We start from the raw sequence: 72,089 nt of genomic DNA, 5'->3' as shown, positions 1-72,089 counted from the left end.
CACGATGTTTCTAGTTGTTTTGTGTGACCGGTTGTATCGCCTCTGACTTGGTGTTGTTGGGTTGAGGTAGGGTGTGAGGATGAAGGTCCGGAGGGCATATGCACTGTCCCCTATTAATAATGAGAAAATGACATTATTCACATGCTCAAACACATCCACCTGTTATATGATTCTAGTGATTACCACACAGTGTCTCACCTAGCAAGTATCCTTCGCCAAACTCCCCCGCAGTCAGCCGTGCATAGATCCCACTGTTTTGGAATATGTAGGAGTCGTGGGTACTCCCTGGAAATTTGGCTACTATATCAGTGATGACGTATTTGGCATCACAGATCACCTGAACGTTGATGGTGTGGGTGGACTTGCGGTTCCGATAGATGTACTCTGTGGCAGCTGGTGGGCATATTGGTATGTGTGTACCATCAATACAGCCTATGATGTGTGGGAAATGCGCCACCTGGTAAAAGTCTGTCTTTGTCCTTAGCAGTTCTGCATGCGTTGCTGGAAAGCAGATGTTTAAATGCATTATCTGCATCATTGCATCAAGGAATTTTTGAAAGAAACGTGACAGACTGCTCTGGGACACCCCACCTACTGCAGCAGCCACACTCTGGTAACTTCCAGATGCGAGCAGGTGTAGGCTGCACAGCACCTGGACATGGGGGGGGATGGCGTGGGCCCTTGTGGTTGGATGTTCCAATAGTGGGTGGAGGTCCCTGATTAGGTCCAGGATGGTTTGGGGATCCAGCCTGTACCTCTGCAGGATCTCTGGGTCAGTTAGCTGAAATAGAGTGATCCTCTGTCTGTACACCTGCTCCTCTCTCCTCCAGACCCTCTCACCTTCTGCCTGTAGGCGTAGCCGCCTCGCCTCGCATTTTGGGCCTTTTTTATACCTTGCACCTGTTTACCACCTGATTAGAATCCATGGTAATTAGAGACTCTGAAATGCCGATTTTCAGTCGAAATCGGTATTTCTGAGGTTCCCTACATCTCAAATACTCATTTTTACCATTTGTTATTTACCGATTCGGTAATTTTGCCGATTCGGTAACTTTACCGATTCGGTAACTTTACCGATTCGGTAACTTTACAGAATCGGTAAATGTTCCGATTCGGTATATTTTCCGATTCGGTATATTTTCCGATTCGGTATTTTTTACGATTCGGTGACTTTACCAATTCGGTAATGTTACTGATTCGGTATATTTACCGATTCGGATGATTTTCTGTCCCCTACATCCCAAAAGGCCTATACCAGTCGGTAACGGCCGAAATTCGGTAAAATCGGCCTTCACCGACCGGTATTGGCCTACCTACATCTGTGCCCTAATTAAGCAAGCACATTTTTTCTATGTGTGATGTACTATGTATTCTTCAAGCAGAACTAAAATGCATTCAAATGGATTCCTAGACCTTGTAAAGCAAGCACCTTTTCCCAAAGTGTTATTTTTCTATGTGAAAACATTTCTGCATGCTTTAAACGCATTCTAAAGAGCAATTCCATTATGGTCTGCAAGTCAAAATGTTGCTTTTAAAATTCATTTCTTACAAGAGCAAACGGTTTACATTTTTCTATGTAAAATGAAAACCTAGGAATAGGTAAACAATGCGCTATAACTTTGATTTGTCACTATGATATGTCAATAAGTCAAGTGCCTGTCTTCTGAAGAGATATATGTTGAAGGCCCTGCTTATCTTTTTGTCCTTAGAATGATGATAAAATGACTGACATCTGCTTGGGTAGTTTGAATACTTAAACATATTAGGCACATCAATTTATGAGGTGTAGATGTACATCAATTGCCATCATAAGATAATGTTTCTGAATGTTGCTTAGCTTTTCTTGAGTCTTTCTCGGTTTCTCTCTCGCCATGGGTGAGACACGAAACAGCACATCTCACACTATGCAACATATACAAGAAACCAATGAGCTTACAAAAAAATAATCACCAAATGAATGCACAAGAAATAAAAATTTCCACATGATTATCTGACTCATATCCTTTCTAAAATACCATATTCTTCTATGATCAGTTAGTCATCAGTTTTTATAACTGCAAATAAATAGATATGCATATATGCATTAGTTTTGAAAGCATATCCTACAAGTCTTTAGCAGTGGCGGCTACTCGAAATATGAAGTGGTTGAGCAGTGCAGGGGGAAATGAAAAAAAAAATACAGATAACAACATATATTAGAAATATAAAATACAACTTGCTCCTCTCCAGATCCTCGACTTCCCTGTTCTAATGCAACCCCCAGGCTCCCAGTTGCCAATCCCGACACTGCTTTCATGCTGGGAATTCTATTACCAAGCATGAGATAAGTGCTGGGATTGGACTGAGCGCTCTGGTTTGCAGCTTAGAAAGGGCCTGGAAGCCTTTGTGTTTTCCACCTGGCTGTGTAACAAATCTTGGGTTGGAGAAAGGCTAAGTCCACATTTCGGTTTGGCCATCCTAACATGGCAGGCCAAACCGACACGCGCACTTAGCAGTGCATGCCACTCCTTACTGCCGCAGCTTCTGTCAAAGGGTGCGTCTGCCCTAGGTCTCAGCTCGTTAGCAGCCAGCTGGTCAGATGTAAAACAAAATGATTATAAAATTGTTTTAGTATCATTTAATTTTTCATGTGCTTGAATCTGCTGCACGCAGCAGTGGGGTGACGCTCCTCTGCTATAATGGAGGAGCCGCCCCTGGGGGCATATTACCAAGCAATAGCGATAATTATCGCTATTGCTTGGTTGGCGAGAAAAAATTATCGCCGAGCTGCGGCGATTTTTATCGCAGATAAACCTTGGTATAAAAATCGTCCGCAATGCATGAATATCGCTGAAAAGTCAGCGATATTCATGTATTACCGAGCTAATGCTCTTAGCCATGCTATCCACCTACCATTGGATAACATGGCTAAGAACTGCTATGGCGCAGGTGTTAGCTTTTGGAGATATTCGCGCTTAGCGCGAATATCTCCAAAAGTTGGTAATAGGAGATAGCGATGTTAGCGACTGTTTCCCATCGCTAATATCTTGGCACGCCCACTTTGCATGTCATTAGTGATAAATATCACTGACATGCAAAGCGGGGCCCAAGATGGTCGCTATCTCCTACTAGCTGTCACTAACTGATGTTAGCGACAGCTAGGTAATAGGGAGATAATTTTATCTCCTCTTTCTTGGCTTTCAAAGCCAAAAAAGATAAACCCCATTGATAATATGCCCCCGGTCTTTAGCTGGGGTCACCACATAAGAGCATTGTTCATGCCTGCCCTGTAGCCTTGAGGCACAGTCCCTTACCCCAATCTGTATGGATCTCTCCCCACCGCCTACCCCTCTCACCCTCGTTGTTATGTACCAACTCATCCTGTTTTTTCCTATTATGCAAAGTTAACACATCTGACCGCTGGACTGACCATCGATGCGTCCACTTCACCTTCAGAACACCCACCATCCACAGACACCAGCACCTGCTCCCACGAAGAAATTGGACCAGAATGACCGACGACCAGTGGAGAAGTGTGGCTCAATGATTAGAGGGGCAGACCCTGATGTAGAGGTCTAGCCCCGGACCAGTGTTCAATTTCCCGCCTCGGCAGGTCTTGAGCTCAAAATTCCACGGACCTGATAATTCTCGCCTCAGTGCCTATTCCAATCATGGAGTCCCACTCTGCAACTCTGGGCAATAGCTTGCTTAATCTCCACAACGGCCCCCACAATGCTAAGGATGCCTGGCCTCCACCTTGGGGGTGCCCAGGAGCGGATGCCTCACAGGGAAAGCCAGGATGGGTTCCAAAGCTGTATTCGTACAAGCGCCTTGAGACCCTTGCGGGTGAGTAGTGCACTATACAAGTATCAATTTACATTTTACATTTACAATCTCATCACTCCGCAACTCCACCCCAACCATCGTAGAAAAAGGCCAAGCCAACACTGCAGCCTGAACCCTGCACAGATGGATCTCCGACAGAGCCACCACCATAGCCCCCCTCAAGAAAAACAACAACGCCCACGCCAAGAAAGCTAGGTGGTTCATCACCGAACTTCGAGAGTCCAGACGCACTTGCCGCCGCCTCCAAAAATGCCTGGAGTAACACCAAATCCACAGAAGCCCAGTTCAGAGCCGCCACAAATGCCCACCACCAACTCATCAGAAAAACGAGGAAAAAGCGATTGAAGACAGAATATCCACTCATGCACACAGCAGCAAAGAACTCTTCAACATCATCAAGGAGTTTGCCCAACCCTCTCTCACAAGACCTCTGCAACAAACTCAGCACCTTTTTCCACCACAAAATCAAGAGCATCTACAACAACTTTGACGAAGGCAACCAACACACTGAACCCTCACCAACCACCCCCAACACCCTGAAGCCAGCGATCGACAACTGGACAGCCCTCACCACCGAAGACACAATGAAGACGATGAAGTCAATCCACTCCGGGGCCCCAAAGGATCCCTGCCCCCACCACATTTTCAACAGAGCCCCCTACACCATCGCACCCATGCTCTGCCACACCATCAACCGCTCCCTGGCAACCGCCTCATTGCCTGATGACTGGAAACACGCTGAGATCAACCCCTTCCTCAAGAAACCCTCGGCGGACCCCACCAACCTCCAAAACAACAGACCCATCCCCCTGCTCCTGTCCCTAGCAAAAGTCATCGAAAAAGCCATCAACAGCCAACTCGCCACATTAATCGAAGAGCACAACATCCTCGACTCCTCCCAATCCAGATTCAGAAAAAAAAATTACAGTACAGAAACCTCCCTCCTTGCCGCAACAGACAACATCCGTACCTTACCCGAAAAAGGAGAAACAGCAGCCCTCATCCTCCGAGACCTGTCAGCGGCGTTCGAAACAGTCTCTCACCGCACACTAATACACAAACTCCACGACGCAGGAATCCAAGACAAGGCCCTCGACTGGATCCGCTCCTTCCTCTCGGGCAGAACGCAGCATGTCAGACTCCCCCCCTTTGCTCTCGGAACCTACACCTACCACCTGCGGACTCCCCCAGGGGACCTCCCTCAGCCCTATGCTCTTCAATGTCTAAATGGCTCCACTGCCCCCCATTGTCAGAACCTACGGACTCAACATTGTGTCATACGCAGATGGCACCCAACTCATCCTCTCCCAATCCAACGGACCCAACACCGTCCGACACAACTTTCGAGAAGGCATGGAAGCCCTCACCAAATGGATGAAAATCATCTGACTACAACTAAACACCAACAAAACAGAAGTACTCATCATGGTCACAAATCCAGATGCCTTGCACGACACCTGGTGGCCCTCAGAAGCCTGCCCACCACAAGGATCATGCATGCAACCTGGGAATCATCCTGGACTCAGAGCTCAAAATGGACCGCCAGATCAACTCCGTCTCGTACTCCTGCTTCCACTCCCTCTGCCTCCTATTTAAGACCTTCAAATGGATGCCCCTCTAACACAGAAAGACCGTCACTCACGCCCTGGTCATCAGCAGGCTCGTCTACGGCAATGCAGTCTATGTCAGAATAAACAAAAACCTCACCCGCAAGCTATAGAACATCCAAAACGCTGTCCCAAGACTGGTCCTCAACCTGCCAAAACACTGCCACATCTCCCAGCACATGTGCACACTCCACTGGCTCTGTATCAAAGCTAGAGCCACCATCAAGATGCTAACCCATGCTCACAAGGCCCTCCACGACACCGGACCAGCGTACCTGAACAGTCATCTCAAATTCCACGCACCCCAAAGGACCCTACGGTCAGCCCAGCTCTCCAACGCCGTGGTCCCCCACACCAGAAAGACCAGATCGGGAGTCAGCTCCTTCTCCTTCCAAGCAGCCAGAGCCTGGAACAACCTTCCGCTCCACCTCAGATTGATAACATTGCTCCCCATCTTTGCAAGAAACCTCAAAACCTGGCTCTTCAACAGACCCCTTCCTTGATGTTCTGGAACCTGCGAACCCCACCCCCTAGCGCCTTGAGACCCTTACGGGTGAGTAGTCGCACTTAACAACAAACACCTGATTTGAAAATTGTACTTGATTCCAGTGGCAAGCCATGTCTGTTGGCAAGCATTAAAAGCTTCATTATGCAACAGTTCAGTAAAAGTAAAATTTGCACTGCAAAACTTTAAATCGCAAGTCTCTGGACTTCCGCCAAACTACACCCAGGCCCATCACTAACCTTTTCTGATTCCTGCCGGGGCATTTCTCTCATCTGGGGGCTTTCCACTTCAAAGTTTTTAAATTAAACCGTACCTATGCATTTAACAAGGAACAGAAACAAGCATAATCTGTTTTACGACAAAACATGTCTGCTCCACTGCACATGACTGAAGCCTGAGCTACTGTTCATCAATACATCCTCAAAAACAGTATTGTTACAGACACCGCCCAGGGACAAGACACTACCATGCAGGCAGGCTGCATAAGAAACCACAATACTGCAGAACTAATTCATAAGGGAAAAAGAAATACAGTTATTATTAATCTATTAAAACTATATTCTTTACTTCCAGACTATTGTGCTACTTGCTGCAAAGCGCTTCAATGCATCCTCGGGGGTAGTAAGTGCTATATAAATGCAAATTTCAATTTTGAAGATGTCTTGTGGGTTATATATGGACATCTACAGTAAACTGTACCAGTAAACCATTTAATTGGTAATAATGTAGCAAAAAGGAAATTACTGCAATTCATAAGCATAATTACATTGTTTAGTTTGTTAGGAATACTCAAAAACGACTATTATAAATCTTCATAAAAATACTTTTGAAACAGAGACTCAAATAAAACGTCTAGGTAGCTCCTCCATTTGGATGTTGAAAAACACTACATATTAATTGACGCATGACTTGGACGGCAGCAGCAATGGCTGCCTAAACGAGTCTCTCTGCAGACAGGGAAGCAACTACTAATCTAATCAGGCACCAAACTAGAGGTAACAACACCAGATTAGCAGAATCTGGCTTACCTGATCACGCTGCCTTGAATGCGCTGTTTCAAGCAAGCAAGCCGGGCTGAAGACGGCTGGAATGCCAGAAACCGGTCCTCAGAAGCTTGTTTCCGGTCCAGGGAAGACATGGCTTGGCAGTTCCGGCTGGACTGTTCCCATGAGGCACAGGGTCAGACTGATTTGCATATAGCCATGTCTGAACTGGGGTGGCAGAGTGGGCTAAAGAATGGTGATGGATTAAACCCAGATCTTTTGACTGAGTGTGAGTGTTTGATTGATTCAGATGCTCCATCCATCACCACCCCCTTTTGTACCGCTTTTGGCCGCCATAAATGTGGCAGGGTTTGCTCAGACGTGAGTCCCTTGCTCACTTTGCCACTGGATTCAAACAAGCCAGGCTGAAGACGGCTGGAATGCCAGAAACCGGTCCTCGGAAGCTTGTTTCTGGTCCAGGGAAGACATGGCTTGGCAGTTCGGGCTGTACTGTTCCCATGAGGCACAGGGTGAGACTGATTTGCATATAGCCATGTCTGAACTGGGGTGGCAGAGTGGGCTAAAGAACGGTGATGGATTAAACCCAGATCTTTTGACTGGGTGTGAGTGTTTGATTGATTCAGATGCTCTGTCCATCACCACCCCCTTTTGTACCGCTTTTGGCCGCCGTAAGTGTGGCAGGGTATGCTCAGACGTGAGTCCCTTGCTCACTTTAACACTGGATTCAAGCAAGCCGGGCTGAAGACGGCTGGAATGCTAGAAACCGGTCCTTGGAAGCTTGTTTCTGGTCCAGGGAAGACATGGCTTGGCAGTTCGGGCTGGACTGTTCCCATGATGCACAGGGTCAGACTGATTTGCATATAGCCATGACTGAACTGGGGTGGCAGAGTGGGCTAAAGAACGGTGATGGATTAAACCCAGATCTTTTGACTGGGTGTGAGTGTTTTATTGATTCAGATGCTCCGTCCATCACCACCCCCTTTTGTATCACATATCGCTGGTCAGCCTTTACCTATATTGAGCCAAATTTCAGGTGATGGCGATGTGGCGCTTCTTGATTCTCCAACCCTGATGCACGCTTTCTTGACTCTCCAACCCTGATGCGCGCTATCTGGACTCCCTTTACTGAATAAGCTCCTCGCATCACAGCAAAGCGCATGGAGCTAATTGGAAGGGACACTGGACAAACCACAATAGTAGTTAATACTCAACAACACACCCGGCTTGTACCTGAGACCAGCGGCCTATGCACAGAATTCCTGCAACGGACACCCGACCGAAACTGAGCTTGCCTCTCACCAGCCAGCCACTCGCCCAAACTCCTTTATACCCTACTACTTGATGCCCTAGTAGCGGGTTCTCAGCGTAGTGACAAGCGACATGCAGCAAACGACCTGCACCAGACGCACATCAAGTGCTGACCCTCCCGTCATTCAAGACACAAGCGTCGGTGACCTGTTCCACAATGGCCGAAAGAGAGGGCAATTGCAAAAATAAAAAGGTGCGCACAGAATCAACGCTTTCAGAATCTCCCATCAAAGCCTGAGCGGACATATCAGCCACCATGGACATGATCCTTAAAAAATTGGCTGAAGTTCACGATCTTGCCAAATCCACCAAATGCAATACGGACTCCATGCAGCTTGAGCTTACGGCAATTAGAACGGATATGAGCACTATGAATAAAAATCTCGACGAAGCGGAACAACGCTTAAGTGAGGTGGAAGACATGACCCTCCAATCATCAAAAATAATAAAGCGCCTCGAGAACAATACCGACGAGCTTGGAAGACAAAACGCCAAGTTGGAGGACCGCAACAGAAGAGGGAACATCCGCATTTTTGTTGTTCCAGAAAACTCTGAAAAAGTCACGGGATCATGTGTCATTCTTAGAGTCATGGATTCCTATGGTAACTAAGATCGAATTCCAACATGGCTTTGAATTGGACAGCTAGGAAAAAACAGGGGTTATGCCCAAATTACCCTTGTATACATGAGCAAGGTACATCAAGAGAAGTGTATAAACAAGAAAAAGTACAGTGGGATTGATTCAATATTTATTTTCATACAGGGATAAACTAATTACCCTGATGTTTCAAAGTGATTTTTGGAAAAGATTATATTCACAAGTCACAATAACATATATACGTATCAAGTGACAAGGTACGCACAGAAAAAGTATCAACAAAAATGAATACATATATACTAAAGAGTAATGGGTAGATGCATCAACGTTTGAAATTGCGATTCCTTATTTGCGAAAAATAAGGAATTGCAAATAAGGAATCGCAAATGGCAATGCATCATTATTTTCGCAAATATTATGCGATTCGGTAAAAATCGCAATTTTTACCGAATCGCATTAAATTTGCGAATTCTTAATTGCAAATTCGCAATTTGCGATATCGCAAATTGCGAATTTACACACATGGTGAATCTCATTGACTCAACTGCCTGAAAGCCAGTACAGCAATCAGGCGCAGCTGCTCCCTTGTTTGAAGGTGTGGTTTGGCAGTTTGCTGTGTGAGCTTTCCCTGGAGGTTGCTGCTGCAGTCTGTGCTTCACATTTGTTTGAAAATGGAAAATGAGAATCCAGTTGAAGAGGGGCCAGCCAGAAAAAGGAAAATTAAGTTTTCAGATTAATTGTTGGAAATCCTCATTGAGGAGGTGACTGCAAGACAGGAGCAGCTTTTTGGTAAGCTGTCTCTTAAGGTCCCTGAGGCTGTTAAAAGGAACCTATGGATTGCCATACAATCAAAGGTCAATGCAGTAGGAGTGGCACATCGCGATATAAACAATCTACAAAAAAGATGGTATGACCTGCGCAGCCGTGCAAAAGAGAAGCTTGCAAGGAGAATGAAATCTGCTAAGCTTACTGGAGGCGGAACACCCAGGGATAGACCCAACACTCCCCTGGAAGAAATGGTGGAAGCCACACTGTTGACTGAGGCTATAATTGGAGTAACAAACATTGATACATCTGAGATTCCAACTCCTTCTGAAGGTAAGTGAATTGTATGTGCTTTTCAATGTCTGAATGGAGACCATTAATTTATGACTGCTGATGTATTATCAACATTGTAATTAAATTGTGTATGAAATGATCTGTGTGTGTCTCCAGCAACCTCCAAGTAATGTTAGTTAACTGAAAGCAGTGCATTATGGGAGTTGTAGTTTTTATGAATCCATCATGCACACAAAGAATACATTTTCATTTTCATAAAACATTGATACAAACAAATATCATGAATGAGACTAGATTCATTTCACTGACAAATTTTTTAGATTTTATTAGATTTTAAAAGGGAAGTGCAAACTAAAATTAACAACATGTTTGCATTTTTTTAAATCATAGAGGCACTGCAAGACCTAATTGAGCAGGATTTAAGGGATTTTCACAACCAAGAAGTTAAAAAAAACAGTTGGAAAATGCTCCCAGTACTTCATCAGCCAATTCACAACCATGTGAAAGACAGAGAGTGCGACAACTGCTCCAGACAGATTCAGAAACTGAGCAGAATGTCAATGTTCCAGAAAGCCAGCCTCAAAGCACTCCTACAGTCACAAATTCAAGGATAAGTAGGCGAAGGAGACTTCAGCAGTTTACTCTGCGTCGAGGTACTGTGCGTGAAAGTGGTCAGGTTGGAGAGGGTCCCTTCACTGGCAATCTTGTTGAGGACAAAATATTAAAGGTACAGCGCCTGCAAGGCAAAGACATTAGGATTATTAAAGGAAGACTGGGACATATCAGCAAACAAATGGGTACATTAGCTACCAGTATGAATAAAATGATCAATGTAATGAAGACAGGCCATGAAACATCTGCAATGAAGCTTGACCGTATTGCTAACTCTTTGGAGACCATGTGCACAATGATGCAGAAACATCAAAAAATCAGTGGTAAAAGGCAGGTTCGACTCCTGACCAACATGCAGGCCCATAACAGGGAAATGACTTGCCTTTCTAATTGTACACGTGCCCTCTGCAAGCAGACCCTTTCAACCCAGGTACTCCTGATGAAAACTTTTAAACATATTAAAAAAAGAGTGGGGTCTACCTTTGAGCCATCAGCACATTCACAGTCCAAGGCATCCCCAGAAAAGCAAATACCAATGGGGGAGAGTGGTACCGGCAGTGCTGTGAGTGGCACATCTGAGCATTGCATGGGTGGCACACGGCGAAGTAATAGAAAGCAGAATGATGCCACTAATGTCAACATGCACACTGGGAAAAGTCCAGGGAAGGCATTAGGAGTGCGTGGGCATAAGAAATGACATTGTAATGCCTCTTGAGTGGTATTCATGAGGTCTAAGTTGATTGAGATTCAATGCTTTTCATTTGTACATGTCTGATTTAAAAGGCCACAATTAAGTTTGGGATACAGTGAAAGTCCAAAAACTAAAGTTTTTCAGTTTCATTTATAATTAAATTTCACATTGCTTGCAACAAAAATACATTTTCAGAGTTTTTCTTACCTAATTTAGAAGTAATCCTTCTCCCTCTGCTGCTTCTGGACCATGTGCTCTTGCTTGTGGTTGCGGAGGCTGATTTACATTTGGAGGTAAAACATCGTCCTCATCAAGTTCTATGCCTCTCTCAGTCGCTAGATTATGTAGCATTGCACATGCTGCTACTATTTTACAGCAAATGTCTGGTTGGTACTGCAATGCTCCTCCAGTTTTATGAAGTATTCTGAAGTGCGATTTCATCACTCCAAAGGTCCGCTCTATGACATTCCTGGTTGATATGTGAGCCTGGTTGTAGTGCTGCTCTTTCCTTGTACTTGAGTTTAGGTATGGAGTTAAGATGTAAGACCTCACTGCATAGGCACTATCTCCTGCAATAGAAAGCAATGTAAATGTAATGTAAGCAAAAATGTGTGAAGATCAATTGTAAGTTTGTTGAGTGGAATGAAAAATTTACCTAGCAGGTATCCAGCTCCAAATTCACCAACAAGCAGTCTAGCATGAATGGCACTATGTCTAAAAATAAAGGAGTCATGGGCACTTCCTGGGTAACTAGCAACTAGGTCTGTAATTATGGTTTTTGAATTACAGACAGCTTGAATATTAAGTGAATGGAAGCATTTCCTGTTACGATAAATATATTCATTTTCTGAGGGAGGGCAGATGGGGATATGTGTGCCGTCTACACAGCCAATAACATGGGGAAATTGAGCCATGTTGTAGAAATCCAGTTTGGTCTTCATTAAATCCTGTTGTGTGCTAGGGAATTTAATATGAAACCTTATTCTTTGTAACATGGCATTTAGAAAGGCATTAAAAAATCTGGAGAGTGAACTCTGGGACACACCACCAGCAATGGCTATTACCCCCTGAAATGACCCAGATGCAAGGAGGTGCAATGAACACAATACCTGCACATGGGTTGGTATGGCTTGTGTCCTGTGTGTTTGCCTCTGCAGAATTGGGTCCAATTCATGGATTAAATCTAATATTAAAGTGCCATTCAGCCTATATTTCTTAAATATCTCTGCTTCAGTCTGCCCCAATAAGGTTATGCGCACTCTAAAGATTCTCTCCTGTATGAGCCTTCTCCTCCATCCTGCAGCTACTCTCAGCCTCTGCATGCGTGCCAAAAAGTAAAGTGCAGCCATCTTGAAAGGCTGGGTCAAGGTCTATGAGGTCCTTATATGCTGCACAGATGATTGACAGATGCAGTTTAACCAGTTAGTCAATTTTTCACCAGGTTCAACTTCTTCTAATTTTAAGAATTCCTAATTGCGATTTTTTTTAAAAATCACAAATTGCGATTTTTGATGCATTGCATTTTTTCGCAATTTCACTCAGAATCGCAATTTTTGTGATTTTTTAAAGAATTTGCAAATGAAATTGCGATTCCTAAATATGCGAAAAAAATAAAAAAATGATGCATTCCATCAGCATGAATTGCATTCGCAAAAGGCCGAATTTTGCGATTCGCACCGTTTGCGAATGCAATTTTCTTTGATGCATCTGGGCATAAACAACAATGAAACACCCTAGTTTACATTCATCTCTATACACAGTACAATATACAAAATATATACATCACATAAACAATATGTACAAAACATATACAAAACATATATATCCTAAAAAAAACAAGTCATTGTCACCGTGTACACTCTTAAATCAAAGTGATACACTTCTAGGAAGTCCTAAGCAGCGCCAGAGGTATATCACCCCTAACTAATTATTTATAAGGGCGCTTATACTGGAATGTGAACCAATTTAAACTTTATAGTGGACTCCTTCTTAGAGTGTCTTTGAATTGGACAGAGCACATAGAATCCCCACCTTCATTGACATAGGGAGGAAAGGCCCACGTCCCTTGATATGCAAACCTCTTAGATATCAGCACGTTGAGGCCATACTACAGTTCGCAAGGAAGAACAACCATATATCTTGGGAAGTCCAACGCATAATCTTTACCCACGATTTCTCCAAAGATACTGTTGAGATACGGAAAGGGTTCCTCCAACTAAGAGACAAACTGAAAGCAAAAATCATTCCTTTTTGCTTTGCAGGCCCATCTAGATTCAAAATCATTGAAAACGGAAGACCTCACTTCTACTCGGACCCCAGAGACCTGGCTTGCCACCTGGAGGACTGCCCGGTGCAGAGTATGGATCAATAAGTGGCGCATCTAACAAGAGGAAGACGGACCCCCACGACTCCCACGACTCAGCACCTGCCTGAATCTTACATCTTTCACCTACCACTGTCGATGGGTCAGCTCTGACTGCCTGAACTACACACAAAATGTGCGCTTTCCCATTATTGATAGACGATGGACGTTTATGACCTGCCAGTATCGTGAGTACATCCTACGCCACAACTCACTACTAAATAGCGTGATTCACTAATATTAAGATTCTATTAAATTCACTACTATTAAGATCTACTTTTAAGATCAAAACAGATTTACCTTTACCGATCTTATAAGGCTTAATTTATACCCATATCGCCACTGTGGTCATATTTTTCTAAACCTGGCTTATAACAGGTTAACTGTTGTCACTGGGAGCCTAATTATCTGCCTCAAGTTTTAACGTAGACATGCTCCAAAGATATAGAGGCAGATTTATGTTGGACTTGCGCCACGTTTGCGTCACGCAACGGCGGCGTAAACGTGACGCATCCCTGAGACCTATTTACAACGTGACGCATCTGGGCAGGCGCGTCACGTTGTAAAGCCCTGCGCCACATGTGGGCGTTCCGGGGTAGGTGCGCCTCGCAAAAGTGGCTGAGTGAAATCTACAAGATTTCACTCAGTCACTTTTAGGCCAATGCTTCGTCAAAACCCTGCGCCTGCTTGAAGCAGGCGTAAGGCTTGACGCAGCATTGGACAGATAGGGCACCCCCGAGCCTTGCTGGAGCTGCATCACGCTTGCGACGCAACTCCAGCAATGCGTCACCTTTACGGCACAGATGCGTCACGCATCTGTGCCGTTTTTGCCCCATGGTGCGCCGCATTGTAAATGGGGCGCACCATGGGTGGCGGAGCTGCGGCGCACAATAACTGGCGCATCCCTGGGGATGCACCAGTTATTGTAAATCTGCCCCCTAACGTTTACATGATACATGGCACATGACGCAACGTTTCTTACTGTTTCAGGATCTCATGTATACAAGCCTTAATCTTAACGCTTAGGTTCTAGCGTAATCAGGCCGTAACCTTTTACTTAAGATCTAATATGTACAGGCCTTAAACTTGTTTAATCTTGTTTAATCTGCCCTAATCTTTTTCTGCCTGAAGAACCGTTGTTTCAACTATCATCTCTGTTCTGCCAACAGACGGTACTGCCATCGCACACCCTAAGTTCGGATTTGTGGTGGGGGGGGGAGGTGGGATGGGGTGGGGGATGGGGAGACGAGGAGGAAAGGGAAGGGGGGGAGGTGGATTGGGGTTGAAAAGGGATTTGTATGTCACATTGTTTGTTTTCTTTTGTTTTGCTTTTTTATTTTCCCCAAGATGCGGAAACCAACGCTCATACAGTATCACACAATTCACGTGCCACTCAGGGGCCCTGTATTAGGGACGATTCTAGATCTCCGCTAACAATCCCCATACATTATGCAGCACACTTGTTCCCATGGTTGATCCAAGCAGCGACAATACTCCTCTCCGATGCCTAACACTAACTCACTATCAGAAAACCTCAATATAGTCTCCTTGAATGTCAAGGGTCTTAATCACCCGGTGAAAAGACGGAAATATTTTGAATACCTCTCTAAATCAAACGAAAGGGGATATCATCCTGTTACAAGAAACTAAGCTTTCAGAGGAGGACACACAGTTTATTAACCTTAATTGGATCTCACACACACTCTGCTCCCCTGCTAACCTCAAGACAGGAGGGGTAATCACACTAATTGCAAAAAAATCTAACCTCTCTGTTGTCCCACATACACACGACACGGAGGGCAGACTATTAATCACACATCTGCTGAGGGATGATGATCCCATACACGTTGTAAATATATACGGTCCCAATTCGGACACTCCAGATTTCTGGGATTCAGTCTCCCTAGCCATAGAGAATATCCCACAAGAAAAACTTTTAGTTGTGTGTGGTGACTTCAACCTCCCACTGGACCCTATACTTGATCGACAGTCCAAATGCTTGTTTCACTCTTACCGCTCCAACGAGGCACTTACACGTCTACCGATTCCTGTTAAAACACTCCTGGCGACTCCAAAACCCTGACGGAATAGATTATACCTTCTATTCAGCACCACACAACTCATACTCCAGAATTGCTCTTCACCCACCTAATCGAAGAAACTGACATTGCCCCAAAGTTAGTCTCCGATCATTTGTGTATTAGCAGCAGGATATAGTCTCCCCCCCCAGTATCCTCCCATTTACATGGTCTGATCATTCCCTCATCTCCTTCTCTATCACTACTGGCTCCCCTCACAAGCCCCCCCGCCCCAAGAATGTTTTCTCCCGTAGCTGGAATCGTGTTGACTTGGCTTCCCTTTCTCACTCCCTTGCTTCTTCTTCCCCAGACCTCACTGGTATTCCCCTTGACTCACAGGCCGCTGCAGTTGGTAACTGGCTCTCTTCTGCATGTGATTCAGTAGCCCCCCTCAAGTTAGTCAAATCCATTCGCCCTCACGAGGCTCACCGTTGGTTTAGCCCGGAGCTTAAGACCCTTAAACTGGAGCTTAGACGCTCAGAGCGCCTTTGGCGCCGTAGCTACTGCCCTGACCACAAGGCCAAATACAAAATTCTTCTTAAGGAGTACAAGCAGGCCATTTTGGCCACTAAGACCAAGTACTTCTCCGATCAAGTGGCGCTCTCGGCCAACAAAGCTAAAGAAATTTTCTCTCTGGTAAACAACTTGGCCACCTCTGATCGTGCTTGCCCTCACTTCACTCCCTCCCAGGCCCTCTGCTCTTCTCTTAACAACTTCTTTATCGAGAAGATTGTAAAAATTAAATCTAACATCTTGGTCGCTCCTTTTACTCCTCCTCACTCTGTTCCCTCTGTGCCTAAATCCTCTTTCTCTTCTTTTCCCCCCCTCCCCTTGGATTCTTTTCTAGCTCTGCTCACCAAAATCAAGTCTGGCTCCCCCACTGACTGTGCCCCTGCCCGTATTCTTAAAACCCTTTTTTCTTTCTGTCCTGATACCCCCCTCTCCTTTCTTAATGCCTCTCTCTCCACTGGATTGGTCCCTTCCTCATTCAAATCTGCTATTGTTTCTCCCATTCTTAAAAAACCTGGTCTCGATTCTTCTCTTCCCTCTAACTTTAGACCTATCTCTCTTCTCCCTTATCTTGCTAAAATTCTCGAATCTTATGTTACTTCCTGTCTCTCTGTTTATGTTGAACAGAACCAGCTCCTGGCTTCTCACCAAGCTGGTTTCCGTTCGGGTCATTCGACCGAAACCGTGGTGCTAGCCGTCCTTGATGAGCTTAAGGCCAAGGCCGACGTCAACTCCCCCCAAGCTTTGATCCTCCTCGACTTGTCCGCTGCGTTTGACACGGTCGACCATAACATTCTTTTGGACCGTGTCAGCGCAGCGGGCATATGAGGTTCTGCCCTCTCCTGGATCACCTCCTTCTTGACAGGTCGCTCTCAAGCCGTTCACCTTCCCGGCTTTTCTGCTTCCCCCCTCCCGGTGCCCTGTGGGGTCCCCCAAGGCTCCTCTCTCTCTCCCCTTCTTTTCAACCTCTATATTCACCCTCTTATCTCTTCCCTTCTTGAGCTGGGGGTCTCTGTGTATAACTACGCTGACGACCTCCAGCTCGTCTTTGATCTTTCCTCTTCTTCTCACTCTCTATCCTTCTTTCACTCCACCATGGTCTTTATTTCTGGGTGGATGAGCGCCAACCACCTCAAGCTCAACCCAGATAAGACTGAGCTTGTCCTGATTGGCGGCTCATCCAGTCCCTGGTCCCCTGCTTTCTGGCCTCCCATTCTTGGCCCCCCTCCCACCCCCGTTCCCTCTGTTAAAACTTTGGGCATCAAGGTCAGACAGGACCTGTCCATGCATGGCCAGGTCAGTGCCGTGGTGTCCTCCTGTTTTCTTTCCCTTCGAATGATCCGAAAAATATCTCGCGTCTTTTTCTCTCGACTCCCTTAAAATCATTATTTCTGCCCTTATCACTTCCCGCCTTGATTATGGCAATAGCTTGTTCGCTGGCATTCCTGCCTATGAAACCCGCCGCTTACAAGCTATCCAGAATCAGGCCGCCCGTCTTATCTTTCACTTGGCCAAAACCCATCACATCACTCCCGTCCTCAAATCCCTTCACTGGTTGCCCATTCTGCAGAGATCTCTGTTTAAACTAGGGTGCCTTGTTTATCGGGCCCTTGATCACTCTGCACCGGCTTTCATCAATTCTTTGATTTCCCTTCACACCCCTGCCCGCACTCTCCGTTCATCATCTTCTGCCCTTCTCACTGTTCCCCGCTTTCACAAATCTCGCACTGGTGGAACCCGTTTTTCTGTTCTCGCTCCCCGGTTCTGGAACTCCCTTCCTCTTTCTATGCGTTCGATCCCTATCTTTTCACACTTCCGTAAAGCGCTGAAAACTTTTCTGTTTGCCCTGGCCTACCCCTGCTAAACCTCCTGGCCCTGTCTGTTCGGTTCTTTAGAGCTCCCAGCGCCAGGAAGCCGTTTTGGCCATCGTGCGCTCTACAAATAATTTCATTCATTCATTCATTCAGCAGCAAGCTTGCTGGCTCTCGCTCGATCCTACCTCCAAAGCGTTGGCGGATCAATGAGGAAATCCTGTTAGACCCCGCAAACAAACAACAAATAGTAGACGCCATAGGGGAATACATCTCAGTGAAGGACTCCCCAGACACAGATACCTCTATAGTCTGGGACGCACTAAAAGCCACAATAAGGGGAGTTATCATTAGCATCAGAGACAAAACCAATAAGACACTGAACCATGATCTGGACAGGCTTGAAAAAGATATCAAGACCCTAGAAGCCACTCATGTGGCCAACCCCGATAACACATTCGCCCTAGAGCAACTGACCATGAAAAAATACGAATATAACGCAATCGCCAGCAAACGTGCCGGTGTTTGGATTAACAGGTAGGCTCAAAGCCCTAAAGCTATGCGATGGGAACAGGGCTGGGAAGTTTCTTGCATCCTACCTCAAGCACAAACAAAAGTTGCTCACTATATCCTCAAACAAAGATTCCACAAACAAAACACACACGAAACAAGGGAAAATTGTAGACACCTTCAAATCCTTTTATGAGGACCTCTACAAAAATGAGACAATACTTGATCCAGTTGCTTGCACTAACTACCTAGAGACCCTGAATCTTCCCAAACTCTCAGACGAAGATAGTGCTCACATAGGCTCCCCCATTAAAGACACAGAAATCTTGGCCTCCATCAAGTCCCTAAAAGCAACAAGGTCCCAGGCCCAGATGGGTTCTCTGCAGCCTTCTACAAGGCCTTTGACAACCAGCTCGCCCCCCTCCTGAAACTCTTTGATTCGATTGCCACCTCTGGCAGCATCAGGAAATCAATGAGCAAAGCCAGTATAATTGTTATCCCAAAGGATGGTAAGGCCCCCCTATTAACTAAAAATTATCGCCCCATCTCGCTAATAAATTTGGACTGCACAATGTATGCAAAAATTCTTGCGTCTAGACTCAAGGCCATACTTCCCAAACTAATTAGTACCTCGCAAGTGGGATTTTTAAAGCACAGCTTATCAAGCGATAACACAAGGTTATGATGTCACATCCTAGAGAAAGCCAAAATTTCCCCTACACAAATGGTTGCTATGACTTTCGACGCTGAAAAAGAATTCAATAAAGTATCCTGGACCTTCTTACAGCACTGTATGAGCACCTTTAGCCTAGGATCCTCCTATATCAATATGGTAATGGCCATCTACTCAGCGCCGTCTGTTAGAATCGCCATTAACGGCACTCTGTCAGACTCATTTCGTTTACATCAAGGCACTAGGCAAGGCTGTCCCCTCTCCCCTGCGCTGTTCCTCCTAGCCCTCAAACCTCTCCTGTCAGACATAAAGCAGAATAAGGATCTAGGGGGGGTGAACTTTGGAGACACACAATTGAAACTGGCAGCATATGCCAATGATATCTTAATCGCGACTGAGGACCCAGAGACCTCCATAAAAGCCCTCATGTCAACAATTGAAAGATTCTCGGCCTTCTCCGGCTACAAATTAAACCGTGATAAATCAGAGGTTAAACCTCTGAATGTCCATACTACCAGGGAGGTACTAGGTAACTCAGGTCTTACATGGCAAACTAGCCTTATAAAATACCTAGGAATCAAATTAGGTGGCTCCCTCCTCGAAACACTCCGCCACAATGAATCCCCCACCTTAGAAAAACGGCTCTTCGATGGGTGGTCCCCTCGATTTATCACCTGGTGGGGAAGGGTTGAAACCGTCAAAATGATGATTTCCCCCCTAGTTAACTACCTCATCACCATGCTCCCGCTCACCCTCTCCGGGGAATTCCACCACAAATTGGATACTTTAATCTCTAACTTCTTGTGGAAGGGGAAAAGAGCTAGGATCAGTCTAAAAAAACTTCATCTGGACAAAACTCTGGGTGGCGTCAACCTAGCGAATTTCAAACTATACCAGACTGCCTTTCTGCCCAAACAAGGCTCTCATTGGCTGGCACCCCACCCGGGATACACCCATGTTTGGCTCAATGTAGAAAAAGCCCTATTCAAGAACCTCGACCCAGCATCCTTCCTTACCACCACATTAAATATAGCCAGCTGCTCCAAATCAATTTTTAAGAACACAAAACTCGCCCTCCTAAAAATGTATATGCTCCTACCTAACCAGATTAAATGGTCGAAATGGGAATCTCTAAGGCATAACCATATACTAATGTATAAGGGGAAACCATTGCACAACGATACCTGGGTTGCTAAAGGTATATTCTTTCCACACTAACTTTTCAACAAATCCCTACCACTCTCCTTTGCTGAACTACAAAATAGATTTGGTTTAGAAGCAATAGAATTTTATAACTTTTTAGACATCAAAGTAGCAATCTCCAAAGCAAAACTCCCCAAACAGCTACCCTCCCTCCCAGGCTTCTTAGTTACCCTCAATAGGCTAGGCCACCAAGTCTCCAGACTCTATAAACTATTGTGCCCACAACAGTCCAACCTCAACAAAGACCTACAACAGTTTTGGGAATTGTACTCCTCGACACCAATCTCAGATGTGGAATGGGCCAAAACATGGGAATCTACCACACACCACAAAATTAGCCCTACTCTCTCCCAGACTAAGTTTTGGCTCCTCCACAAAGCTTTTTGGACTCCAGCACGCCTCTTCTTACATAACATTAGAGACGGCGCCACATGCTGGAATTGCAACGAGGAAAAAGGTGATCTTGAACACTTACTACTCAAATGTGTATGTGTTACAGCCTTCTGGGACAAAATCTTTGCGTTCATCACTAAAGTATTCTCTATCTCCCTCACGCGGGAATTTCCCACCCTAGTTTTGGGATTTACTAAAGCCACTTCGCTATCCGAGGACGACAAAGCCTTAATTGACCTCCTATTTACAGCGGCTGTGAAAATAATCTTAAACAATTGGAAAGACACTCGCAAAGCATCCTTTAAACATTGGTTAAACTGGATCTCCAACCTGAGAGGCGCTGACAATATTTCACTCCTGAACACCCCTTGGTGCCCCCCTCATAGAAGAATGTGGTCTTCGCTAGACAACGACTTCCGTGTACATAAACCCCCATGACTCCCCACTCCACACCCCCGGTTCCTTGGGCCGAACCCCCACCCAAACACTTGCCTATGAGCCTACCTCGCCGCTGCTGCTTATACCTGATATTCTCTCACTGCGACGATTATCACTTGTACACCATCATTTACCACTTCTGTGAAGATACTATATGTGCTGTTTATAAAAAATGCCATGACACTTCCAAGCATCGCTTTTATTTTAGTTCATACCTAAAGATTGTTTTTGACCCCATTGTATTGTCAATACCACTGTACCTGTTTTTCTCTATTATGTATCAATCTGAGATAGTTACATCCTTATCTACTACTCACATCATGGTCAATTATTTTTTTTTATCATTTATGTATGTAGGTTTTTGATTCTGTTGAAAACTCCCAATAAAAAATTGTGAAAAAAAAGTATACATGCTATTAGCAATAAAAAAAAAGAAAAACATAGAAAAACACTACATATTTAAGCAGTGGTTTACTGTCTGCTGTAACAAACCGTAATAATCTGAATGCCAAAATAAATTCTATGTCTTTTATCATCAAAAAGTGCATAGCTGCCAAGTTATCACATTACGTATGTGTGATATTTCTATGGTTTCACTGGCTATGTGTGGCATTGTTATGTCTCTATTTTATTTATTTGACAATGTTTTATATAGCACAAACATCACCAACAGTGACAATGCCTTTTATCTATGTTTTCAAAAAGCTGCAAGCAGTGTGTAGTGCTACGCAGACAAATGATGGACGGAATGCTGAATAAATAATGCATTCACCCCCAGTCAAGAGATCTGGGTTAAATCCAGTGATCTTTTTCTCACCAATGCCACCCCAGTTTTGACCCAGCCATATGCAAATAAGTCTTGACCCTGTGCCTCATGGGAACAGTCCAGACCCAACTACCAAGACAGGTCCTCCCTGGACCGAAAACAAGCCTCCTGGGACCAGTTTCTGGGTATTACCCTTCATCAGCCAGGCTAGATTAAATCCAGTGGCACAGTGTGCAAGGGACTCTTGTCTGGGCATACCCATTCCTCTTAGGGTGAAAGGTGCTATGCAAACAAATGATGGATGGAATGCTGAATAAATCATACATTCACTCCCAGTCAAGAGATCTGGGTTAAATCCATTGTTCATTTGCTCACCATGCCACCCCAGTTTAGACCCAGCCATATGCAAATCAGTCTTGACCCTGTGCCTCGTGGGAAAAGTCCACACCGAACTGCTAAGCCAGGTCCTCCCTGGAAAGGAAATAAGCATCCTGGGACTGGTTTCTGTGTATTACCCTTCATCAGCCAGGCTAGCTTGAATCCAGTGTCACAGTGAGCAAGGGACCTAAGTCTGGGCATACCCATCCCACTTAGGGTGAAAAGTGCTATGCAAACAAATGATGGACTGAATGCTGAATAAATCATACATTCATCACCAGTCAAGAGATTTGGCTCAAATTCATAGTTCTTGTTTTCACCATGCCACCCCAATTTGGACACAGCCATATGCAAATCAGTCTTCACCCTGTGCCTCATGGGAAAAGTCCAAACCAAACTGCCAAGTCAGGTCCTCCCTGGACCGGATACAAGCATCCTGGGACCGGTTTCTGGGTATTTTCCTTCATCAGCCAAGCTAGCTTGAATTCAGTGGCACAGTGAGCAAGGGACCCACGTCTGGGCATACCCATCCCACTTAGGGTGAAAAGTGCTATGCAAACAAATTATGGGTGGAATGCTGAATAAATCATACATTCACCCTGAGTCAAGAGATCTGGGTTAAATCCATTGTTCTTTTGCTCACCATGCCACCCCAGTTTAGACCCAGCCAAATGCAAATCAGTCTTGACCCTGTACCTCATGGGAAAAGTCCAGACCGGACTGCCAAGCCAGGTCCTCCCTGGACCGGAAACAAGCATCCTGGGACTGATTTCTGGGTATTACCCTTCCTCGGCTAGGCTAGCTTGAACCCAGTGTCACAGTGAGCAAGGGACCCATGTCTGGGCATACCCATCCCACTTAGGGTGAAAAGTGCTACGCAAACAAATGATAGACGGAATGCTGAATACATCATATATTCATCCCCAGTCAAGAGATCTGGGTTAAATCCATTGTTCTTTATTTCACCATGCCACCACAGTTTGGACAAAGCCATATGCAAATTTTTGTTTGACCCAGTGCCTCATGGGAAAAGTCTAAACCGAACTGCTGAGCCACGACCTCCCTGGACCGGAAACAAGCATCCAGGGACCGGGTTCTGGGTATTTCCCTTCATCAGCCAGGCTAGCTTGAATCCAGTGGCACAGTGAGCAAGGGACCCAAGTCTGGGCATACCCATCCCACTTAGGGTGAAAAGAGCTACGCAAACAAATTATGGGCGGAATGCTGAATAAATCATACATTCACCCCCAGTCAAGAGATTTGGGTTAAATCCATTGTTTATTTGCTCACCATGCCACCCCAGTTTAGACCCAGCCATATGCAAATCAGTCTTAACCCTGTGCCTCATTGGAACAGTCCAGACCAAACTGCCAAGCCAGTTCCTCCCTAGACAAGAAACAAGCATCCTGGGAACGGTTTCTGGATATTACCCTTCATCAGCCAGGCTAGCTTGAATCGAGTGGCACAGTGAGCAAGAGACCCATGTCTGGGCATACCCATCCCACTTAGGGTGAAAGGTGCTACGCAAACAAATGATAGACGGAATGCTGAATACACCATACAATCACCTCCAGTCAAGAGATCTGGGTTAAATCCATTGTTCTTTTGCTCACCAAGCCACCCCAGTTTAGACCCAGCCATTTGTAAATCAGTCTTGACCCTGTGCCTCATTGGAACAGTCCATACCCAACTACCAAGACAGATCCTCCCTGGACCGGAAACAAGCATCCTGGGACCGGTTTCTGGGTATTACCCTTCATCAGCCAAGCTAGCTTGAATCCAGTGGCACAGTAAGCAAGAGCACCACATCTGAGCATGCCCATCCCACTTAGGGTGAAAGGTGCTACGTAAACAAATGATAGACAGAATGGTGAATAAATCATACCTTCACCCCCAGTCAAGAGATCTGGTTGAATCCATCGTTCTTTTGCTCACCAAGCCACCCCAGTTTAGACCCAGCCATATGCAAATCAGTCTTGACCCTGTGCCTCAGGGAAACAGTCAAGACCGAACTGCGAAGCCATAAATCATAAATCATACATTCACCCGAAACCAGTCATAGGATGCTTGCTTCCATTCCAGAGAGGATTTGGCCTGGCAGTTCGGGCTGGACTGTTCCCATTGAGCACAGGATCAAGCCTGATTTGCATATGGTTAGGTCCAAACGGGAATGGCATGGTGAGCAAAAAAACAATGGGTTGAGGCCCAGATCTCCGTACTGGGGTGAATGTATGACATTGTTCTGCATTCTGTCCATCAATTGTTCTTTTTGCATTTGTCACTCCGAGGGATGAGTATGCCCAGACATTGGTCCTAGGATGCTTGTTTCGAGTCCAGGGACAACCTGGCCTGGTGGGTATGCCCAGACGTGGGTCCTGTGCTCTCCATGCCACTGGAGTCAAGCTATCCCGGCTGATGAGGGCTGAAAACCCGTAACCGGTACTAGGATGCTTGTTTCCAGTCCAGGGAGGACCTGACCTGGTGGGTATGCCCAGACTTGGGTTTTGTGCTCTCCCTGCCACTGGAGTCAAGCTATCCTGGCTGATGAGGGCTAAAAACCCAAAACCGGTCCTTGGATGTTTCTTTCCAGTCCAGGGATGACCTGGCCTGGCAGTTCGGGCTGGACTGGTCCCATTGGGCGCAGGGTCCAAACTGGAATGGCATGGTGAGGAAAAAAGATGGATTTAGGCTCAGATCTCTGTACTGGGGTGAATGTATGACATTGTTCTGCATTCTGTCCATCAATTGTTCTGTTTTCAGTGTGTAAACACTTCGCACTTATAGTCCTTGCTTACAAGAAGCAAGGCTGGCAGTAAAAGAGGCCCAGTTACTGCCATCTTTCCTTGGTGTAATCAACGACTTTAAGTACAAAGTGTTCACACACCGCTTACAGGTTTTCAAAACACATAAATAAAATAGAATTGTCATTTACAATGCCAATAGCTCAAACACTCGCAAATCCGAGACGTATTGCGTTGCAAATGCTTGTTTTAACAGATGTAGCGACTAGATTGGTTGCCACTGTCATTCAGCGCTAGGTTTAAGCTTGTCTCCTTCATCCATAAAACAAGACAGACTGCCTAACCCTTCCTCCTTGCTGTATCCAAATACTTGCTTAAATCACTAGTTGAGCGCAGATTCACTGGCTTCCTCCTCGCAAAAAAATGCTTTGAATAGGGTAAACAAAAATGTAATTGAAAAACACCATTGATTTCATTTAGCAATTTAAAACCGAGGTATGTGTTTCAGATACTTTATATTGATAAATTATTTTAAAAATAGCTCTCTCCTGTAAGTCAAACTCAGTGACTCGGGTATTTCCCAATATGTAGTGTTGGAGATGCTATTTTTATGTGGAGCTGAAACTAAAACAAACTAGATGGTTTTTTGTTTGCTTTATTTCTCCGTGGGTACCCCTTCTTGAGAACTGTAAACAGAAATCTGGATGCATTAGCCACAAACACTGTAATATGCATCACATTATCATGCAAAGTTGCTGTTTGTACTATAAAGCCTTATTAGCATTGCCATGTGTATCACTCTGTTTAAATGTCTTTGATCTCTCAGCAACAAGTAGTGATCTAAATGCAAGAAGTACATTATCATAATTACAGACATGAATATACAATGTCCCACGACCGTAAAACAACCCTTAAAAGCAATGAGTGCCTATTCATTAAGCAGCATGCAGCGCAAATCATTGCCCCATATCAGGACGTTTATTTTCTATGATTACTAGTAATGCTGGTTACTGCTGAGAAACGTTTCTAAGACCTCTGGCCACATAGGACGTAAGCCCCAGTGTACTGAACGCTTTTCAAAATGAGGTACCCAATTAAACCGCCTGACCTTTAGCAGAAGGTCACTTGCTTTTGAGTAGAGCAAATGCCTGAAAAAAAGCAAATTTTCAAAACTAAATTGTCCAGCAGTCACAAATTAGGAAATTGCATTTTGTAATGAAGAATAACTTCTGATAGCAAAGCTTCAGAGTGAGAGATGGCTGCTTAACCTTGGAAACAATTTCAATTTTAGGGTAAGGTCCTTATTGGTAATGGTATGTATGGAAAATAGTCTGGGTTGAATAACAAAGATTTTGCTGTGACGTACGGGCTATCTAGCCCTTGGTGTCATCTCACCACTTCAGAAAGGCAGTGAAGGTCCTCTTGGCAGAGGTCCACCTGTTATATTTAGAGATTCCCTCCTGGCGTGCAGTGATCTCACTGTTGTGAAGAAAGCCACCGCTACTGCGCACTGGCGTAACAAAACTTGACCCCCCCCCTTCAAGGTAAGTGGAGTGCTCCCTCCAAACTAAATCAGGAGCTCTATGGCCAGAGTACTGTGCTGAGGGGACCCCTGGAGGCTGAGGGCCCTCCGCACCGCACGGGATGCAGGGGCCTGTGTTATGCCACTGCTACTTCGGCTCCTTTCATAGGAGTGAAAGTTGCTGGGCAGGTGCACTCTTTAAGTTGCCCGCTCGGATTCTTTTTTTTTTTTTTAACGAATGCTGCAGGGAGTTTTTCCCTGAGCGCGGGGGCCATTTATCTGTTTCCCTGCCTGTGTCTGCTGGATAGGAAAACGAAGCATTTGAAGTGCAAACTCTCTCCCATTTGTGAAAGTTGGCGTTGTAAATGACTTTTTATTTGCAGTGGAGTGAGGAAGATAACTGCATGCTATACCAAAAAAAAGGAACATTCTGAAAAAAGCAGTTGTCAAAGGAGCAAACGGGAAAAATAATATATAGGACCCAAATACGATGCAGTAAGAAATGGCTCCGACAGTCAGTCGAAGCCATTCTTACCGCATCCTAATCTCCTATTTGGAACAATTTACGACCTATCCATTTTGATGGAGTTGGTTAAAAATTATTCCAAACAGGAGTTTCGAATGGCTTATGGAGAGCTCGTCTGCCATTCGGAAGGCCTTCAGCAATCCCTCGGCCAGCTCTTTCTGGCCAAGGGATTATGGTGGCAGTTTCCCACTGCCTTTCTGTGCCGGCCTTTCTGACACAGAAAGGCATTTGGAAACTGTTGTTGGGGCCCCCCAGCAGGGCCCCCATGGGTGCAAGCCCACCAAATGGCGGCCTCGGGGGCACCTATGGTGCCCCCCTGTTGATCCCTGCACCCAGTGGCGGGCACCCACTGGATGCAGGGATGAACAGAAACCCCTGCTCTTTGCAATGAGAGCATGCATTCCATTTGAAATGCATGCTCCCTTAGCAAAGTATAGGATGGCGACCAAACAGGTTTCTGTCGCATCCTAATAGCTGGGCTGGAACCAATGACAGGAGATAATTCGGTTCCATTTCCAGAGCGATGTCGGACGGACTGCAGTCCCTCCGACATTGCAATTGGGCCCTTAGTGTCAAAGTAGGGGATTTCTGCTGCTATTTCAATATTTTCAAAGAAAACCTGATGTCTGCCACTCGTATGATAAGTGAAACAAGCATTTGCAATGCAAAAGGGCTCGCAGTTATGAGAGTTTGAGATATTGGCATTGTAAATGGCAATGCATTTTATTTATGTGTTGGTTTTTAAAACAAAAAGAAAAGCCATTGTCATTTACAATGCCAAAAGCTTAAACTCTCGCAAATGCGAGACCTATTGCATTGCAAATGGGAGGTGTGCTATGCACATTAATGTACAGTTTTGGTAGCGGCTTGAACCCAGTAAAGCATGTGTGTATACCCATGCTGCGCTCTGACCAGCACCGGCATCCAATAAAGAAAGGAGTGGCGCAACGAGCGGAGGGAGGGAGCGAGCGAGGGATGAACGGCAATCCGGGTGTTAAGCCGCTACAAATTTCCTTATGAGAAAGAGAACTTTGCTGTATAATATGAACTGCCAATGAATCCTGCGTGGTCATACTGTAATGGTGAAATGTCCCCCATAGTGGCTGGAACGCCACACCCATCACCGAAATTAGAACATGTCACACCTAACAATCTGAAACCTCGTCAGCTGTGTTACATTGCTGCTAAGTGCAACTCGCTGTACACTTGTTATCCTGCTACTGCTGTACAGCCCTCTGATGCCTTCGGGCTAAGTCCGTGACATATGAAGTTGCAGATAAAACCAACAACCCAGACACACTTCATAGGAAGGCCAGAGCCCGACGAGAACACCCACTCAAGGCTCACCACTCAGGCAGCTGCCCAGACACAACCTGCGCCAGCAGAGCACACGTGCATTCAAGACTCCACCAAGCTTGTTCATGTAGAAAGCCCAGGACCAGCCCTTAGGGCCTCTTCCCTTGGCGAAAGTGTAGATCTTAGGCACCTGACAACGTTCGCCGCGTCCGTGAGGACCTCTCATTCGTGCCTGACTTCCATGTCCGTTCATCTAGGAAGGCCTCATGGAAGACAAAATCCCTCTGTAGCCGCTGCACTGCTTTTAATGCCCAAACTGTCCCAAGGAATGGTAAAACACAAACGTCTACAACTCCTTTGGGCGGAATATTGCCCGCTACTGTCTGCCTATTTCCATCCTCATAAAAACACCCTTTGCTTCAAAATGGGTAGCTGTGTCCTCGCGCCACTTGCATCACTCGACTGCTTCCATTTGAAAACAGGCGTTATATTTAGTTAACATTAAATTACACATATAAATGGTCTAAATAAATTCAAAGAGTTACAGAATGGCTAAAACCAACTTATTTGTTTCTTAAGGGGCTCAATGGTTGCAGAGCAAAGGTCACCACCCAAATCACACACCCCTTCCCCTCATCCGCATCGTGAAGGCAAGTAGAGGGGGAAATTAGGGGAGGGGGCGTGCACCGTGCTGCGGGCCGCCCGGCATTCTGCAACTCCGGCCCTCTTGGGAACATGCAGCGCTTACATGGAGGGCGTTTCTCACTGTGGATTTGCTTCACGAGCCGCTGGTGTAAGACTTCCTAGCCTAGCTAGTGTTTCAGCGCACTACCCAGACAACCAAAGAAAATATCCATACAAATTCAGAGATAGTACCTTTGCCTGTAATTGTGCCTCTGAGACCCCAACCCGTGAACGACGGGATGTGATCACATAGCCTATGGAGTAATCGTCAGAGACCCTAATCACTAGCCCTCTTTTACACTGGGCCTCTGTGTCTCCTAATGAAATACATTTTTACTGTAATACGTAGCATCACCAGGCTTGTTTTGGAAACAGCTGGACATAAGACAAATGTGTTAGCTCCTGCACATATTTAATTCACGCCCTTTCTAAGCAGCCACAATACACAGGTCTTGCCGCAGGCGCTAACCAGTACTCCGTACCGAACCCGTGAACCACCACTCCCCCTTCTCGGCCACCGCCCTCGACACATAGGGCCCGCTAGACTCCGCTCCCTCATTCCTCATGCACTATAACAATTAAGGGAAGATGAGTGAGTAAAATATATTTAACAAAGAAGGGAGGTAGAGTACAACGTAGGATTCCCACTCCACGGGCACTGATAAATAAACAAGGAGAATCCTACTACCAGTGTGAAAGGAAAAAGGAAAGAAGGGGGGACACACAGTGTTGTGTAAAATACCCCTCACACACCAACAGGCCCCTTGGTGTCATGCTTCATCATCGGGGTCTTCGCACCCCGCTAAGGGGATGCGGCACGCTTCGACCTGCGACTACGCGGGAGCGTTGACAAATCAGACTATGTGTGGTGTGTGTTGAGTGCAAGTGAAGGGAATTAGATGTGAGTGGGAGGTGTAGTGAGAAATTAAGAAGTACCTGGCTAGTGGGTAAAATGGAAAAAACTTTATTTCGTACCCCTGGCTGGTGCTATTAAAAAATGTGCAAAAGAACGAGGCTTTTTGTCTTAATTAGGGACAAACACCAGAGGTTTTCACTACACCTCCCACGCAAAAGGAGCAAAAGGGGGGAGGGAAACTGAAAACGCGCGATGCGCTCGCTGCCAGTCTCTGGGGAAATGCATGTTAAACAGAGTCTTTATGGGGCCATGTGATTGAAACACATGGTCCCATAAAGATAAGAATCCTTTTGCGACTGGAGTAAGTCAAGTGAGCCGGTCCAAGTGGGACGACTCAAAGAGAGAAAACTTTTGGTCACCAAGTGCTCTTTCCCAATGGCTGGCCACTGATTAGCATAAACAGTGACGCTCGCCAATGGGAAAGAGGGGCGGGGCTTAAAGTCTGCTAGTGTTAGCTTCTCAAAAACATTGCGCAGCCACACAGGCTCGGCCTAAAAACTAATGCTCATCTAAAAATTTCGATTGAGAAAATATGTATTTTTTGAAAACAGCTTGCATGAAGCAACAGGCAACCGGGAAGAACGCCAAAAGTAAATCAAAGTAAAACGATGTGGGAGGTAAAGTAATGGGGCAGGGACAGCCGGAAACGTGGGTGTTAAGGTGCAGCTCAATAAATGATAGAGTCTACATAGTGAAAATGAAGGATCTTTAACATACCTTGTCTCTCCTGCTCTAGCCACAAACTGTTCAGCCTCCCCAGCTGCTTCTCTTCATTCTGGCCCATATTACATACTGGTCGTGATGGCAAAACATATCCATTGCTCGTTGTCTACAGAAATTCAAATATCTGCCACTTATCAATTAACTATATACAGCTGCACAGATTGTGACATAAAACCATTTTTTGGGTCCAGGTTTAATAATTATTAGGAATTACTCTGCAATTACTATGTCCATAATAGATGACCCCGATAAATACAAATGAACAAATTAAAATCCAAGTTCTAGGCCACACTTTTAATGATGCTAAAGCTCTTGTGCGAGTGTCAGAATGTTTTGAAATGCTCACCTTTGTTATTGATGATAAATAATCATCATCTTGATTATACACAATATTAGCTGACAGCCTCATCAAATGTTTTTGTTCATCATCTCTCAAAGCCCATCCATTACCCTTCCAATGCTTGAAGATCCCATGTATGATGGGATCATCTGCAACCCTGTTAGCGAAATTGCGTTCACTTACAACATCACCATTTATGGACCTTTAACATATCAAGCGGGCCGTAGAGAGTTGCTTACTGAAGATTGGCCACAACCCCTTTGCAATGCTAGCTGGAATAGGATCCCCATGTATTTATCATGCAGTACATATATGCAACAGATGTTGGTTTACTCATGGTAGTAAAAATTGGGATTTTTCAGGAAAAACTAACAGTCCAAGGAAAAAGATTCTAAAAAAAAGTGTGTGGTTGCGTTTGGTCTGCACTCACTAGTAGTTTACACCAATCACTGTATATGAAACACAAATGCAAAGTCCAAATCCTCACCGCTGACCACCAATGTTAGATCTGGGGGTCTCTATTTGGCAATGGTATTCTTCTTTGTCCAAATAGGGACCCTTACTTCTTAGTCAGGATAAGGGGATTACACTCCTTAATAACCCCTGCTTACCCTCTTGGTAGCTTGGCACGAGCAGACAGGCTTATCTCAGAGGCAGTGTGTTAAGCATTGGTGAATATACATAGTAATACAGTGAAAACACTACAGATGGACACAACACAGGTTTTGTAAAAATAAATATTCTTTATATAGACTTAACACAAGACCACAAATGACAAAATCCACAATACTTCACTTAAGATTGCTTCAAAGCACTTACACTCCTAGGCTTCACGGGACTCGGTCCTAAAAGCACACCGCACAGCTGCCCTGCGCTGTCAGCGGACTCACGAAATCTACCACGGCGCCATTGCCGGCGTGCTGACAGGCCACGCCCCCTTGGAGGCCATGCCCCCCTTCCTCTCCTCCCATAAGGGATGTGTCAGTACCGTACGCGCAGCGGACGGGCGCAGTGGGCGCGCCGTTTGCGCGCCGAAGGCGCGCCTAAGGCAAGCCCGTCTTCGCCCGTCCTCGCCAAGTCATCGCCTCTCGCCAGTCCCCCTGGCCTTACTCCGTCACCACCCCTCCACTATGATAAAGAGCAACTACATGCCTTGAACCCCGGACGGTCCTGCGCTAACATTACAGGTAGGCCCGGTCTCACTTGCCTACAATGTCAAACCTGCAATTTTACTACTGCTAAACCCCATTCCATTCGACAACTACAAGAACCGGATAAAACCACCTCCATCACGATCCTTCACCTCAACGTGAGATTGCTAGCCAAACACCACCTTGAGGTCAATATCCTCATTTTGGATGAAAATCCATACATCCTCTTCCTCTGTGAAACATGGTTACGGGATGGCACCTCTACCATTCCCAACCTTACGCTACCAGACGACTATCTTATGTCGACCATTAACAGAGATGGTAGAGGAGGCGGTATCGCTATAATCTATAAGAAAATGTTTTCTTGCTCATTCGCTAAGGAAGAATTGCCAGACTGTGAAAGCGCCCACTTTAAAATCACCATAAATCCTAATTTCACTGTGTCGGGTCTCTACATCTATCGCCCACCTGGCCCCGCTTCAAAATTCATTGAGGCTCTCCTTGAGACAACTACCTCCTTAATAACTAAAAATTCAAACTTTACGATTCTAGGAGATCTCAATCTTCACTTTGATCTGCTAAATGACGCTACGATCAAAAATCTCCTCACAGATCTCTCCGCACTGCAACTTAACCCCTTCATTTCCACTCCAACGCACCTAGCTGGTCACATCCTAGACCCAGTTTTCTCAAACCTAGAGAAACTTACTTCAGAGTCACCCTTATCGATGGGATGGACGGACCATTCCCTTATTAAATTGGCCATTCTGGTCAATAAAAGCAGGCACAATACGGCACCGACCCGCCGTCTAAAAAGACCATGGCATAAACTATCTCGCAATGACCTCCACACCACCTTAGGGGAATTCCATCATGACACCAACTCTGACATCAACGCCAATTACAGTGCGTTTCATGAGTGGATCACGGGCGGACTAGATAGCCTCATTCCAGCAAAATGGGCAAAAGGACGTAACTCCCCATCCAACCCCTGGTACAACGATACCCTCAAAACCTTACGCAAAGAGTGCAAAAAGGCGGAGCGCCTCTGGCGAAGGGAATATAACAAGGAAGATAAATCAAATTACCTACTTCTACAAAAAACGTACCACAAAGCCATCCGTGCTGCGCGGACCGCTTTCTATGCCGACAAGATCGAATCTAGTCTCCTCCCTTGTTGCAAAATGATTATAAAAATCCTTGAGCGCTTCCTCAAAAACATTAGCATCCCCATCACCAGGAGTTTTAGTCATTTCTTCGTACGCTTTCAAACCTTCTGGCCCTGCAGAATGTATGAAAACGCTCTTTTTCCATTCAGGGTCGATTTTCCCATTTTCATCAATCATATCAAGAAAATTAAGAAAGTAAGCTTTCCACTCCACCCATTTCATACAAGGGTTCCCACAAGCTCGCCAAAATGCGTGCAGTGGTTGAAGCAAAACATTCTGTGTAGCCATTGTGAATTTTGAAATAAAGGAATGAAAACAATTAAACAGCGTCCGATCTTCACCAAGAAATGGACTAGTTCGCTGAACCTATGATAATAACTTCCAAAGCACTGGATAAGTCCTTGCTTCACCCAAAAGGACAAGTTCACTTATCCACAATTGATAAATTGAAGGCTTCTTGCTTTAAAATAATAAAAAAATGCCCCAAATAAAATAAATCCTTGAAAGAATTTCACCTCGCTTTTGGAATATTAATCAGCATGAAGCCAAGTGCCACACTCGTAGAGCAGCTCGTCATAAAATCCGGGGAGAGCAGCTCGGAAATACATGAAGATCCTCCAATTGCTGAAATGACAACAAAGATGCCGCTTGGCACGTTGAGTGACCTTTCCACATGATCCTAAAAAAAGTGCAGCAATGCCTTCCAGTGATCCAGAAACTTATGGCCAATGTGCTTTAAGGGCGTGATACATCACCTCCGATTGGCCGCCAAAAGCTCAACGAAGTTAACAATAAACATAACACCCTCCCCTTGATTTCGTTATCTTACAAGGGCTACAGCCTGTGACAAATAGTAATATCTCTGTGTTTCTTCCTGTGTGTTTCTCTCTCCCGCTGCAAAAGAGCCAAAGTACTTCCATTGCAGGATGCTTCGCTGCCTGTCAAGGCTTTCTTTATTGTAGGGTTTGCAAAGGCCACGTTTTGGTTAATCCTGGACAAGTGGAGGCTGTCTGAAGGGGCAAGAGATACACATGATCTCGTTAGAATGGTAGCAAATTCCTTTGTCTAATGGTCAATAGTGAGGTGTTTGTATATTGCTGTGGATGTGCGTCACTGGGGCCACTTGTTCATGCGATGATGCCCTTTAAGCTGATAGAAGATTGTTAGACCTGGCATCATTGGCGTGAGTCTCCCTTCCATTTTTGACGGATTGCCTCCTCTCTTTTGATATGTTTTTGCTGGTTATATGCTTTGGGCACTGTGCCACTGCTATACAGTGCCACAGTGCAAGTGCTCCCTATGTTAAATTGATGTACTAATTGGTGATTCCATGATTGGGTTATTTAATTTACCTGTCAGCCCCTAGTACAGTGCACCATGTGTGCCCAGGCTTGTAAATCAAATGCTGCTGGTGGGCTTGCAGCACTGGTTGTGTCACCCATAGAAGCAGCTTGTAAGGTGTGTCTCATGCCTGTCATTGCAAGGCCTGTGTGCAGTCTAGTACTGCCATGTCGACTGGGCAAGTGCAACCACTTGCCAGTCCCTAAACCTTCCCTTTGCTTCATATTATACACCCCTATGGTAGGCCCAAGGGCAGGGTGCATTGTAAGTATAAGGTAGGACATGCTCTAGTGTGTGTAGCATGTCCTAATAGTGAACTACAGACATTTTTGTGTTTCACTATTGCAAGGCTACCTGTTCTCCATAGGCTAGAATGGGCAGTTAGATTATTACATTCTTATAATCCTAACTGACTCAGGGAACATAGTAGAAATTTGAATTTAGTATGCCTGAACTCATAATAATAAAATACATCTATTAGTCAAGTTGGTTTTGATATTCTGTGTTTGAAAATACCAATTTTAGAAAGTAGGTATTTTCTTGCCTAACTGTCCAGGCCTGCGTCTGCTAGGTTGTGTATTCCTTGTCTGGGTTTGTGAGTGACAGGGCTGGGGGATTCCAGGAGACAGGTTGGGTCTGCCCAGTGGTGAATAGAGAGATCTGCATCTAGATGGGAGGGAGGAGTTGCACCTGGGACCTGAATAGGGCTGTGCCTTCCCTCTACAATGCTGGCTCCACCTCCTGTGGCTTGTCTGATGTCTCTGCCCTGCACTGTGAAATGAGAGAAGGAATCTTGTCAACAAAGTACTCCAGAGCTGTATCTTCCCTCCCCTGTGCTGGCTCTGCCTCCTGTGAGGTGGCTGATGTCTCTGCCCTGCACAGTGAAAGGGAGAAGAGAGTCAAGTAAATAAAGTGCTCAGGAACTGGTTTCGACTAGGCAGACGCCTCTCTGCCTTCAGAGAACAAAGGATTTTGGGGTATAATTATTGGGACCCTGATACCAAGAAATTAGATCACTTTTGGAACAAGAAACCTTTTGCCAAGGAGAAGAACCAATGAAGCTTCAGGAGTTTGACTGCCCCTCTGCCAGTGTACTGTTTTCTGGGTTGGCTTGCAGTGGTTGCTTCATTGCCAAGGAAAGGAGAAGGAACTTTTTAAGGACTTTCATCATCTTCAGAATATTCTCCAAGGGCTTGAACTGTGCTTGCCTCCTGCTGAAGTCTCAGGGACAAAAGACTTCATCTCCAGCTCCCCTCTGAATTTCCTTGCTGGGAATTCTCAACTCCAGACATTTGCGCGTCGCTGGGAGCTGGAAGCGCGATGCATCGAGAGGAAGCATGTCGCCGCCACAGCTGAAATCGCCGCAACCCTGGAGAAGCGAGCGTTCGCCGCATCTCCCTGGAAGCGTGTGTTCATCGAAGCTGCCTGCTGTCGCATCACCAGAGAAGCGTGAAGCCATCGAGAGAGTCACCATCGCATCACCGGAGAAGCGTGTCGCAGGGCCGGTTGCGGCTCCAAAGAAAAGAGTCTTCGCATGGCTGCCATGGCGTCTATGCATCGTCATCACACCGTCGCACCTTCTTGCATCGCAACTGGATCATCGCAACGCATCCATGTGCCATCTTGCGGAAGGCAACGGGCCCGCAGGCAGAGTATCTACTCATCAACTCCGCACCGGTAAGGATCACAATGCATTCCCTACTCTGAGCAAGCATTGAAGCATGACCCATCATTCCCCACGGATCACAGAACCAACACATCTCCTCTTTTGCAAGCCGTTTAATTAATTTGCTTTATGCATCCAGGTACTTTGTTGAGAATTTTGTCGCATTTACCATCAACTTGAACTAAGTAACTTTTATCATCTTTCTATTCTATTCTATTCTATAGTTTTGGTAGAGCGCAAACAGCTGCCCCAGCAATGAGGCGTCCCGGCGCTGAGAACCCAGATCCTAGCCAGAGCGGGGAACCAAGGATGAAGTGAAAATTACGGGAAAGGGAATAGAAACGTTTTCACTGCTTTCCGGAATGCCGGTAGGCTTTCTATGGAGCGAATGTGTTGCGGCAAGTCATTCCACAGCTTGGCTCCAAGGAACCTGAAGGGGCGGCCGCCCATGCGGCAGAGTTTTATGCGTGGGACGCATAGAAGGTTTTGGTTGGAGGATCTTAGGTTCCGTGACGGCGCGTAGGGAGTGAGAAGTGGTCGAAGCAGAGGGGGGGTATTGAGTTTGAGGATTTTGAAGGACATAATGAGGGTCTTGAATTTGATTCTAGAATCAACGGGTAGCCAGTGTAGTTTTTTGATGGTCGCTCTGGCTGAGCATCTGCGGGGGAGGCCGACCAGAGTTCTAGCCGCAGAGTTTTGCACGCGTTGGAGTCGTGTTATCTCACTTTTGTTGGCGCCAAGAAGGAGTACATTGGCGTAGTCTAGACGCGAAAGGATGGTGGCTTGGATAATGAGTTGGCGAGTTTTGGCGTCAAAAAAGCCTAATATGTGGCTGAGGCTCCTCAGCAGGCCAATACAGGTGCCGGCAACTTATTTGGTGTGGGCCTGAAAGTTGAGTGAGGCATCCATCCAAACGCCCAGATTTTTCACTAGGGTTTTGGGGGGGGGATGGTGCCCAGGGAAGACGGCCACCAGTGCTCATTCCAGAGGCTGGTGTTTTTGCCAAGGAGTAGCACCTCTGTCTTACCGGCATTGAGTTGTAGACAATTCATTGTCATCCATTGGGCGACCGCAGAGAGTCCGTTTTTGAAGTTAGAGGATGAGTTGGAAGGACCTTCTGAGAGAGCGATGGCCAACTGTGTATCGTCGGCGTACGATACTAATGTCAAGCCCCACTCTTTGGCCACTGCCGCCAAAGGCTGGACGTAGAGATTAAAAAGGGATGGGCTCAACGCAGAGCCCTGCGGAACTCCCTGTGCAAAGGGGTGGGGTTTGGATAAGAAGGGAGGGGCAGAGACTCGAAAGGATCTGTTTTCGAGGAATGATCGGAACCAATCCAAAGCATGGCCAGATACTCCAAAAGTCTCCAAACGATTGAGAAGGATGTCATGGGATACCGTGTCAAAGGCCGCGCTGAGATCCAGAAGAATCAGCGCAGCACTTTGACCGGCGTCTAAAATCGTTCGGAGGTGCTCTGTGGTGGCTAAGAGAGAAGACTCAGTACTATGTCCTGGTCTAAACCCGTTTTGCGATGGGTCCAGAATGTTGTTTTTGACCATGTGCTGGGATAGAGTACTGTTGACATGCGCTTCAGCGAGTTTGGACAGCCATGGGAGCAGGGAGATTGGACGAAAATTCTCCGGTTTTGATGGGTCTAGTGTGGGTTTCTTGATGATAGGCGAAACCCACGCTTGCTTCCAGGCAGATGGTACACACGCTGAAGTAAAGGAGAGGTTCAGGATAGCGGTAAGTGCCGGTATGAAGAAGTTGAGTGACTCTAAGAATTGAGCCGGGCGCATAGGGTCCGCAGGGGAACCAGATTTGACTTTTTTACATAGTCTGATGAGGTTATCATCAGAGATTTCCGGGATGCAAGTCAAGGTCGAGTAGTTGGGGGGAGAGGAGGGACTGCTGGTATTGCTACGGGAGTGCTGAGGAAAGGAAGTGTAGATTTTCTGTACCTTGTCGACAAAGAACCTAGCGAGATCTTCGCATTATTGCTCGGAGGAGATACTAGGGAGGGGAGCTTTGCTGCTCTGAAGTTCTTGCACGAGCTTAAAGACTTCTTTAGCAGGTATGCATGGGTATTGTGAGGTATACATTTTTTAGGCAAAAACAGGAGGCAAATGAGTGTGTGGCTGGACTTAAAAAACTGGCAAGTGATTTGAAAATTTGATCATTTCCAGCTTATTAGCAATTAAGTAGTTATGCACACTAAGGACCCAGCAATCCAAGAGAGGTTATGGATTAATGTTGATGCTGATTTAAAAGACATTTGAGCTATTGTGATGAAGGCAGAATTATTTAGTCGTAGTGTCAAGGATTCAAAAACAGAGTCTAAAGACACCACTGAGGAAATTGTTACAACAATTAGCGGGAGAGTGGTGAGAAAATCTAAGAAGGATGTTACCAAAAGTCTGGATTATATGAAAAACAAAGGCACCTTTAGGTGCTATCATTGTGATAATTCAGCACATCTTGCATCTAGTTAGTTCTGTCCTGCAATTAAACAAAAGTGTGCGACTTGTGGAGTAGTAAGTCATTATGCTAAAGGTCTGCAAAAAAACAAAGGTAATAAAGTTAAGTGTGTGGATCAACGAAGTTCTAGTGATGAAGAAGATATGGTGAACAGACTCACAATTTATGATTCTGAAAATGATGCAGAAAGTTTTGAGTTTAAAGAATTGTTTATTTCAAATGTTAATGATAAAAGTGTGAGTGGTAGGAAAAATCCTTTGTGTTGGATGACGATTGGCGGTGTAGAGGTGCAAATGTTTGCAGATTCTGGATCTCCTTACACAATTGTAAGTGAAGAAATATGGAAAACAAAGTTCATTAAAATGTTAGGAGAAAAGTTGCTGGAAACTGACATTCGCTGAAGTAAAGTAGGATCTGTTTCTTATGGTTACCCCCACATTTTGGTCAAGGTGATGCTGTTTTTACTAGTCTGACTTGGATCCTGCTAATCAGGACCCCAGTCTATGTACTTTCTCCCTAAACTGCTGTATTGTGTACTTAGGTACACCTCAGATTGGATACTGGGGTACCCTTGTCAGTCCCTAGTATATGGCACCCATGTACCCAGGGCATAGGTACCCCAGAGGTCTCCCATGGGCTGCAGCATGTATTATGCCACCCATGAGAGACCTTTCAAAATGGCACTACAGGCCTGCCATTTCAGCCTATGTAAGTTGGTGCATGCACCACTTACTAAAGAGATAGGTTTACTATATCTAAGGGTAACTGCACTTAATAACTATGTCACCCCTATAGCAGGTATTTACAATCCTGAGGGTAGGGTGCTTGGTTCTAAGTGAGAGGGTACCCCTGGATCAGTAGGACACCCCTGCAGCCTACGGAGTCCATTCTCCCTGGTTGTCAGTGAAGCAGCCATAAACTACATAGAGGGGCATCGCATGACCGCATGATGACCATCTCGAAAATGTCTGCAACAAATCCTATCAAATTTTGTATCAAACATGTTGGAATCATACCCCACACTGTAAACGGTGTGGGAGGTATGATTCCAAGCACTGGAAGAGCCCACCATTAGGCCCTCGGTGTTCCCGGTACCAGTCTTCTAGTCCCGGCCAGCACAAAATGGTTGCTGCCGACCAGAGACACATTTCTGCCCTCCTGCTGCTGAGCCAGGCTCAAGCAGGGAAAGGCAGAACAATAGGCAACCTGTCACAGGGAGGTGTGACCCCAACCAACAGGATTTATTGTAATAGGGCTGGGTGGGTGCACTTGCCAGTGCCTGAAAGTCTGCATGAGGGGCACATTTGGTGTCCCTGTGCATAGTCCAGTTCAAACCAGTCCTGGGAGCCGTTGGCTCCAGCTCTGGTGCAAAACTAGACAAAGGACATGGGAGTATTCTTCCTCCTGTCCAGACCCTCCCCTTGGAGGGTCCTCTGGATCTTCCCAACCCTTTCCCTAGGGTACTTAAGGGCTTACCTGGGTGTAGGTCACTACATTCATTGTGGGATAAGATTCAGAACTGAAAACACTGCATTTCTACTGTATGGGCACTCTGGACTTCGCTGGATTTTGTTTGGGCCTGACTTCCTCTCCCTTCCAGTCTGCTGCATCGTCTGTGCCTATGGACCACACAGGAACCTTCCAAGGCCTGTGAAGCATCAAGGACAACTGAAGTAATCTCCCTTGGACTGAAGGAGTCACTCCCCTACATTTGTAGGCACCTCAACACTGCTGACCTGTCTGCTGATCCTGAGCTCCTGTGGACTCCAAAGGGTTCATCAACACAGGTGGTAGTTATCTACATCTCTCGAGGCCCAAGCTGCCCACTCACTAAGTTTGAGATAAAAAATACCTTGTGGGGTCTGCATGAACCGAACTCCTGTGCACAGCATACTTTAGCAAATGCATATGCTTGTTGGCAAATTTGCGACAAGTGTTTTTGGCTCCAAGTAGCCGCAACCTCCAGCAACTTCTTCCACTGAGACCTTCAGCCACATCGTCTTCTGGGCACCGTGGCCTGCTCCTTTTTGTGAGCTGCTCAAGGACTTCTCGTGATCCCTGTGCCTCCGGCCTGTGGGTCCAATTGAGGGTTTTTCTTGAGCTCGCCCAGTTGCTCAGGTCCTTCCCTGACTCCCCTGCTTGTGGTGAGTCTCCTGGACCTTGCTGGAACCAGCCGTGCGCATTTTTGACTTTGTGCTTTGGTTGCATTTGCCAAGGCTTATTGGTACTCCCGCCAGATACCGACCGATCAGCACTCAACATCCTTCATGGGACAGCTCATATCCGCATCCTGGTTGTCCTCAGTATTGCCTAGTCGTGGCAGCTGCAGAGTCAAGGTCTCGGTCATCTATCCTGAAGCACCACACATCGGAGGGCATTCGTCTACCAAGTCTGTTGGTCACTCCCAAGTGACATAGACTGTGTCCCCTCTGCTTTCAGGTACTCCTCGACACTTGGAATCCTCTGAATGCTTTCTCCTCTTCCAACAGAGACACTTTCCTGAATTCCTCCATTGGGTTCGACTGCGGTTTCCTACGCCATTTCACACCAATGCACCTGGCTCCCCTGGGGTAGGTAACTTGGATACCACAGTATCCACGGGTGGGGTGGCTCTCCAACCTCTGTCTTTCAGGGGGTTTCCTCAGGGTCAACTGGGAAGGGTCCCTAATCTTTAAAATTCCAACAGCGACTTGCACATAGATTTGTATGGAGCACGCTGTAACGTTCACACACTGCACACTCTCTCTGTGGGGTCCCTATCTACTCTCCTTGGGTGGTTCTGTGGGCTCCCAGTAATTCTAGGTCCTCTCGACATTGTCCTGACTCGAGTTGTGGTCTTTATACCACTTTCTTAGTATATGGTTTGGGCCCCCCTAGGGCCCACTGTGTATTAGTGCTATTTACTGTGATTACTTTGCTAAAGTAATGTGTGCTTTGTGTCTATTGCCGTGGTGGAGATACTGTAACGTACTAGATAGTATTATATAATAAATACATATTTTTAAATACTTTGTGTTGTTCTCTTTCATGTAACCTATACTATAAGATTGCATTCTCGTAAAACAAGCTGCTTTACACTCCTTCAAGACTAAGGCTGAAGGCTGCTTTCACAGCCACCACTTGGATAGCTTTCTAAGGTTGTCTGAGACCTCTTAAATAACCTTAAGGGTTGTCTGGACTGATGCAAGGTGCCTACTTACATTAGTGGACATCATTTACCAGGCCAGCTTCTTACATTCACCCAGAAGGATGTTCTGGGGAGAAAATAAATATAATTGGGCTCAGACCATTGATATTTAGATTTAAGAATAGAGAGTTGTGCGGAAAGGTATACATTTCTAAAAAAGGACCTTCTGTTTTGGATTGGGAGGATCAAGTTCAACCAGATATTATTTAAACCCCAATAATCTAGATCCTGTTATGATTATAAGTATCTTAAAAGAGTTTCCAGAAGTGTTCAATGGTCCCATTGTGAAACGTAAAAATGTTGAGCATTGCATAGTATCAAAAAGTGATGCGATTCCCAAGGTGCATAAAGTGAGGAATATGCCTATTTCCCTCAGGGAAGAGGTAGAAAAGGAGTTAGATAAACTTGTAAAAGCGGGTATAATTGACCCTGTAGAGCCCTCGGAATGGATTTCTTTGGTTGTGGTGGCAAGACGAAGCAATGGAAAGATTAGACTGTGTATAGACTTGCGTCATTTGAATAATAATATTGTGGTTGACAAATTTCCACTGCCAACAATTTCTGAGATGCTGGCTTTGGTGAAGGATGCCGGAGAGTTTTCTACCATTGATTTCTCAGCAGTCAATCTCCTAATACTCTTGATTGAAGAACATACTTGACAGCCTTTATCACGCCCATAGGGTGTTTTCAATACAAAAGAATGCCCTTCAGGTTAGCATCAACTGCCACAGTTTTTCAAAGAGCCATGTTTCAACTTTTTGGGAAAAAAAAGAAAGTCAGTTGCTTTTCAGACAACACTTTGTTATTTTTGAAAGGAAAAAATTGAACATGATAAAGTTGTAGCTGAAGTTTTTGGTATTCTGAGTGGCAATGGATTAACTGTTGAGCATTCCAAGTGCAAGTTTGCTGTGTAGTGGGTGACGTATCTCGGTCATGTTTTGTGCAAAGATGATGCTTCCACCAGGCCATCTTTGGTGGAGGCAATCCAAAATGCTCCACACCCAGCTAGCAAGGACAAAGTAAGATCATTCCTGTGTCTATTAGAGTTCTATGCAAAATTTGTTAGAGGATTTTCTGATAGGGGTTTCCATATAGGACAGTTGCTGAAGAATAAAACAACATTTCTTTGGACAGATGCTTACAAACTGTAGATTGAAGACATTAAAAAGCAATTAAGGAAGCTCCAATTTTGAGAAGCTTTGACCAGGAGTCGGAGAACGTTGCTACTGTGGATGCCAGTAACAAGGGGCTGGGTGGTGTACTCTCACGGATACATTTAGAGGGTAAGGAGAATATTATTGCGCATGCTTCTCATGCATTGTCCCTAGCCGAGGAGAAATTCTCCGTAATAGATAAGGAGACAAATGCCTGTGCTTAGTTTTTGAAGCATTTTTAATCTTTTATTTAGGGCAAGCATTACAAAGTTCGCTCGGACCATAAACCCTTGGTAAAACGTTTGACAACTGAGAGTCTATTTAAAGAGTTAGCTAGAATTGCAAAAATGTCCATGAGGCTTCAGGATTAAGTATATTTAGGGAACCCGGGTTTACAGTATTTATTTTTTTAACATTTCCGTCTGTATTTATCCATATTTATTTTTTGCCCACTATATCTGTATTTATCCATATTTATTTTGTGTTTTGCGAATAAATGAAGTTGCAAAACTTAAATTGCATCCTGTTTTTTAAAAATTTCCATGCTGTACAGCTGTTGGCCTATGTTTCTTAAAGGATAGCACAGAGTCACTTAAAAGAAGCCAAATATACTGTATTTATCCACTTTTAAAAATAAATGCAGACAGAAAAAACATTGGTTTCTGTCTGTATTTATATGTAAAAATCCATAAAAACGGAAAACCGGGAGCCTTTCATTTTTCTATTGAATAGGTGCCAGGGGAGAAAAATGTGTTAGCATGTCACATATACCCATGGATATGCAAGAATGTCGAAAACGATTGGGAGGACTTTCAAATTGTGTTAATCCATGACCATGGTATGGCGCCATTTAATAAAGAAGGGTGGAGGAAAGAATGTTCCTTGGATACCATTTTACAGTTACTCATTGTGTGTGTGGAACAAGGTTAGCCCACAATGCAATTGGTCAAAAAAGAATTAAGAGCTTTTTGGGAAGTTAGAATTGAGATGGTGGCTCAAGGACTGTTTACATAGGAGAAAGTGTTAATCTCCCCACTTCCTTGAGAAACAAAATTGTTAATTTATGTCATGAGGGACATGGTGGCATGGTGTGGACATTTGGCTGAGAGAAATGTAAGGAATTGCATATGGTGTGCAAATTCTTAATTTTTTTTATTATTTTCATCAGAAATGGCATATTTATACAGTAAACATAGACAGGAGATTACTATAGAAGAAACAGAAATACAAATACATAAGCCAGAAAAACCTCAAAGTAACATAACATATACGGAGATGTTTTAGGGGAAATACATCGTATTTCATTTCATAAGCCAAATCCAACTACCTTAATCCATCCAGAGCCAATGGTCCCCATAGCGCCTCTGGTTTGGCTAAGGACCTAATGCCACTTGCCTTTGCCAGTGCTGCCTCTAAGCCATAAGTATCTTTAATGATCGCCCACCAATCCTCTGCCACAGGTGGTGCAGCAGAGATCCATACCCTGGCAATCGCCAACCTAGCAGCAGCCATTAAGATTATAAAAAGACGTGCTACGGCTGGATTATCATCTTTATACCCCAACATAATTTCAAGATCCGTAAGTGATGATCCAATCTTAGTTTCTGATAACGTATTTGTTCGACCTTCTTCCAGTACCCATTAAATTCTGGACATTCCATAAACATATGTTTTAAATTAGCTGCATATAGTCCGCATTTTGGGCAATTCATCTTATCCCCCATTTTATTCCCCTAGGCCCATTTAATTATTCTAGCCAGGGTGTAATACAACATGCAGGTAATGCGCATTTGCTGGAGCTGCAAACTGAATAAAAAGAAGACCTGTTCAATTATTCTGGGTGAAACCATTGTCCCCAGGGTTTGAGTCCAGCGTTCCGCTAATTTCTCACTACCTAATGGTCTGAAGCTATGTAAATAAGCATACATTGTGCCGATGAGAGATTTAGACTTCCCCCCATAAATACAATCCCAGACAATTGAGTGCTTTATTTCTTTTGCTGCCACATTAGAGGACAGGTAATCCTTAATTTGCAAGTATTTGAAAAAGAAATGGGCCGGAAGTTTATAAGTTAGTCGTACATTTTCGAATGTTTTAATCCCTCTATCATTATATAGATCGCCCAAACAATTTACTCCATAATTCGCCCAAGATTTACCCGCTTGATCCTGAAACACCTCAGGAAAAGTGGGATTTCCCCGCAATGGGTAGTTTTTATGAAATATTGTCAAATTACACCTAGTAGACATTGCTTGCCAAATATATACAGTATCTTTAGCAATCTTAAATTTTACCCTTTTAAAGTAATTTGGGTCTCTAATTCCATATAGGAACTTAGCCCTCTGGTCCCCTAACATAAACGCAAACACAGAATCAGTCTGATCTAGGCCGAGCAGTCTACGAAACTAGCTCATAAAAGCAGCCCAGAAATAAACTATAAATCTAGAAAGCCGAGCCCACCTTGATCAAATGTGGCTTTAAACAGCTCGAATGCCTTCCTCTGTTTTTATATCCCCAAATAAAGCTGCTAACAAACCCCTCTAGTTTTTTGAAAAATATATTAGGGACTTTCAAAGGAATAGAGCGAAACAAAAATAGAAATTTAGGTAGAATTATAATTTTAATCAGGTTACATCTGCCTAGCAGGCCTATAGGGAGCCTACGCCAAATTTTTATCAATTTAGTAGTTTCTTTTAAAAGTGGTTCGTAATTTAAATCAATAATCTGGTTGATTTTGGCCACTATCTTCACTCCCAAATAAGTCACGGTAACACAAGATCTGGTAATAGAATTCTGAATCCCAACAGTGAGTTTTGTCAGCATTCAGTTTGTAGCCTACAACTTTGCCAAATTTGCCTGCTTCTTCCTTAATACTTATCACGGCCTCTTCTGGATTAGTTGCATAAACTGCAATATCGTCCGCGTAAGCCGTGATCTTAAGTTTAAAGATATCAGCTTCTAATAGTTTGATTTGTTTGCAGTCTTGTAGTGTGCATACAAATGGCTCTATGTAAAGGGCAAATAATAGCGGGGACAAGGAGCATCCCTGCCTCGTCCCACACCAGATCCAAAATGGAGGGGAACACATTCCCCCATACGACAGCTTGGCCTGCGGATTACCCCTTAATCAACCCAGTGCTAAATCTATCTCTCAGCACGGTAGTAGTCCCTCAGGTTTGGAAGCAGGCCCTCATTCTCCCTCTTTTGAAAAAACCCAACCTTGATCCTATGGTCCATGCCAACTACAGACCTATCTCTCTCCTTCCAGCTTTTGCAAATGTCGTAGAGAAGCATGTCCATTCTTCTCTCTCCAATTTTTTGGAGACTAATGACATTCTGCATCAAAACCAGTCTGGGTTCTGTGCAAATATGAGCACAGAAACAGCACTGTTGGAAGTGATGGAAGCTATCAAGGAGGTTTTGGATTCTGGCGGAAAGGCGATGCTAGTGATGTTAGATCTCTCGCCGGCTCTGATACCGTCCCCCACAGCCGTCTTCTTTTAAGACTCTTTGAGATTGGTCTGAGGGGGACGGCCTTAAGCTGGTTTGAGTCCTTCTTGGCTGATCACCAACAAACGGTCTGGGCCCCCCCCATACTCAGCTTTAGTGCCGCCTTTGGAGGTAGGAGTTCCTCAGGGCTCGATCCTGAGCCCTACTCTCTTTAATATCTATATCGCCCATATGGCAGCGCTGGCTGAGTTCTACGACCCCCTGATCGTTTCGTACGCGGACGACACTCAGCTTCTCTTCTCTTATGATAAGAACACAGTTTTTGACGGAGAGGGTATTAGGAGATGCCTGGAAGCTGTTTTCGACTGGTTTCAATTAAATAACCTCAAGTGCAACTCAGATAAATCAGAGGTGCTTTTTTTCGGCTGCCCCCCGATCCGGCCTGGAAGCCCTGGTGGCCGGCGGCTATGTTTCCTCCTTCTCCCGCCACCTCTGTGGCCAAGAATCTAGGAGTGAAGGTAGACAACGGTCTTACTCTAAAGCCACAGATCCTTGGCTTAGTGGGACAGTGTTTTGGTCTCCTAAAACTTCTATTTACCTTCTCGATCACTAAGGTCCTCTTCTCTGGCCTTGGCCACTGTCCCGGCAATTAGACAAGCCTGCATTGGAGGGCGCTCCTTCAAACATTTGGCACCTCAACTATAGAATTCCCTGCCTTTGTCTGTGTGGAAGAATGATAATCTTTTAGCTGATAATCTTTTAGCCTTCAGGAAAGATCTTAAGACATGGCATTTTGTTCAGTAAACTTGCCATCTTTTTCTACATTGTGCTTCCTTTGGGTCTATAGCGCCGGGACACTATTTTGAGTAGCTGAGCCCTCTACAAAACTCATTTAACATAACATAACACATTACAGTATAGAGCTTGTACACAAGACCGAAATTGAGATCCTAGGCCAATTTTGTCCAGTACCACCCATAAGAAATCCCACTTGACTCAGTCAAAGGACTTTTAGGCGTCTAAAAATATCATGTTAAAGTCGATCCCCTTCTTATCTGCATAATCAAAGGCCCCAATAGCCATGTTGACATGGGCGATAGTGTCCCTCCCCATAATGAACCCATGTTGTCTATCAGAGACTAGCCGCGGCAAAAGTGGAGCTAAGCGAGTCGGCAAGATTTTTGAAAAAATCTTAGCGTCAGTATTAATAAGTGAAATAGGCTGATATGACCCACACTTTGTTGGTGATTTACACTTTAAAAAAAAAATACAATTTGTATTGTGTTCCACGACTCCGGTACCTGCGCACTAATTGCCACAGATTGTATCACTCTACACATAGGTAATAACAATACTCTTTTAAAAGATTTATAGAATTCTAGTGGCAGCGAACAGTGAATCGTCCCCGGCCACCTTCCCCATTGGTAATGTTGATAACGCCATTTCCACTTCTTCTACAGACACTATATTTTCTAATATACCTGCATTATCCACGTCTATTACTGGTATACAACTATCCTCAATATAGCCTAGAATTTCTTCCTGGTTCGGGGCCCATGTGAGTGAATAAAGTTTCTGATAGAATAAAAGGAATTGCTCCAAGATAGCAGAGGATTCAGTATTCAAATGCCCATCTAAGCCCCTTATAGAGCTTATCCTAGTTTTTGCTTTTGCCTCTGCAGTGTGATAAGCCAATACTTGCCCTATATGTTCCCCATGTTCATATCTTTCTAATCAGTGTTTAGTATATCTAGCGGCCATTTTTTCCCGAAGGGTCTTCTTTACTAGTACTCTAGCATCTATTAATGATAGAAGCAAAGTGGAAGCTGGGTAACCGGTCCATGGTCGACTGGCCAGGCCTGGTGTTCTCTGTTGTTCCGGCAGCGGTGGCGGTGATGGCTACACTACCGGCTTGTTCCCCACCGGCTCCTTCAACACCGCATACCAGCGGAATGGCACCAAATACGGCTCTGAGAAATACCCGCGCTGGAAAAAACATCTCAGCAGGAGAGGTGAACACCTCGGATGGTGGGGGAGATAGAAACAATGTGGAGAAGCTTAGCGCGGTTGTTGGGAGACCGCTATCACATATATTGCAGTACGGGAAGGCAGCTGAGCTACTTGCAGGTAATGCAGAGAGGGATAAACTGACTGGCAGTCAGATATCTGAAGTTCTGTTAGCAGCCATCCAAGAAGGCAACATTGCTACGGTAAATACTGCGGACAGTGCCTCAAACGCTGCCAGTGCTGCGATTGTCACTGCTACTGTTTCAGAGGCTTCAGACAATACTGATGCTATTACTAATGTTTCTATGGATACGACCCCACCGGCTGCTGGAAGTTTGGATACATTTTATGCTGATGTAGGAGTTCTGGTGAATCAGTTAACTCATGAGACTGGGGTATCAGATAGGACCCCCTCCAACTCCCTTAACATGTCCCTTAACATGTCTGAATCTGATGCGACTGCTCAATAGAAAAGAGTGGTGGAATTGGGGCCAAGAGTCTGTAGTGCTATAGATGATATTACAGTTGATGAGAGAGATGAGGAGCCCCAGGAGGTGAACTAATTTGATGACATTGAGGATGCAACGGAACTCTCCACGATGTCGATAGATATCGTCAAAACACCTATGGATAAAAAAGGGAGGGGAACGGCAAAAAATAAAAGTAAAAGGAAATCACCTGCTGGTCAGAATGTAAGTACACCGTGTGGGAAGCCCTTTGCGTAAATGGGTACAAGCAAAGGGGGGTGTCAAGAGCATGGCGTTGCGAATTTCGTGCAGGAGCCCTATTGAGGACATACCAGCGAAAACCCAGTCAGTATCTTTGGAGGTAGATAGTTCAAAGAGGGGGTTCCCGGGCGAAGCAAGATCTATGCAATCAGGTCTTGGAGCTGCCTATAATACGGAACGTACTCAAGGTACTTCAGGTGCTAAGGAAGCGGCTGTAGCTACGGATGGCGCAGCAGGGACAGCTGGTATCCAAGAGGCTATGAAGTCATCATTACGTTTGATATTGCAGTCACTGAAAGAGCAAAGACAGGAAGCTCAACATAATTATACTCAGGTCCCCGAAAACAATAGCAGAATAGAACAGCCTTAGCAGGAGATGGCGAACAAGCTGGGAAGTTTAACCCAGGATATTTCAGAGCTACAACAGAGGGTTGCGAATATGGAGGTATTATCAACTCATACAGATAGTTTTACAAAGAAACATGACAATCAGATTTCAACTATTCAGATTAAATTGGAGGACATAGAAAATCGCCAGCGTCGGCAAAACCAAAAACTTTTTGGTATCCCTGAAGGCTCAGAGGGGGCAGACTCGAGGGCCTATATGGCGCAGGTATTTCAGAAGGCCTTCCCTGAACTCTCTGATTGGGACTGGGATTCTCAGCTGCAGAGGGTCCACAGGTTACCAGTGGCCCAAAAGACTCATGGTGGGCAATACCCACAACCGTTTATGATTTATTTTGGAATTTTTTTGTTGAGACAGGCAGTTGCATTGAAAGCTTGACCTAATTCTCCGGTAAAAGCTGGTACTGTTACATTTTTTGTTAGATCAGATTTAAGCACAGCTACAATGGAGAGACGTTGGAAGCTACGTCAATTCATAGACCCGATAAAAGCCCTGGTGGGCAGGCCTTTTTACAAGAACCGCAATGCTTAAAGGTTCTCAAGGATGGGCATACCTATTTTTTTGTTGGAGAAAAGGAAATTGAGCAGGCAGTGGCTAAGTGGCAAACGGGGGCTGCATTGCAAAAATAGAATGGGGGCTACAAATTATTGATCTTGGATGTCTGTATGGTCTTAAAAGTTTACTTGGCTTATGTTTAGCTTGTGTCTAGTTGGTGTCTGGTTTGTCTTAGGATGGCAAGGGGTAGGCTATATTAACATATTTAACTTGCAAAGGGATAGGTAAGCTGTATTTGGTAGGTTCATTTTGGCCAAATTAAGCATTATCTCAGAGGGAGAAAAAATTGTCGTTTATATCTTATGAGGGTGTGCGGGGCTGAGCATCATGGCTGAAACTCTGCAGGGGCTGCCTTGATAGCTGCAGCTAGATAAAGGGGGATTCCTCTTCCAAGGGACAGGGAGGAGGGTGGGCTTGGGTGCAGAGGGAGGGGTGGGCAGGGTAAGGGTGAAAAGCAGGCAAAAAAACTCATCACTAGGGCACTGTTGGTTAAAGTCAAATGGGAGATCACTAGCTTTTTTTTATTTAGAAGCAACATTTAAAAAATAAGCACATCTAAGGTTTGGGAGGTGGTAAAGGGGGTACTGGCAGAAGCTAGGAAAGTTTCTTATGGATCAGGTTGAATGCATGACCTGGAATTTGGCTGGCCTTAATAGTGCAACTAAACGCAAGTTAGTCCGCAAGGAGCTGAGAATTTACCAACCTCAGTTAGCTGCTATAACAGACACACATATCGCCTACAAAGAAAGCAATTTGCTAAAACAGTTGGGGTATGAAATTATTACATGCACTACTCAATCAATTTTTTTAAAGGGAGTAGCTATTTTAAAAGATAAGAGGTTTAATGGCAGAGTGTTAAAAAGTCAATCAGACCAACGTGGTCATTGGGCTCTTGCTCACCTTGAGATGGGGAGTAAAAAAGGTGTGCTGTGTGCAGTATAAGGTCCTAATGTGGATGATCCTACTATCTTTGAATATCTTAGTTTAAGAATTGCTGAATTGGGAGGGTGAAAAATTGAATATGGGGGATTTTAATTCCGTCATAGATTGTGGCCTAGACTCTTCTGGGAAAGGCCGTACTCAAAGAATGTGTAAGACGCGGGCTGCTATGCTTCAAATGGCAAGGCTACAGTCTGTTAAAGATTTATGGAGAAACAAGTATTCAACAATACCAGGTCATACATACCTTTCGGTCCCTCATAAATCTTATTCAAGGATAGATATGGTTTGGGTGTCAGACGGTCTAATTAGATCATTGGATATGGAAATATGCCCTCATGTAACATCAGACCACAATCCTATTATGTTAGTACTCCGGGCCGACATAGTAAGGAGGGAGATCAGACCATTCTCTTTTCCAAGATATCTGCTGACAGATAGTGATTACTTAGATAATATGTCTATGTAATTAGAAGAGATTTTTAGAGTTAATACAGGGACAGCATCACCAATGATTGTGTCGGATACAATGAAAGCGTTTGCTCGTGGCATCACACAAAAATACATCTGTGCTCAGAATAAGAAACGCAAAAACGAAACGGAGTCTCTGCTGCGTACGCTACGTAATCTTGAGGTGCAGCATCTGGACTCAGTAAATAAAGACCAGGTGTGCAAATTCAAATAAATCTTTGAAGTCTTAATGACCAAACATGTGTGAACCTAATATTTAAAAAAAAAACTCCATACAGTTGCTATAGAAATAATGGGACCCATTGGTTCTCCTCCTAAGTACGTTATTGCCATGATAGATGTGTTCTCTAGGTGGCCGGTGGTCAGAGTGGTGGATAAAGTGGATTCAGAGGAAGTCCTTAAATCTGTTGATAGCATTTTTGTGGATGGGAGGAAGGTCTTCCAGTGCAAATAATTAGCGATAACGAGGTAAACTTTCTGTCGTCCAAATTGGCCACAGATAACTTTAGTAAAGTAGGGGTAAGGGATATTATTACCTCTTTATAGAATCTAGCACCAATGGCATGATTGAGAGGTCTAACAGGATGCTGACAAATGCCATTTAACTTGCTACTAAGAATGGAGGTAATTGGGAAACACAACTTTTTAAGACTTCGTTGATGTATAGGACCACCACTCATGAGGCTTTAAAGTTTTCTCCTTTTGAGGTTATGAGAGGAAGGGGACCAAGGGCAATGTTTAATCATGAATGGTTACTACAAGCTCTGGATTTCCATGTGCAGTGGAAGAGGTAAAGAAATGCATCTTGGCCAAACATCAGAAGCATAAGGAGATGTTTGATGTAAAGAAAGGGAGCGTGGTAGTTAAGAAAGGTATGTGGGTGAAAGTTAAAAAACCCTGAAAAGTCAGGAGGTGTAAGTCAGTTCTCAGAGCCAATAAAAGTCATTAAGGTTCTACGCCATGCTGTTCTTTTAAGTGATGGCAAGGTATGGAATCTCAGAAGAGTTGCAGTTTTAAAAGATTATTGTCTTTAACAAGAACGTTCTGGAGGAGGCGCAAAAGCAAAATTTTATATTGATGAGGAACTTGCTCAGGTGACTAAAGATGTTGCAGGGGCAAGTCCACAAGGTTACTATACAGAGGAGGATGTGAGTGTTCAGTTGGAAGAAAATGTTGTTGTTGAGGAAGGAGAATGGGTGAGAGAAGGTGCTATGGTGCTTAATGATTTGGAAGAGAGGAGTGGTGGTAAAAGAGAGGTAAGAGACTTGTATCAAGCCTAAGTGGATGATTGATTATGTGTGTCATAAGTATTGGGATGAATGATTTTGGAAGCAGTGGAATTGTATATTTTTATGTTTTTTTATTCTGTTATGTTTTTAAAGGGAGATAAATGTGTTATGTTTATGTATATGTAGCATGTGTTGCCACATGCATTTTTCATCATTTCGCATGTTCTGTTACTATGTTTTCATTTGCATTATGGGGGTTTCCTCAGCATGCCTCTGCCGAGTTCTAGATCTATTGTTGCTAGGTCCGGCAGATGCAGCAAGGACGTCTTATGAAAAGCTGTGCCTACACCTCTCTGTATGTGGCATTTCAACTGGATCAAATTACGCTTAAACTTTTAATGTATGGATTATTTCTACAGAGGGGGCTCCTCCTAGGAGACCCTTACAAATCCCCCACTCCCTGGAGTAAAGAGTAATTCATGTGGTTCTCCACCTAGATGTCAACATTTTCGCTCATGTTCTCATCTTCTCTGGACAAATATGGGTGCAGGGCTGGAGGAGAGCAGACGGGGCCTCCGACCGCACAAGAGACTAGAGGAGGAGCAGCGGAGCCAGAGCACCAGAGCACAGCAATGGACAGAGCAGCACACATTCTTCTCAGCAGTAGCACCACAAGATCATTAGAGCACGACCATGTCTGCACGCACACAACCCGCTGGAAGCTGTAGTGAACAGGAGTGACACCACCTAGTTGCAGTTTATATGACAAATGTGATATCATAAACCCTAACTCACACAATACTACTATGCATGCGCTGAACACAGCTTGACAGGAAATTTAGTTCTACAGCGTGTTTTCGACTACAGTACTCAGAAGACTTTGAATATGGAGCAAATGTTAAGACTAGTGGAAGGTGCTGAAATGGCTCCTGCGCCCAGTAGCACTCCACGGAAACTTGTCAGAGCGTTAAAAATGTGTTTAATCACTCACGCTGGACCCAGCGGACGTGAGCAGTTGTGGGCATCCCAACTTTTAAAAAAAACAAAAAGCTTGTATGCTGGCCTGGTCAAGCTTTGACGGTGGGAGGTGGTGGTGTGGGGACGGCTCCAGAGTGATTAATGGAACTGATCGCGGTGCAAAACTAAATGATTGCGCGAACACAAAGGAAAATAGCCATTTGTGAAGGGACACCTATAATAGGCCAATACTCCAGGGGAGGAGCAGGACAAGAAAAGATGAGACATAGCAGGTGTCATGTCTGCAGCCTCGAAGCACGACAGGAGTCATCAGCTTTGTTCAGGTCCGTTTATTCAGCTTTGTTACAGTGCGTTTCCCTATGTCCTGTCCCGTCCCCGGCTCCTTGGCCCCTCCCACCAGTCATGGTCCAGGGTCCAAAAGCCCTGTGTCCAGGTCACGACAAATCCCCCTTTGTTGCAGAAAGAAAACAGAGAGATCGTTGATGCCAAACTGTTGTTGAGAGAGAGAGAGAGAGAGAGAGAGAGAGAGAGAGAGAGAGAGAGAGAGAGAGAGCGAGAGAGAGAGAGCATCACATTTCTTCAATCAGTCTCTTTGGTCTCTTGCACTCTCCTCTCTGCCGTGTTTCCCCTTTGCCCATCTGCGCTCCCTCATCCTGTCTCATGCCTCCTGTTGTGATTTCTCCTCCGCCTTCATCCATGATCTTGAGTTCCTTGAAGTGTGAGCTGTTTCGTGTGATGCGGTAGCGCCCTGCTGATGCTGTTATCATGGGCCCTTTTATCTCAGTCACTGTCAAAGGCTCCTTTGAGAAAGAGCTGTCGGATTTCCTCAGCTGCCGCTGCCGCACCACCACTGTATCTCCTTCCTTTAGATGCGCCGGAGTGGTGTGTCTCCTTGCATCTGCATATATCTTCATTTTCTCTTTTGCCTCTGGATCTTTGGTGGCAATGCTGCGTTGCTCTTGGGTTGCTGCGGCTTTCAGCTGCGGTAGCCTTGTCCTCCTTGATCGGCCCAGCACTAGCTCAGAGGGACACCGTCCTGTGGAGCTGTGAGGAGTGTTTTTATAGTCTCTTAATACTTGGCACAGAGCCTGCCCTATTGATATCTGCATCAGTTTTGCTCTTTATACAGCCTTCTTTATGTTCCCCATGAATCTTTCTGGAGATGGATCCCTAGATAGTCCATGAATTTTCTAAACTCCTCCCCTGAGAATGGTGGACCATTGTCTGTCTTTAGTGTTTGCGAGGAGCCCCACGCCGCAAAGACGTCATCCATAGTTGGCAGTGTTGCGCTTGCTGATGTTGACAATACTTGTCGCACAATGGGAAATCTGGAGAATTACCAGCAGGTAGTTTCCCATTTCCAGGGGCCCATAGAAGTCTGCTGCTAGCTCAGTCCACACTGCCATTGGGAGCTCTGACATTTACAGGGGTTCCGGTTTTGCTGGCTGCCCAGTCACTTTGTAGATATGGCAGTGTGCGACTGTGGCCTTCACCATGTTGTCCAAACCCGGGAACCACACTTTCCCCCGTAGCAGTTTCTTTGTTGCTACCATGCCTCTATGTGATTTGTGCGTCAAGTTCACCGTCTGTCTCCGCAAAGCTCTTGGTATTACTATTCTTGTTCCTCTCATTAGTATTCCATTTTTGGTCTCTGTGAGCTCTCCATGAATCCTTTGGAATGCCAGCATTTCCTCTTTGATCACTCCGTTTTCCAAGATGCTGTTGTTGTTGACATGCTTGACCGCTTGCATTGTGGCATCCCTATCTGTTTCTATTTTCAACTCCATCATTATTGATGCTGGAGTGTTTTGTTTTAGTACGAAGTTCAGGTACTCCTCCGCTATGGATGTTGCCTCGGGTGCCTACGGCAGAGTGTGCTGCGACATGTAGTCTGCCGGGTTGTGCTCTTTACCTGGTTTGTGTACGATCTTGAAATTGTAGTCCATCAGTTGTATGCCCCATCTCTCTATCCTGGGCGGTATTTTCGCGTTGGGATTTCCATAGATCGTTACTAGGGCCTGATGATCTGTTATGATGGTAAATGGTTTCCCATATATGAACATGTGATAGTGGTCACATGCCCAAACTACTGCGAGGCTTTCTTTCTCTGGCTGTGAATACACCCTTTCAACGTCGGACAGCTTTTGCTTCTTTAGGCCACTATATTTCTTGGGGAATCTTTGCCTGGCCTATGCTGTGCCTAGATCGCTCCCAGTTCTACTGGGCTGGGGTCCAACGTCAAAGTACGCAAGATGGTTCACCGCTATCACTGCCTGTCTGATGGCCTCAAACGCTTTGTTGCAGCCCTCAGTCCACGTGAATGTCTGGCCTTGTTTCATCAGTTCTCTCAGCGGTGTGCTTACCGTGGCAAAGTCTTTTATGTATCTCGTGCAGTAGCTGGTAAGCCCAAGGAACAACCTCACTTCTGCAACATCGCTTGGATGTTTCGCTTTTTCTAGCTTGTCCACTTTACTGCGATCTGGTCGCATCCCCTTTTTGGAGAAGATGTGTTCGAAGAACACCAGTTCGTCTCGCCCTATTTCGCACTTTTCTTCATTCAGCGTTAGACCTGCTTGTTCCAACTGAGAGCATACTTCTCGCAATGCTTTGTCATGTTCATCATCCGATCTACCAAACACCAGAATGTCGTCACTGTAGTTGAGGCTGCCTTATTACTTGCCTTATTGTCTCTTGAAATATTTCAGCCGCCGATGAGATGCTACAACTCAGTCGCTTGTAGTGAAATAGACCCATGTGCGTGGAGAATGTTGTAATATATCTTGACTGAGGGTCAAGCTCTAATTGATGATAACCTTTGCACAGGTCCAGTTTTGAGAATCAGCATGTTCCTGTCAGGCAGCTGATCATGTAGTCGAGGTATGGTCCTTGATGCCTTTCACGTTCAATTGCTGTGTTCGGTATCCTCATGTCGACACAAATGCGAATTTTGGGTGTGTTCTTCTTTGACACTGCCACTATTGGTGACACCCATGTGTCGGTCCCTCTGCCGGCTCTATGATGTCCTGACTTAGCAATGCTTCTATTTCCTCCTCCACTTGCGGTTGCAAATGTATCGGCACTCGCCTGTGTGAAGTTGAGCCACTGGTTTTACATTCTTCATTGATGTGCAGTGTTATTTGTCATCCTTTTAGCTTCCCTAAGCCATGTAGGATTCCGGGATAATCTCGCAGGATGTTCTTCTTCTCTGACATGTGGTACGTCATTGCGAGGAGGCCCATTACCTGCGCTGTGACGTTGCTCAGTAGGCATGGTGCTGGAATGTCACCCTTTAGCACATGTATGTCTCCCTTGCTTGTTTGGCCTTTATATATCAGTGTCTCTATGAATTTTCCCATGCTCATCACTGGTTTTCTTGATCCCCACGTGAATATATCCACTCTGGATGACACCAGCGCTGGCTTTACTTCCATTTTTTCATATTCGGATACACATATGATGTTGCATGTGGCTCCGCTGTCTAGCACAAAACGTGTTTTGTGTTGTCCCACGTCTATGGTCACGGTCTCAGTTTTTTTTACTTGATTTTTCTCCATTAAGTGGATGCTTTATTGTCCCTTGTCTTCTTCCGCGGACACAGCAACAGCATCAGACTTTAAGTATAACCGTTTTGTGTTCTCTTGCACCGCTTCTCCCTCAGATTCAGCCGATGAGCTGCGGTTTGTCGTTTCCATGTGCCTGGCATATCTGTTTGTCATCATTCGCGGTCTTCCCAATCTTCCTCTCTTACTTCTGAATTACACACCCAGACATGCGCTTGTGAAGTGATTGCTCCTGTTGCATTTTCTGCATGTCTGTGAGAAGTTGGCCTGATATGTAGTGTTTCCAATTCTGGAACCACTGGGTATCAGTCCAAACAAACCCCAAAGATGTCAGGTTGTAAGTCAACCTTGTTAGACAAGCTATCCTAGTGGTAGCATGGACTAAGCAGCCTTAAAGGCTTAACTTAAGAGGTCATGTTAAGCGAGCTGTTTTACCACATACAATCCTGTAATCAAATGAAAGGACACCACACAAGTATATATTATAAAAATATATGTATTTATTTCTAAATTACTCCCCAGTACTCTTTATGAGGAAAGGGGCACAAGCGTTAAATCAAAAGCACTGTTACACATATAAAGTTGCACAATTATGGATGAGGGCGGGTGGCCACTCAGACCATATACTAAAAAAGTGGTATAAGTAACACTTATCGAACAATGGTTAGGCCTAGGGCCTAGAGATTCGCTGGGAGCAGTCAGGACTAGCAATGATGAAGTCGGGAGTAGCCCACAGGAGACGGGTGCAGCACGGAAAGTGCGGCGCGCACCAATGCACTGTCAATGGTGCGTAAAAGTCAGTTAAAGTGAATTAAAAGATACTTCCGCTGAACCTAGGAACACAAAACTTTAGACACAGACCCTAGAGGTGTGTACCAGTGTATAGACACCGGCGTTGCAATGTTACCTCACCCACAGGCCGTGGGTGCACAGGGTCGAAGTGGCGTCGGGTTCTGTCACGCAGGTTCTTGGTGCTTGAAGCTGTTGCAGCTGCAGGCGCTGTGAAGCAGAGGTGTCCGGTGCGATCCAAGGGTGGATCGAAGTAGAAAAGTACCTGAAAGCAGAGGGGACAGAGTCTGGGTCACTCAGCAGTGACCAGGGTGGAACCAGGACGGAACCAGGCAATGTCGGGCGCAATCAGGCGGTTGTCGATAGGCTTCTCTCCGCTGTCACGTGGGCTCTGGGGCATCTGCGACGACCAGGAGCAGGTCACGATCTGTCCCACGTAGGCTCTCGCCGTCAGCACCGTCGGCTTCAAGATTGCAGCAAACAGCACTTGGCAAAAGCAATCCACGCGGAACCGGGAGATTGCTTATCACTCAAACCAGGAGGGTCAGAGTGGGTGCTCCTTTTCACAGGAGCTGGTGCAGATCTGGAGCAACCAGAAAAGCGAGTCGTATTTCAAGTTTCGTCGGCACAGGGGCCACAAGCCAGCTGGCAAGTGACCGGGCCAACGCGTCGAGCGCACACAAGCAGAAGGGTCCCACGCAGCACTCGTCGAGTGTGGAGGGGTGAGCTTTGGTGCAAGTGGAGCTCGGGGCTGGGGCTTCTTAAACCCCGGTGCACAGCTTCGAGGATCACTCGTGGGCTGCACGGTCAGCGTCTTGTGGCCTTTTCAAGATGGCGTGCCCCACGCTTCCGGTCGCCTCCACGGGTCTCAGCTCTGCAGGGACTGTGGATCGGGCAGGTAGAAGGCAGGCAAGCTTGATCTCGTCGATCTCTGTCGCTCGAGTTCCGGCGGGAACTGCAACAAAGCAAGGGTCGAGGGCTGGATGGTGCCTGTTTGCACAGGGTGGTCACTCCTTAACCACAAGGGAGATTCTTCAGTCTTCTCACGTCGTGTAGAAAGTCGAAGGGTCCAGAATTCGTTTCTTATGTTTCTTCAGGATGATCTCAGTTCCATTGGGACTGCTCCCCCTCTTATTCGAATCTCGGGGGTTGGACATCCTGCTAGGTCCCCTCCTATGGGTGGGACCCAGGAAGGGGGTGGTTACACCCCTCTCCTTTGATCCTGGCCGCGCTGGGACAGGGGCTGGGAGGCCCCAGAACCGGTTTGGCCGGATTATGCAAGGGGCAGCCTTGTGCTCCCCAGGCAGTGTCTGGTTTCTTTGAAACCTCCCTACTCCAATCCACTATCTCCTGTCTGGGGTGGTTTGACACCGCCCTGTGACAGGAAACTCTTTGTCCAGGCCTCCTCTGCCGGGTTTCGGTCAGCAGCAGGAGGCCAGACCCGTGTCTGTGGCAGGGGCATCCATTTTGTGGATCTGAGGCTCATTTTAAATCAACCGCGTTTCAGTAAAGTAACATGTCTTCTCCCTCTAGAAGGGTGGAATGCTACCCCCGTTGCCAGAACTGGCGAGGGGGTAGTATTCCAATTCGTATGACACCTTACACGACATGTTTTGATAAAGCCAAACCAAAGTTGCTATATAACCGCGAGGATTATAAGGCGCTTAAGAGTATATGGTATGGCATTATCCCGGATCAGCTTAGGGAGTTGTTCCCGACAGCTGCAGACAGGCTCAGCTCATGCCAGAGCACCATCTCACATAAAACCACGCACTCTGCCTCCAGGATTGATGAGGCCTTCCATAGGAGTGGCTTACAGGCTATATATGTGTCCAGATATAGGTTTAGATATAGGTATACTATATCTAAGCAAGGGGTGATTACACCCACTTGCCCCAGCTGAGTGATCAGCCAGTTGTGTCAATTTAAGAACCAGCCAGGGGTGGCAAAAGCTATGCTTCAGCCCCTGGTAGGCCTTGGTGGCACCAATGCCCTGAGCACCTATAGTGCATGGTACAGGGGCTGACAAGGAGTCCATTTCCAATTGTGGTATGTACCTATAGCACATGTATTATAAATTTAGAGAGAGAACAGCAGGCTGGGGGTCTGATTAGCAGGCCCACAGCCTCAGTAAGTCGAAAACCAGTGAAGCAAAAAGCAAAAATTGGGGTGACCATAGGATAGCAGACCCTACTCTCCTACATAACCCCCCCCCCCCCCCAAATGCAGGGACGTTAAACTTAACCTTGACCAGATAAGTCTTCATGTTCTAAGTGGAAGTACCTGGAGAGACCATCTGCATTACCATGGTCAGTCCCTGGGCGGTGCTCCACTGTAAAGTCCATCCCCTGTAGGGAAATGGACCACCTGAGCAGTTTGGGATTTTCACCCTTCATCTGATTTAGCCACAAGAGGGGCTTATGGTCTGTCTGAATTAGGAAGTGAGTACCAAACAAGTATGGCCTCAACTTCTTCAGGGCCCAAACCACAGCAAAGGCCTCCCTCTCAATAGCTGACCAACGTTTCTCCCTGGGGGTCAGCCTTCTGCTAATAAAAGCAATGGGCTGGTCTTGACCATCTTGATTAAGTTGTGAAAGCACAGCTCCCACCCCCAACTCAGAAGCATCTGTCTGTACAATGAACTGTTTGGAGTAGTCAGGACTCTTCAGGATAGGTGCAGAGCACATGGCCTTCTTCAGGTCATCAAATGCCTTTTGACAGCTAACTGTCCACTGAACCTTTTTGGGCATCTTCTTGGATGTCAAGTCATTCAATGGTGTCACAATGGACCCATAGTTCTTTACAAATTTTCTGTAATACCCTGTCAGGCCTAAGAAGGCTCTGACTTGTGTCTGGGTAGTTGGAGGAGCCCAGTCCTGTATGGTCTGGATCTTGCTCTCCAGTGGTTGAACTTGACCCCCACCTACTAGGTGGCCCAAGTACACAACCTTGCTCTGCCCTATCTGGCACTTAGTAGCCTTGATAGTCAGGCCTGCCTTTTGCAGGGCCTCCAGAACCTTCTTCAGGTGGATCAGGTGATCCTCCCAGGTGGAGCTAAAGACAGCAATATCATCTAGATATGCTGCACAAAAGTCATCCAGCCCAGCAAGGACTTGATTCACCAACCTTTGGAAGGTGGCAGGTGCATTCTTCAAACCAAAGGGCATTACCACAAACTGATAATGTCCACTAGGGGTAGAGAATGCTGTTTTGGCTTTTGACTCTTCAGCTAGTCTGATTTGCCAGTAGCCAGCTGTCAAATCAAATGTGCTCAGAAACTTGGCAGAAGCCAATTTATCAATGAGCTCATCTGCTCTTGGAATGGGATGAGCATCTGTCCTAGTGACAGCATTGAGACCTCTGTAGTCCACACAAAACCTCATTTCTCTCTTCCCATCTTTGGTATGAGGTTTTGGCACAAGGACCACTGGGCTAGCCCATGGGCTCTCTGATGGCTCAATCACTCCAAGCTCCAACATCTTTTGCACCTCAGCCTTTATACAATCCCTGACATGGTCAGGTTGCCTGTAGATCTTATTCTTCACAGGCAGATTGTCACCAGTGTCCACCTCATGGGTGCACCAGTTAGTCTGACTGGGTGTGAGTGAAAACAAATGTCTGTGGGCCTGCAACACCTGTCTGCAGTCCACCTGTTGCTGCTCAGTGAGGCTGCCTGCCAAGGCTACTCCATCAACTGAACCATCATCAGGGTTCTGGGAAAGCAGGTCTGGGAGAGGGTCACTCTCTTCCTCCTGTTCCCCATCTGTGGCCATGAGGAGACTCATGTCCTCCCTGTCAACAAATGCTTTCAAACGATTTACATGGAGCACCTTGTGGGGGCTCCTAGGGGTACCAAAGTCAACCAAGTAGGTGACTTCTCCCTTCTTTTCAATGATAGGGTAGGGTCCAGTCCATTGGTCCTGGAGAGCTGCTGGCCCCACTGGGTCCAACACCCACACCTTCTGCCCTGGCTGGTACTCAACCAGAACAGCCTTTTGGTCATGCCAAGCTTTCTGTAATTCTTGACTTGCCTCAAGGTTTTTGGATGCTCTCTCCATGTATTCAGCCATCCTGGAGCGGAGACCAAGTACATAGTCCACAATGTCTAGTTTAGGCTTTTTGAGAGGTAACTCCCATCCTTCCTTCACCAAACTCAGTGGACCCCTTACAGGGTGGCCAAACAAAAGTTCAAAAGGGCTGTAGCCAACCCCCTTCTGTGGGACCTCTCTGTAAGCAAAGAGCAAGCAGGGTAAAAGGATGTCCCATTTCCGCCTAAGCTTCTCTGGTAAACCTTTTATCATTCCCTTTAGGGTCTTGTTGAACCTTTCCACAAGCCCATTGCACTGTGGATGGTAGGGTGTGGTAAACTTATAGTTTACTCCACACTCTTTCCACATTGCTTTTAAGTATCCAGACATAAAGTTAGTACCTCTGTCTGAAAGAACCTCCTTTGGAAAGCCCACTCTTGAGAAAACTGCAATGAGGGCTTTTGCCACCACAGGAGCTGTGGTGGTCCTCAGGGGAATTGCCTCTGGATACCTGGTGGCATGATCCACTACCACCAGTATAAATCTGTGCCCAGATGCTGTTGGAGGATCCATGGGACCCACAATGTCTATTCCAACTCTTTCAAAGGGTACCCCCACCACAGGTAGTGGTATCAGGGGGGCCTTTGTTGTGCCACCTGACTTACCACTGGCTTGGCAAGTGACACAGGAGCGACAAAACTCCTTGACATTTTCTGACATGTGAGGCCAGTGAAAGTGTGGAACAAGCCTGTCCCAAGTCTTATTCTGGCCTAAGTGTCCTGCAAGGGGAATATCATGGGCCAAGGTAAGAAGGAAGCCCCTAAACTTCAAAGGTATAACCAACCTCCTGGTTGTGCCAGGCTTGGGGTCTCTAGCCTCTGAATAAAGGAGTCCTTCATCCCAATACACTTTATGGGTACCTTGAGCATTCCCTGCAGCCTCAGCAGTAGCTTGCTGTCTGAGGGGTTCAAGTGAAGGGCAATCTAATTGGGCCTGCCCCAGGTCTGCCCTTGAGGGTCCCCCTGTCCCCAGAAACTCAACCTGATCAGGTTCAAGCTCCTCTGAGACAGTCTCCTCTTGGACTGCAGAATCAGTTTCCTGTGAAACTTGATCCTCAACCTGGGGCAAGTGGGAAGGCACAGCCTTAACCCTCTTGCTCCTTCTCTTGGGTTGTGGTTTGTCTATTGTTTCAAGATCCACCACTGGTTCAGGAAGGCACTTCTTAGCCTGAGACCTTGTCACTGCAAGGACATGAGCTGAAATCCCTAGCATTTCTGCATGAGTCCTGTACTCCACTTCTGACCAAACTGAGCTTTCAAGATCATTGCCTAACAGACAGTCTACTGGGAGGTCTGCACTCACAACAACTTTCTTTAGGCCATCTACCCCTCCCCAGGAGAAGTTCACAACAGCCACACTATGGGAAGTAGTGGAGTTGCTTGCATTGGTCACTAGGTAACTTTCACCTAGTACAATCTGTCCAGGGTCCACAAAGCCAGGTGTCACCATTGTGACACTGGCACAAGTGTCCCTGTAGGCCTGAGCAAGTTTCTCATTAATTAAGGGAGTCTGCCTATATTTGCCCAGGTTACTGGGGCTTACTGCAGTGGGCAAAGATAAGTCCACATCATATAGGAGAACTGCCTGTGTGGGGATTCTGACTAGGCCAGATTCCACCTCAGTACCCAGGGTCAACCCTACTAAACCCTTTGGCTGTGTACCACCACTGTTAACTGTACTAGGGGGTGCAGGTGCTTTAGGAGCTGCAGTGGTGGGGACTGGATTTTTCTTAGTGCATTCACTGCCCCAGTGTGAAACTGATTTGCAGGTATTACACCAAGGTTTCTTTGGGCCATCATTCTTCTTTTTCTTGTTTCCATTTTGGGAACCCCCCTCCTTATTGCTAGTTTGGGGGCCTGAAGACTTCTGGTCCTTTTCTTTATCTTTCTGATTCCCACCCTTCTGGTCTGTTTTCTTCTGGTCACCTTGGTTCTGGTTTTTCTGCTTAATCCTTGTTCTGACCCATTTGTCTGCCTTCTTTCCCAATTCTTGGGGAGAGGTCAAATCAGAGTCAACAAGGTATTGATGCAACAGCTGGTTCTGACAGTTATTAAGGATCTGCTCTCTCATCATAAGATTGTACAATCCTGTATAGTCTGAAACTTTACTTCCCTGCAGCCAACCCTCCAGAGCCTTAGTGGCACAATCTACAAAATCAGTCCAGTCCTGAGTCTGTGCTTTTTGGGTGTCTCTGAACAACAACCTGTATTGCTCAGTGGTTAGGCCAAACCCTTCAATAAGAGCACTCTTCAGAACAGAGTAGTTTTTGGCATCCTCAGGTCTAACAGTGAGGAGCCTGTCCCTCCCTTTCTCAGAAAAGGAGTACCATAAAATTGCTGCCCACTGATCCTCAGGGACCTGCTCTACCATGCAGGCCCTCTCAAGAGCAGTCATCCATTTGTGGATATCATCCCCTTCCTTGTAGGGGGGCACAATTTTTGTCAGGTTTCTATTGTCATAGGCCCTGTCTTTTTCTTTAGGAACTTTGCTGCCACCAGTGGCATCTAAGCCACACAATTTTCTTTCTCTTGCTAAAGCAAGTTTAGCTTGAGCCAAGGCTACCTCTTCCCTTTCTATTTGGAGTTGGACAGCCCTCATCCTGGCCCTATGCTCTTTTCTCTGGGAGGAAGTCATTCCTCTTTGAGATTCTCTTGAGGCACTAGAAAGATGAGAGTCCCCTGATGGAGATCTCACCCTCCTGTTGCCTGGGAGAATTTGGTTATGAGATCTGGAGTGGTGCTGGCCCTCTCCATTCTCATGTAGGTCCAAGTTGGCCTGGTTAAGCCTGGCAACCTGTACCTGGTTTCCCCCCTGATCCTGATCTTCAGGCTCTTCTAAATCAGAGTCTTCCTCTTCCTCCTCCTCCACTACTTCATTGTCAGGAAGATCCTCATTCTCAGGGGAGTTTATCCCTTCACCTGATTCTAAGGGAGCCTGGCTCACCTTATCTAGGTCATCCTTTTCTAGGAGAGCTACTAGGGAAGGAATGGTAGGGCCTCTGCCCTTTTTAGCCCCCTGGCTGTGCACAAGGCACTCAGGTCTTTGTGGCTAAGGTTGTCATATCTGGATGTTGTCCCTATAGGATCAACTATTACAGGAGCAGAGCCTGAGGCTCTACCTGTATCAGACATGACTGCTAGTGAGGTGTAAGTGATGCACTTACCTACACTAAGTGGTTTCCTACTGTACCTTGCTAGTGAGTTGTAGTCAGGGTGTGCTAATCCCTTTAATCTACAACTACTAAGTTCAGTAGAACTTAATATGCTAAGCTTTTGATTTATATGTACCTAGAGGTACTTGATGTGATCTTTCAATTTGATAAAGATTGCAATGGTAAAACAAACAGCAAGCTCAAATCCGCACCGCTGCACACCAATGTGAGAAGTTGGCCTGATATGTAGTGTTTCCAATTCTGGAACCACTGGGTATCAGTCCAAACAAACCCCAAAGATGTCAGGTTGTAAGTCAACCTTGTTAGACAAGCTATCCTAGTGGTAGCATGGACTAAGCAGCCTTAAAGGCTTAACTTAAGAGGTCGTGTTAAGCGAGCTGTTTTACCACATACAATCCTGTAATCAAATGAAAGGACACCACACAAGTATATATTATAAAAATATATGTATTTATTTCTAAATTACTCCCCAGTACTCTTTATGAGGAAAGGGGCACAAGCGTTAAATCAAAAGCACTGTTACACATATAAAGTTGCACAATTATGGATGAGGGCGGGTGGCCACTCAGACCATATACTAAAAAAGTGGTATAAGTAACACTTATCGAACAATGGTTAGGCCTAGGGCCTAGAGATTCGCTGGGAGCAGTCAGGACTAGCAATGATGAAGTCGGGAGTAGCCCACAGGAGACGGGTGCAGCACGGAAAGTGCGGCGCGCACCAATGCACTGTCAATGGTGCGTAAAAGTCAGTTAAAGTGAATTAAAAGATACTTCCGCTGAACCTAGGAACACAAAACTTTAGACACAGACCCTAGAGGTGTGTACCAGTGTATAGACACCGGCGTTGCAATGTTACCTCACCCACAGGCCGTGGGTGCACAGGGTCGAAGTGGCGTCGGGTTCTGTCACGCAGGTTCTTGGTGCTTGAAGCTGTTGCAGCTGCAGGCGCTGTGAAGCAGAGGTGTCCGGTGCGATCCAAGGGTGGATCGAAGTAGAAAAGTACCTGAAAGCAGAGGGGACAGAGTCTGGGTCACTCAGCAGTGACCAGGGTGGAACCAGGACGGAACCAGGCAATGTCGGGCGCAATCAGGCGGTTGTCGATAGGCTTCTCTCCGCTGTCACGTGGGCTCTGGGGCATCTGCGACGTCCAGGAGCAGGTCACGATCTGTCCCACGTAGGCTCTCGCCGTCAGCACCGTCGGCTTCAAGATTGCAGCAAACAGCACTTGGCAAAAGCAATCCACGCGGAACCGGGAGATTGCTTATCACTCAAACCAGGAGGGTCAGAGTGGGTGCTCCTTTTCACAGAAGCTGGTGCAGATCTGGAGCAACCAGAAAAGCGAGTCGTATTTCAAGTTTCGTTGGCACAGGGGCCACAAGCCAGCTGGCAAGTGACCGGGTCAACGCGTCAAGCGCACACAAGCAGAAGGGTCCCACGCAGCACTCGTCGAGTGTGGAGGGGTGAGCTTTGGTGCAAGTGGAGCTCGGGGCTGGGGCTTCTTAAACCCCGGTGCACAGCTTTGAGGATCACTCGTGGGCTGCACGGTCAGCGTCTCGTGGCCTTTTCAAGATGGCGTGCCCCACGCTTCCGGTCGCCTCCACGGGTCTCAGCTCTGCAGGGACTGTGGACCGGGCAGGTAGAAGGCAGGCAAGCTTGATCTCGTCGATCTCTGTCGCTCGAGTTCCAGCAGGAACTGCAACAAAGCAAGGGTCGAGGGCTGGATGGTGCCTGTTGGCACAGGGTGGTCCCTCCTTGACCACAAGGGAGATTCTTCAGTCTTCTCACGTCGTGTAGAAAGTCGAAGGGTCCAGAATTCGTTTCTTATGTTTCTTCAGGATGATCTCAGTTCCATTGGGACTGCTCCCCCTCTTATTCGAATCTCGGGGGTTGGACATCCTGCTAGGTCCCCTCCTATGGGTGGGACCCAGGAAGGGGCTGGTTACACCCCTCTCCTTTGATCCTGGCCGCGCTGGGACAGGGGCTGGGAGGCCCCAGAACCGGTTTGGCCGGATTATGCAAGGGGCAGCCTTGTGCTCCCCAGGCAGTGTCTGGTTTCTTTGAAACCTCCCTACTCCAATCCACTATCTCCTGTCTGGGGTGGTTTGACACCGCCCTGTGACAGGAAACTCTTTGTCCAGGCCTCCTCTGCCGGGTTTCGGTCAGCAGCAGGAGGCCAGACCCGTGTCTGTGGCAGGGGCATCCATTTTGTGGATCTGAGGCTCATTTTAAATCAACCGCGTTTCAGTAAAGTAACATGTCTTCTCCCTCTAGAAGGGTGGAATGCTACCCCCGTCGCCAGAACTGGCGAGGGGGTAGTATTCCAATTCGTATGACACCTTACACGACATGTTTTGATAAAGCCAAACCAAAGTTGCTATATAACCGCGAGGATTATAAGGCGCTTAAGAGTATATGGTATGGCATTATCCCAGATCAGCTTAGGGAGTTGTTCCCGACAGCTGCAGACAGGCTCAGCTCATGCCAGAGCACCATCTCACATAAAACCACGCACTCTGCCTCCAGGATTGATGAGGCCTTCCATAGGAGTGGCTTACAGGCTATATATGTGTCCAGATATAGGTTTAGATATAGGTATACTATATCTAAGCAAGGGGTGATTACACCCACTTGCCCCAGCTGAGTGATCAGCCAGTTGTGTCAATTTAAGAACCAGCCAGGGGTGGCAAAAGCTATGCTTCAGCCCCTGTTAGGCCTTGGTGGCACCTATGCCCTGAGCACCTATAGTGCATGGTACAGGGGCTGACAAGGAGTCCATTTCCAATTGTGGTATGTACCTATAGCACATGTATTATAAATTTAGAGAGAGAACAGCAGGCTGGGGGTCTGATTAGCAGGCCCACAGCCTCAGTAAGTCGAAAACCAGTGAAGCAAAAAGCAAAAATTGGGGTGACCATAGGATAGCAGACCCTACTCTCCTACAATGTCTGACCCATTGGCGGGCATGCACCAGTGTGTGGGAATTCAAGCCCACATCTGTAGCATGTTTTTCTTTGTTGTTTCCTTGTCGGCTGCTCATTATTCTACTTCTTCCAGGTGTTCGTGCGGCTGCTTCCTACCTTCCGGTTTGCTTGTTCCATTCGCCTTTCCCTAACCAGCTCCATCTGCTTCGCTTGCACTGTCGCCCTCGCTTCTGCCGTCGCCAACGACAGAATTTTCTCCAGCGAGGTTGGTACTTTCAGAATTTGCGTGCGGAATTCCGTGTCATGACATCCCTTGATAATGCGCAGGCAAATCGCTTGTTCGTTGTCGAACTTGTCAAATTCACAGTGTGTGACCAATTTGCGCAGTCTTGTCGCAAAGTCATCAAGGGATTCGTCTGTGTGCTGAAACGCAATTGTGAAAGTGAATCTCTAAAAATCAATGTTTCTTTGTGGATCAAATTTCTCTGAGAGGCACTTTATTAACCCTTTGTAAGCCCGTTTGATCATCCAGGAGAGGTACTAGTAGGTCGTCTACTTCATAGCCTACCAGGTTTAGAAACAGATCCAATTGCTTGGCGTTTGTTACATCTGTGGCGCGCATGTATCGTTCAAACTTGCAAAACCGTCGCTCCCATCTGATCCCCACTTGTGGCTCAGGTAAATTGAATGGGAGAGGTCTGCGTTATTGAGCGTTCTGCTTCTCACTCCTTTGTTCAGTAATTTTAGGGCCTGTGGCGCCTCTTCTTTTCTTCCGTTCCCTTCTCTGTGTTTTTCTTCTTGTTTATTCAGCCTTATCTTTGCTTTATTCTTCTTCTTTTGTATTTGTTTGCTCTACTTTCACTGCTTCTTGTGGTTTCACTGGCTTCTTTTGAGCTCTATTTCAGTTTTTTTTCTCTTTCTGTTTAGTGTACTGTTACTATACTCCTGTTATTTAGGCTTGTTTTTATGTTGGCCCTTGTTGCTCTCTTCATTTACTGTCTTTTGTCGCTTGTACTTCTTATTCTTTTATTTTATTTCATTTCTTTGGCCGTTCTTGTCCTTTTTATCCCTCTTTTAGTTTGTTTTCGTCTGTTTTCCTGACCTCAAAATGACCGCTGGGCTTTTCTTGCTTCCGATTGGCAAAGGCTGTCTGATCCTAAAATGACCGCCCAAGTCTCGCGAGATCGCTGGACTTTCCAGTTCCCGCCTGACTTTAAAATGGCCGCCGGGTCTTCCGCGATTCCGATTGGCCGCTTTGCCTGGTTTCAAAATGGCCACTATGGCTCTCGCGAGATCTCACGCGTGACTTTCACAGTCTCTTGCGCTCGTGCTTATTTTCAAGATATCAAGGGGAAGCTTCTTACCGGCCTGATGATTTCTTCGCTTCTTCCCTCACTTGTTTGTTGGCGGCCGGGGTGGGCTTCCGCGCCGTCGTTCCACTTGGCCACACGGACCAGGGTGGGCTCCTGGCTCCGTATTTCGTTCCTGCTGGGCACTGGACACACGCTCGATTCTGCTCCTACACCTTCATCGCCAGTTGTCGTGTCTGCAACCTCAAAGCACGACAGGAGTCATCAGCTTTGTTCAGGTCTGTTTATTCAGCTTTGTTACAGTGTGCTCCCCCACATCCTGTCCCATCTCCAGTTCCTGTGTGTCTGCTCTTTTCACTCCTTGACCGGAAGTGCTGTCCGGTTCCTTGCCCCCTCCCACCAGTCATGGTCCAGGGTCCTAATGCCCTGTGTCCAGGTCACGACAACAGGCAAAAACACAATTGAGAAGCAAGCTTTTGCGAGTGGCGCTCTCCTTAATCAATCAGCAGAAAGGGGTAAAATGAAAGCCCACATGCTGAATATGGCATGTCTTCCAGACAACGCATGCACTGCCTAGGCTCAACTTAATGAGTGATTTACCTCCCATTCTAAACAGGGGGGCAAATGTCACTGTGACCCAATGGTCCTATGGTGGACAGACTCCTGGTTCTACGGTTACCAACAGTAGACTTCACTGATGATTACTCAGTGGTTTACCCAGCTCTAAATATAGCAGAGAAATAGCACTTAGCAGAGTGAAAGAAATGTGGTTTTAAGGAATTTTATTCTGTTCTACAAACCCTAACTAGATAGGCTCTTTATACTTTTAGGTCCTCATTTATGGGGCCCTAGTGGCACTTTTGTGCCGCCGGAGCATCACTTTTTTGACGCTCCAGTGGCGCAATGTGCTGAAGCATATTTACAAGACAATGCAAAGCCACTTTCCATGGCTTTTCATGGCCGTGTAAATATGTGCCCATTTCACTCAGAACACTACATGAAAAGGGCGTTCCATGGGTGTTGGTGTGGGCGTTCCCACACAACACCGATGGAATGTGAAACATTTCCAAGGGTGGCATTAGGGAGACACATCGAGGATAAATATCCCTATTACTCCCTATTTTTTCCTCTTTCTATGTGTGCTACATTCTGCAGCACACACAGAAGGAGGAAATCACCTCCATTGATTGACTTTGTGCTGAAAGGTGTCCCTTCCTGCTCAAAATCAATCATTCACGTAATGCAGGCATCCTTACAACATGGTGCAAGGGTGCCTGTGTTGGTGCTAGGCTGCTTTATTAGTGCCAGCTCAGGTGTCAATACAGGAATGCACCATATTCTTGTAAATACAGTGCATTCCTGAACTTTAAGAATGACGCAGCACAGCGCTGTAAAATTGCTTGCTGCACCACGCTGCACCATTCTATTTTAAATGAGGCCCTTAGTACACCTTCAGTGTTGATTTTGTAGAGTAAGCTAGGAATCAGCCTGGACTACACCTGTCTTACTCCTGGAGTTCAGTATTAAACCAGGAGTATGATAAGAGTTTGTCATTTCTAGATATAGAAAGATGTTTGTGAACCTGACTACAGTTGTTGAATCCTCCAAGCATTAAGGGGCAGATTTATGAGATTTTGGCGAAGGGCAGCATAGCAAGTCACCTTGCTGTTCTGCCCTGTGTCAAAGGGCAGGAATGCATCGTATCTAGGCATACAGCGCTATCCTGTCCAATCTCCCTGCACTGGTGACATATTCTGGCACCCTTGCACCATGCTGCAAGGGTGTCGGGGTTGCATGTAGGACTGTATAGGTGCAGCAATGTGCACCTTCCTGCACAGAAACAATCCTGGGACACGTTGTGGTAGGTGGAATTTAGCATGCATAGAAAGAGGAACAAACGAGGAGAAATAGTAATATTTCTCCTCTTTGTGCCTCCCGTGGGGAGGCGTAAGGTTATGGCGCATCACCAGGTTTACAAGGTCTTGTAAATCAGGGGATGTGTCAAAATCCATGGGTGCTGATTGGAAACCCCCACCACAACGCCTATGACATGCCTCCCTAGCATAGAGTAGGGCATTGAATCTATTTTCACTGCCTTGCCTTACTCCATATTTATGGGACTATTCGGAGCAAGGCAAATATGATTTAGTGGTTTGCGCTACCATTGCATCACAAAGAGTGATGCAATGTCAGTGCAAGGGCCACATACATTTTGGCTTACTTTATTTATTTATATGAATCAGGTGAATATAAATTGGT

This window comes from Lissotriton vulgaris, chromosome 4_1, assembly GCF_964263255.1.
Source record: "Lissotriton vulgaris chromosome 4_1, aLisVul1.2, whole genome shotgun sequence".
NCBI classification, from domain to species: domain Eukaryota; kingdom Metazoa; phylum Chordata; class Amphibia; order Caudata; family Salamandridae; genus Lissotriton; species Lissotriton vulgaris.
This window is presented reverse-complemented; position numbering follows the sequence as displayed.